Source organism: Saimiri boliviensis, chromosome 3 (genome assembly GCF_048565385.1).
Source record: "Saimiri boliviensis isolate mSaiBol1 chromosome 3, mSaiBol1.pri, whole genome shotgun sequence".
NCBI classification, from domain to species: Eukaryota; Metazoa; Chordata; class Mammalia; order Primates; family Cebidae; genus Saimiri; species Saimiri boliviensis.
The window spans coordinates 77,443,831-77,515,919 of record NC_133451.1 but is presented as its reverse complement, the minus strand read 5'-3'; the positions used below and the strand labels follow the sequence as shown (position 1 = coordinate 77,515,919).

The window sequence follows — 72,089 nt, the reverse complement described above, 5'->3', positions numbered from 1 at the left end:
AATCTGGATCCTGGGGATTCTTGGCAATCCGGCAATTTAGGATTACCATTCCAAACCTGACATTTAATTTGTAGATGTGAGGTTTCTATGTCCTCACATCTACAAATTAAATCAAGTCTGGAGACAGGAACCAAGGATTTAGCTATGTCTGCTTAGCTATTTTAGTTTCTAATTAGTTTTACTTACCTCTCTCACTAATCAGCTATGTAAACTCAGGCAGGCTACTTAGCCCCTCTCATTCTCACTTCTTCCGTTGAATGAGGGCTTATGAGGGCCAAATGTCATTAGGTCCAAGTAAAAACTCTGAAAATATTGAAGTTTTAAACAAGGCAAAATTATCAAGTATTCAGTAGACATGCATTCTATTTATCAAGTTTGGAAGGCTCCTGACATTTGAAGCCGGGCCTTCACTGGAACTGCTTAGAAATGGTAACAACCAGCATTTTCATGGTTCATTCAGCCATTCCCGTACCTTAACCCGCTGATTATTTAAGACAGAAAAGCCTTAAAAAGTACACTTCAGAGGCCTCCAGAAGAGAGGCTCTCTCATTCAACAGAAATGTCAGAATACACCTCTAGTTGCCTTGTCCCTGGGCTCTGTGGAAAGTTAGAGCTGGCCTGTGAGGTCAGGCAGCAAGCCTCGCCAGGCATCCAAGGCCGGCCACCCCTCCATCATTGTCAATAAGCGAGATGGAGAGACCTGTACATCATTTCATTTACTATTGCAATGATTACATAGCTCATTGCCTTCCCATTGTTTCAGTGATAGATTTAATTAACTTCCAATTAATCATAGAGGGTGATATTTAATGCTCAGCCCGGCACTGTGCACAGTGTCACAGACCAAAGAATATATTCTGAAGGCTTCAGTAATCAAGAGGTCATGGAAGATAGATGTTCTTCACTGACGAAGAGGGAAGATAAATCTGTGTGTCCAGACCACTCTGGCTAACTGTTTTAGGATAATTGTTTTGCATCCAAATGATAACTTTCCATAAGGCCCAACCATGCACAGCACAGGAGAGATAGATGAACGGAAAGAGAGATAATAGGGTTACAATATGGAGAATTTAGTTGGCTGTAATTCACATCTGATGTCAACCAGATTGAGCTCACCAGGGAATTCTGCTAGGATCTGCAAAAGTGCATGTGCCATAGAGGCTGTTGTTTAGGATCTAAAACTGAAGAGGTACTCTGTAAATCTTGGTCCAGTTAATAAGGAAGAAGGCCCAGAGATCTTGGTTAGGAAACCTTTTTGACTTCAACAGTCTCGAGGGCATAATGACATTTTGCTCATAATGTGACATCATGCATTTTTGTCTTCTGTTTCTTGAGGCGAGACTTCCATGTCTGAGCAATGGAAAGCTCAGGACCCTGGGTTTAGCAAAAGGGTTAGTCTGTCTTCATGCTGTGTTCCCCAAAAGGATATGAGTCATGTGATAGAAGATCCTTGAACTATAGCCCAGGCATCTGAAATATTTCTAGTGAAATTGATCAGAACCTTTCAGGAAAAGATTCTAGCAGTTTCCTGAGCCCTCTAAGAAACTCATTGACTCAGAACACAAAATCATACTTGAAAAAATTGGTTATTCTCCTCATAGTTACATTTATATTCAGACAGTGATCTAGTAACAAATGATGGAACAGATTAAGATCCCTTATTTACTCTTTCATTCATTCTTCTATTCATCTATTCACAAATATAAGCTAAGCATTTTTATATCAAGAAAATGGTCATTTCTGAATTATTTCAAACCATATCCAGAACAGTAAAATCTCAGATAAAAGAAACAACTCAAACTGAACTGGAAAGTCATTGTTAAAAGAAGTTGAGTGTGAGTGATATTACAATCTTTGAAAAATATGTGATCACTAGTAGAATAGAGATTATTAGAGTCAGTAAGTTCCCTGATATAATATAAAACATTGTTTGGGTATGTGTATATTTTTCAGAGAATGTATTCATGGATCTAAAGTGGTTTTGAGACAGTGAAAAGTTAAGAACACTAGTGCTGCAGCCATTTACCCCAAAGTAGTAAAATACATCTGTCGATGTATGTGAAATTAGAAAATATTAGTCAATTCTGTAGACATACATAATCTCTTGTTCTCAGAAAAGTAAAACCTGACGTGTGATGTCTGGCATCAGTAACAAATTTATTCACATAAATTTCTTCTTAGCAAACTGTTCAGAATAAGCCAGACTTTGGAGATGCTGTTTGCTTTAAGTCTCTGGAGAGTTGCATCTGACAAACAGCATACCTAGTATCTGAATATGCTTGTGATTGTTGTTGGTGTGCGTGTGTATGTGTGAGTGTGTGTGTGTTTGCATGCATGCATCCACACCATAGAACTGAAAGCTCTGGAAATAACAATAAGAATACAGTATGGGAAAGTCGGCCTTGTCCATCTGACTGCACACACTAGTAGTTAAACGCAAAATGAAAGGTGCATGCCTTGTTTTATGATGAAGACACCCCTCTTCACTTTGTGGTGAACAAATTGGAGATGGAACAAAACGAACTCTTGCATCATCCACCTGTCCGTCCAGTCAATAGGTTGACATCTGAGCAGGGCCATGAGATTACAGTCATGACCCATATAAAAGAATGAGGGACATTTGGTACTCTTGTTTCAATTCTACTCATAAAAATGCATTGTTTGGTGTGAGTTTCTGTTCTTGTTGAAAGTACATTCATTGGAAAGCAGAATCAGGAGATGCCCCCAGAGGTTTCCTTGGAATATATCATACCATGCACCTGGTTTGTGCTCCTTAACTAAGGACTTGAGTGACTTCTCCCTTTGATCCCAAGAGGCCATTAAAATATACCAACTTGGACATGAAAATAAAGATTCTCTTTCAAGACAAACTACTTTTCTAAAGAAACATGAAATACTGGCTGTGTGACTATAATCCAACCACTGCCTCTTGGGTAACTTCACCCAAGGAAAACAATAGCAGAAACCTACATGCATTGTATTCTCTATCAGAGTAAATAATATAACATATCAAATTAGTTTATTAGCTCCCAGTCTCTCTTCTAGATACTTTATTGTCTGTTTTAGGCGATAGTGTTACCTGATGCTCTGTGCCCTCTTCAAACTTTTAGTGCAAACCTTAGTGCAGATATAGTGCAGACCACTTCAATGCCACTTTTCTTAATCTCTTCTTCATATCAACTTTGCTCAGTTCTTGGTCTCATTTTCTTACATTCCTTGTATCTTCTATTCAGTCTAATAATTTAATCCCTATGGAAGTGCAGATGTGTGCCAGAAGCTTACTGCCTCTTCACATGTTTGAATTTTGGCAGTCTTTTCAGAGAAACCTTATCTTAGCCCAAATAAATGAATTTAATTGTAGTAAATCTCAGTTTGTTCCAGGGCCTGAGATATTTGGGTGTGTGATGAAAGAAGAAAGGAGAAACTAAGTCACATTATATGTGAAACTGTGTTATTTATTATACATGTATCTAGTTTTAAACTGTGATCAGGGAAGTATAATTCACCCCAAAACTCCATCTACATTTGTTTACTAGTAAAATAGGAATTTTCCTATTATGAGAAGTGCTTATCCTACAATCACTTTTCATAGACTCCTTATAATACGGAGTTAGGCATTGCAATCCTTTCTTGTTTTTACATTAATTCACAACATTTATTGAATGTCAACTATGGGCCAGACCCAGTGATTGGTGCTGGGATGCAAAATGAATAAGGCATCATCTCTGACCTCAGAGACTTCAGTTTAGTGTTGGAGATGGACAAGGAAGCAGGCAATATCAATACGGTGCTATGGCTTAGGATGAAGTTATTGAGGAGGAGCGCCTAGGCCTGCTGTGAGGAGACAGAGAAAGACCCGTGGGAAAAGGATCATTTCACTGGAGACTTGAGGAAGGAGAAGTTGGCAACTATTGGCATTAGTTAGGATTTAGGCTTAGATTTGTAACAAAGAGACCACAAATACAGTGGCTTAAACTAGCTAAAAGTGGATTTGCTGCCATGAAAATCTTAAGGTAAGAGTCTTAGAGTGATGCAGCTTTCTCATCAAGTGCTTTTCACCTCCAGGTCCAAGAGAGCTGCTCATATTGCCGCCACCTTTCTGCTAGCAGGGCTGGGGAAAGGACCAGAGGCAAGAGAGAGGAATAAGTTGGGGAGACTCGTAGTTCCTCAACAAAGAGAACTGACAGAGTGGGAAGAGAGGATGGAGGAGGCAGGAGCAGAGTGGCCATGTATGCTGCACTCCGAAATTTGGATTTTTTCACTAAGAGTGACAGGAAAACTTTGCAGGGTTTCAGGCAAGACAACAAACCAATTAGATTTTAATTTTAACTTTATTTATTTATTTATTTATTTATTTATTTATTTATTTATTTATTTATTTGAGATGGAATCTCACTCTGTTACCCAGGCTGGAGTGGACTGGAATGATCTTGGCTCACTGTAACCTCGTGGCACCCAGGTTCAAGCAATTCTTGTGCCTCAGCCTCTGGACTAGCTGGCATTACAGGCATGTACCACCATGCCCAGCTAATTCCCCACCTCCTCCCTGAGACAGAGTCTTACTCCATCGCCCAGGCTGGGGTGCAGTGGCACAATCTCGGCTCACTGCAACTTCTGCTTCCCGGGTTCAAGAGATTTTTCTGCCTCAGCCTCCCAAGTACCTGGGATTACAGGTGTATGCCACCATGCCTGGCTAATTTTTGTATTTTTAGAAGAGACAAGGTTTTACCATGTTGGCCAGGCTGCTCTCAAACTTCTAACCTGGAGATCTACCTGCCTCAGCTTCACAAAGTGCTGAGATTACAGGAGTGAGCCACCGTGCCTGGCCTAGATTTTAATTTTAGACTATTTACTCTGGCTGATGAATTGAGAATAAATGGAGTAGACAGTGAATAGTTCTTTAATGATCAGTAACTCAGCATTTCATACAGCTGAACTACTCTGGAGGAGTCACAGATCACATATTTTTCTTGCAACAAGAGCCCAATGCATACTTTTTTCTCAACTATGTGTTACTCACTATAAAAGCATCGTCTCTCACCTATGAATGCACAGAAAATATTTTTAATTTATTAACGTATGAAGGCTCACATAATACTTAAAAACAAGTGAATGAATAAACTTTTTGTGGCCTAATGATACAAGCAATTCATGCTTGTGGCTGGAAATTTAGAAATAAGAAAAAAATTTAAATTGTAAATGTAATTGTGACCCAGGTCATATGCACAAAGTCTTCCAATAGGAAGATATAGATAAGTTGGATAAAAATTTTACTGAAAGACACTGCAGAGCTGACATGGTAGTGACGAATTATTGATCTCATATGTAGGAGGAGACCAATGTCTAAAAAACTGAGCTCAGCTTTTGGGTAGGTTTTCTCTAAGGGTGATTGCCAATCTAATAAAAGTGGCTAAGAGACTGAAAGTGTTTTTGACAGCCTTGTGGGATTAAGACCACATAAACAGGAATACACTGTCTAAGAAGGGTGGATCTAGGTAAACTCTATCCTTGGGTTAGAACCCAAAGGGCTGTATACTAATAATAAGGGTGAACTGGAAGGAAATCAACATTCACATGGATATTGACTTAGATCAAATGATCTTGTCGGCCTAGAAAAATACCTGTGCCTGAAATTGGATTTATATGAACATCTCAGTTCACATAAATATGAACTGCATGCTAATGCCCACGTATTCTTTACAGGAACAAATGACAATCCTCTCAGAAAAAAAGTTAGCATTATCCTAGACCTCAAAGCATTTGTATAAGCAATTTAAAAAATCCAATGACCAGCTCACAATCAAGGATAATCAGGCAAATGAGGAGATAAGTAAATACAAGCAAGAATTGTTAGAAAGAAAACAAATAATCAGACACACAGGTAGTTCAGATACTGAAATTATTAGACACTGACTTCAAAATAACTTGTGCTTACTAAGCTCAAAGAGATAAATGACATAACTGAAAATTTCACAGTGAATTATAAACAATACAAACAAACTTATAGTAGTTTAGGAAAAGAACAAAGTGGAAATTCTAAAATTGACAAATAACCTAAATTGTGATCTCAGCGGATTAGTTTAATAGCAGATTAATGCATTCCAAAGAAGGAATTAGTGTAACTAGAAGAAAATATACACAATGAAGAATGGAAAGGCAAGAGAATAGATAAACAGAAGAAAAAGTAAACGTCATAGAGGATACCATGAGAAGCTCTAACATTTAATTAGTGTTCCAGAGGGAAGATAGTGTGTATCAAAGCACTGTATGGAGCAAAACGTCTAGTAATTTTTCAAAAATTATGCTGGTTATTCTTCCATAAATTCAAGTAGCCCAGCAAAGTCCAAGCAAGATAAGTAAAATTTACATCTAGGCAGCTGGTAGTAAGAATTCAACAGTCAATTGTAAGCCAGTAACTCAGAGATAACCACTATCCGCATTCTTAGTGGTTACTTTGACCCCTTTCCATGGCAATTTTACATAGTTGCTATCATACTGATTAGACAATTTTGATTCCTACTTTTAAATTAACAGCTTTACTGAGATATACTTAACACCCTATAAAATTCACAATTACTGTTTTTTTTGTTTAACCTTATGTGCAGTTTCACAATGAAATATTTTCGTATTCAAATATTTGATACGATTTGTCATTAGTTCCTTAGGATAGATTCATAGAAATTGTTACTAGATCCAAGTATGTGAACATTTTATTACCTTATTTATATTGATACTCTTATATAATATTTGTGTATTACTCCTATATAAAATTTGTGTATATACTCCTATATAATATATGAGATGCGTGTGGTACTTTGTTACATGATAGAATGTGTAATGATCAAGTCAGGATATTTAGAGCATCCTAAATAACCTAAAAACCTTGAGTATTTATCATTTCTATGTATTGAGAACATTTCAGTTCCTTTCTTCTTATTTTGAAATATGCAACACATCTTTGTTAACTATAGTCACACTAATCTGTTGCTGAACATTAGAACTTACTCTGTCTAACTGTATGTTTGTACCTATTAACTCACCTCTCTTCATACCCCTGGCTCCCCAACATACATGCCATTCCCAGCTTCTGGCATCTGTAATTCTACTCTCTACTTTCATGAGATTAACTTTCTTAGCTCCCACATATGAGTGAGAACATGTGATATTCGCCTTTCTGTGTCTGGTTTATTTCATTTAATATAATAACTTCCAGTTCCATCAATGTTGCTGCAAATGATATGATTTCATTCATTTTTATGGTCAAATAGTATTATCTTCTTGTATATATACTTCATTTAATTCATGTATTTATTAATTATACTGGTTAATTTCATATCTTTGTTATTGTGAATAGTGCTGCAATAAACACAAGGGTGCAGGTATTTCTTTGATGTACTAATTTCCTTTCCTTTGGCTAAATATCTAGTAGTGTTATTGCTAGATCATATGGTAGCTCTATTTTAGTTTTTTGAGAAATTTCCATGCTGTGTTTCATAGTGGCTGTGCTAATTTACATTCCCATCAACATCGTATAAGATTTCCCTTTTCATTGCATCTTTACCAGAATTTATTATTTTTGTTTTTTTTTATTTTTTAGTGATATACATTCTCACTGGATAAGATGATATTTCATTGTTGTTTTGATTTGCATTTTCCTGATGCTTTGTGATGTTGAGCATTTTTTTCATATATCTAGTTAACATTTGTATGTATTCCTTTGAGATATGTCTGTTAATGTCCTTTGACCTTTTAATGAAATTATTGTATTTTATTTTGCTGTTCAATTGTTTGAGTCTTTGTATATTTTGGATATTCATCTCTTCTTAGAAGAATAGTTTGCAAATATTTTCTTTCATTCAACAGGTTGTCCTTGACTCTATTGGTTGTTTTCTTTGTTGTGCATAAGCTTTTTAAATTTAATATAGTTCCATTTGTTTCTTTTTGTTTTTGATGCCTATGCTTTTCAGGTTTTAGTCACAATGTCTTTGTTTAGACTAACATCCTGAAGTGTTTTCCCTACATTTTGTTCTAGTAGTTTTATAATCTTGGGTCTAACATTTAAGTCTTTCACCCATCATAAATTAATTTTTGTGTGTGCTGAGATAGGGGTACAATGTCATTTTCCTGTATATAGATAATTTTCCCAGCACAATTTATTTAGGGAGTGTTATTTTCCCTGACGTATGTTCCTGGTGGCTTTGTCAAAAATCAGTTAGCTGTAACTACATGGATATGGGTTTTTTTTTTTCTGGAAATTATTTTGTTTCATTCTTCTATGTGTATTTTTTATACAGATACCATGCTCTTTGATTACTATAGCCTTGTAATATATTGTGAGATCAGGTAGTGTGATACTTCCAGCTTTATTCTTTTTGCTTAGGATTGCTTTGACTCTTCAGGCTTTTTTTTTTTTTTGGCTCCATACAAAATTTAGGATTTTAAAAAATTCTGTGAACAATGACACTGGTATTTTGATAGGGATTGAATTGAATCTGTAGATTCCTTTGGATAGAATAGTCATTTTGACAATATTAATTCTTCCAATCCATTATCGGGGAATGTCTTTCCATTTGTTTGTGTCCTCTTTAATTTCTTTCACCAGTGTTATTTGGTTTTTCTTGTAGAAGTCTTTCACCTCCTTGGCTAGATTTATTCCTAGGTATTTAATTTTATTTTTCTGTAGCTATTGTAAATGAGATTGCCTTCTTGATTTCTTCCTCAGCAAGTTCGTTACTGTTGTACAGAAACTATACTGAGTTTTGTATGTTGAATTTGTATTCTGCAACTTTTTTATTCAATTTATTTATAAGATCTAAGAGTTTTTTAGTGGAGTCTTTAGGTTTTCCTATGTATAAGACAATGTCATCCTTGAAGAGGGACAATTTGACTTTCTCTTTTCCAATTTGAATGCCTTTTATTTTTATTTTATTTATTTATTTATTTTTACCTGATTGCTCTAGCTAAAACTTCCAGTACCATGTTAAATAGACGTGCTAAAAGTGTGCATCTTTGTCTTGTTCTAGTTCTTAGAGGAGAGACTTTTGGCTTTTCCCCATTTAGTATGATGTTAGCTGTGGGTTTGTCATACATGGTTTTTATTATGCTGAGTTGTGTTTCTTCTATGCCTAGCTTGTTGAGAATTTTTTTTTTTATCATGAGAAGATATTGAATTTTATCAAATGCTTTTTCTGTATCTATTGAGATGATTATATGGTTTTTGTCCTTCATTCTGTTGATGCAGTGTATCACATTTATTGATGTTGAACCATCCTTCTCTCTGTAGGATAAATCCTATTTAATCATGGTGTATTTTTTTAATGTGCTGTTGAATTCAATTTACTAGTATTTTAATAAGGATTTTTGCAGCTATGTTCATTAGAGATACTGATGTGTAGTTTTCTTTCTTTTTGTGTGTGTGTCCTTATTTGATTTTGGGTTCAGGATGATTCCAGTCTCTAATAATGAGTTAGGGAGAATTCTTTCATCCTCAATTAAATAAATATTTTAGGAAGTGGTGTTAGTTCTTTGTAAGTTTGGTAGAATTTTGTAGTAAAGTCATCTGGTTCTAGGTTTTTCTTATTGAGAGACATTTAATTACTGACTAAATCTTATTACTTGTTATTGATATTTTCAGTTTTTCTATTTCTTCTTGTTTGTCTTGGTAGGTTCTATGTGTCCAGGAATTTATTCAATTCTTCTCAGTTTTCCAGTTTGTTTTGCATTTCTGTGGTATCAGTTGTAATGTATTCTTTCTCGTTTTTGATTTTGTTTATTTGCATCTTCTCTTTTTCTTGGTTAGTCTGTCTAGTGGTTTACCAATTTTGTTTATCTTAAAAAAACCGTTTATTATTTCATTGATCTCTTGTATTGTTTTCTTTTTAGTTTCTTTGGTTTAGTTTTGCTCTGATATTTATTATTTCTTTCTTCTTACTAATTTCAGGTTTAGTTTGTTCTTGCTTTTATAGTTTTTTTTTTAAGGGACATAATTAGATTTTTGAAATCTTTCTACTTTTTGATGTAGGTGTTTATTGTTATAAACTACTCTCTTAGCACTGCATTTGCTATGTCCAATAAGTTTTGGTATGTTTCATTTATTGTTTATTTTCTCCAAGACATTTAAAAATTTTTTTCTCCTTAATCTCTTCTTTGACCCAATATATTTTGAGAAGTGGTGTTAGTTCTTCTTTGTAAGTTTGGTAGAATTCAGAAGTCATTTCATTCAGAAATGTCTTGCTTAATTTCCATGTATTTTTACAGTTTCTAAAGTTTTTCATGTTGTTGACTTCTAGATTGATTCCATTGTGGTTTGAGAAAATATTTGATATAATTTCAATTAAAAAAATTTGTTGAGACTGGTTTTGTGTCCTAACATATGGTCTATACTCAGGAATGTTCCATGTGGTGATGAGAAGAGTGTGTATTCTGTAGGAGTTGGATAAAATGCTCTGTAACTGTCTTTTAGGTCTATTTGCTATTAATTGCAGTTTAAATCCAATATTTCCTTGATAACTTTCTGTCTGAACAAACTGCCTAATTGTGAGAGTGGGGTGTTGAGGACCCCAACTATGATCATATTGTAGTCTATCTTTCCCTTTTGATCTAATAATATTTACTTTGCATATCTGGGTGCTCTGGTGTTGGGTTAATATGTCCTTAGAATTATTATGTCCTCTTGTTGAACTGATCCCTTTGTCATTATATAATGAGCTTGTCTCTTTTTACTGTTTTTGACTTAAAATCTGTTTTGTCTGATGTAAGTATAGCTACGTCTGCTTATTTTGGTTTCTGTTTGCATGAAATGTTTTTTCCAACTCTTTATTTTTCAGTTCATGTTTGTATTTACAGGTGAATTCCTTGGAGGCAGCATATAGTTGGGTCATTAAAAAAAATCTTTTCAGCCAGTCTGTATATTTTAAGTGAAGAGTTTAATCCATTTACATTCAAGACTATTGATATGTGAGGGCTTGTTCGTTCGTTCGTTCTTTCTTTCTTTCTTTCTTTCTTTCTTTCTTTCTTTTTCTTTCTTTCTTTCTTTCTCTTTCTTCCTTTCTCACTTTCTTTCTTTCTTTCTTTCCCCCCTCCCTTCTTTCCCTCCTTTCTTTTTTTCCTTCCTTCCTTCCATCCATTCTTCCTTCCTTTTTTATTGTTTATCATTGTGGTTTAACGGTTTTATGTAATGGCAATATTTGAGTCCGTTGTCTTCCTTATTTGTGTGTTTTCTCTCAAAGTGTGTGAATATTTTAAACCTCTCATACATTTTAGAAAGAAGAAACAATTAAACTACCATTGATACGAAACAGTAGAAGTAAAGGAAAGGGCCCACCTCATTACATTATTACCAGCATAGAGTAATAGAATTTAGATAATTTTAATTTAGTAGGTGAAAAATATTATTTTTAATTGATAACAATTTTTTCTCTTATCAAATATTTGACAATTTGTATGGATGTGAAATATAATCATTAGTCAAAAGATACCATAGAATTTTTCATTTCTGAGTTAAATTTTTTTCATTCTCTTCAAAAAATTCTGTTGATACTGAAGAAATGATTTTTTTCTGGTCTGGCTATTTTGCATTCTCTGGATCTCTTAAAATCTTAGATGCTTCAACGTCTATGTTCTTCTTTAGCATTAAAATGTATTTTACATTTTTTTGTAACTTGGGTTACTTTAAATAATTAATTTTGCATTATGTTTAAGGGAGAGTCACAATTCGATAAATAGCATTATTAATACATTAGGTTAGTACAAACTCTAGCAAGAGTTTGTTCTCTTTCTATAAAAGTTTTTGAAACTTTCTTAGAATGCCATGTAATTGCTCAGAATTTAAGAATACCTTTATCCCAAATGTTTTACCTCAAAATGACATTTGCTAACACCATCAAAAAGTGGGCAAAGAGTATGAATTGACATTTCCTAAAGAAAATATACAAATGGCCAACAAATATATGAAAAAATGCTCAGCATCACTAATCATCAGGGAAATGCAAATTAAAATCACAATGAAATGCCATCTTATTTCTGCAAGAATGGCCGTTATTGTAAAATAAAATTTAAAAAAGGTCAAAAGTTAGATGTTGGCGTGAATGTGAGGAAAAGGGAACCCTTACATACTGCTAATCAAAATGTACATTAACACAACCTCCAAGGAAGATAGCTTAAAGAACTAAGAGTACATCTGCCATTTGATCCAGCAATCCTGCTACTGGGTATCTATCCAAAGGAAAATAAGTCATGTGAAAAAGATACTTGCACATATATGTTTATAGCAGCACAATTCACATTTGCAAAGATGTGGAACCAATGTAAGTGCCCATCAACTAATGAGTGGATAAAGAAAATGTGGTATATACACACTACTCAGCCATTAAAAGAAATGAAATAGTGTCTTTGGCAGCAACTTAGATGGAGCTAGAGGACATTATTTTAAGGGAAAGAACACAGGAATAGAAAACCAAAAACTGTATGTTCTCATTTATAAGTAGGAGTAAGCTGTGGTACACAAAGGCTACAGAATGATGTAATGGACTTCAGAGAATCAGATGAAGGAGGGTGGTGGAGGGACTAGGGATTAAAAAAACTACTCATTAGGCGCAGTGTACACTATTCAGGTGGCAGGTGCACTAAAATCTCAGAATTCATCACTGTATAATTTAACCATGTACCAAATGCTACTTTTACTCTAAAAGCTATTGAAAAAAATTTAAATGGTATTTTGCTCCCTAGCCCCTCCTTATTTGACTGTTACTATATGCTTCTCTGAGTTTCACTGTCTTTGCTTCTTTCCTCAAAAGCCTTAAGCTTTTCAATGAGTACAGCAGGTAGGAATTTTCAAGTACAATTTATAAAAAGCTGGTTGCTGAATGTAAACAAAGGACGTTTCTATTCTTCTTTGTTATGGGCTGAACAGTGTCCCCTGAAAATTTATAAAGTTGAAGCCCCAATTTTCAATACCTCGGAATGTGACTATATTTAGAGATAAGGATTAAAAGAAGCAATTAAGTAAAAATGAGGTCATCAGGGTGGGCCTTAATCCAATTTAACCGGATCTTTATAGGGAGAGGAGATTAGAACACAGACACAGGCAGATAGAAGACAGTGTTGAAGGCACAGGGACAAAACAGACATTTACAAGTCAAAGAGAGATGCCTAGAAGAAACAACTTTGCCAATAATTTAATCTTAGATTTCTAACCTCTAGAATACTGAGAAAACAAATTTCTGTTGTTTAAGCCACCCAGCCTGTGGTACTTTGTATGGCAGCTCCAATAAACTAATAGATTCTGAATGAGTGGAAGGGCAAGCTGAGATTTAGGTAGGACAAAGCATGTATACTCCTCTTTTCCCTTTTTTTTTTTTTTTTTTTTTTTTTTTTTGAGACAGAGTTTCGCTCTTGTTACCCAGGCTGGAGTGCAATGGCACGATCTCGGCTCACCGCAACCTCCGCCTCCTGGGTTCAGGCAATTCTCCTGCCTCAGCCTCCTGAGTAGCTGGGATTATAGGCACGCGCCACCATGCCCAGCTAATTTTTTGTATTTTTAGTAGAGACAGGGTTTCACCATGTTGACCAGGTTGGTCTCGATCTCTCGACCTTGTGATCCACCCGCCTCGGCCTCCCAAAGTGCTGGGATTACAGGCTTGAGCCACCGCGCCCGGCCCCTCTTTTCCCTTTGACAAAGAAAAACTAAAGTCATTTCTCAGCCAAAAGGATAATATCAGCAAAGACTTATAAAGTGAATACAATGCTGTTTTTCTCTTTGAAAGTATACACAGTGAAGTGAAAAGAAGATAAGAATTTTGAAAAAAAATCTCAAAAAAATTTGATCTAAATATGGGGTTTTAATGATTGATGGAGCCCTAGTCCATGGAACTTCTATAATCACTAGAAATGTGTGTTTATTATAGTGAATCATAAGAGATTTATTGGTGTCATTTTCAAATCTGAATTTACAGCAGCTTGATTTAAGTTAAGTTCCTGTCTTTATCCACACAACACTGCAGTCGCAGAATGCTGAGCTGAAACTTCATGGTACAAATGTATAATCTTAGTTATCTTGTCCAGGTTATTGTGATATGTAAATATTAATTTTATACCATGGAAATAAAATACACTCAACGTTATTGGACCTCTTACCTTTAGATGAGGAGAGTTATTAATAAGCATTGTGTCCTCCTTCAGCCAAAAAGTTATAGATTCTTCCACAAAAGAGGAAAGGCATATTTGCCTTTAAAGAAACATGACTAACTCTTACTCACAATAATCATAATATACATTTTTACAGTACAGGACATTTTTTCAGAGTGCTTTTAGTATGCCTGGTTTGTTTTAGTCTGCCATTACAATCCTAGATGAGAGGTATAATTTTCCCATTTCTGAGTTTCCCAGAGGCAAAATGACTCTAAAATCATAAAGTGGCTTGGTTGGTTAGCTGGTAATTTTGCTAGAATTCCAATATTAAGCTTATGGTTTCTGACACAATTTAGATAAAATTTTTTATTTTCCTTTCCCTTCAGTAATGGTCTGGAGTCAAGAAATGAAGAAGGCAAGCAATGTTTCTGGCATCCCAACTACAGTTAAATCCAGTTTGAAGCTGCTGCAATGGCAGCTCAATGGAGTGGCTAGGAACACCAACTCCAGGATCAGGTAATCTTTGAATCCCTGTCATTATCAGCTTTGTGAATTAGAGATAGCAGCATTAAGTTCCAGTAATTAGAATTCAGAGAAAAAGACTTCTTTCTTTAGTACAATGCATCTAGATTTGTTCCATTAGGAGATAGTTTCAGCCCTTGTTGAATAAAAATGAAAGACAACATTAATATAAAATATAGAAACCAAAGATTACTGATTTATTGGCAAATTTTTCCATTTTTAACTTTTATACTTTATTTTATTATTATTTTTATCATACTTTAAGTTCTGGGATACATGTGCAGAATGTGCAGGTTTGTTACATAGTTATACACGTGTCATGGTGGTTTGCTGCATCCATCAACCCATCATCTACAATAGGTATTTCTCCTAATACTATCTCTCCCCTAAGTCCCCACCCCCTGATAGGCCCCAGTGTGTGATGTTCCCCTCCCTGTGTCCATGTGTTCTCATTGTTCAACTCGCACTTATGAGTGAGAACGTGTGGTGTTTGGTTTTCTGTTCCTGTGTTAGTTTGCTGAGAATGATGGTTTCCAGCTTTATCCATGTCCCTGCAAAGAACATAAACTCATCCTTTTTTTATGACTGTGCAGCATTACATGGTGTATATTGCCACATTTTCTATATCCAGTCTATCATTGATGAGCATTTGAGTTGGTCCCAAGTCTTTGCTATTGTGAATAGTGTTGCAATAAACATACATATGCATGTGTCTTTATAGTAGAATGATTTATAATCCTTTGGGTATATACCCAGTAATAGGATTGATGGGTCAAATGGTATTTCTGGTTTTAGTTCCTTGAGGAATCACCACACTGTCTTCTGTAATGGTTGAACTAATTTAGTGTAAAAACGTTCCTATTTCTCTACATCCTCTCCAGCATCTGCTGTTTCATGACTTTTTAATAATTGCCATTCTAACAGGTATGAGATGGTATCTCGTCGTGGTTTAGATTTGCATTTCTCTAATAACCAGTGATGATAAGCTTTGTTTTCATAAGTATGCTAGCTTTATAAATGTCTTCTTTTGAGAAGTGTCTGTTCATATTCTTTGCCCACTTTTTAATTTTTTTCTTGTAAATTTGCTTATGTTCGTTGTAGATTCTGGATATTAGTCGTTTGTCAGAAGAATAGATTCAAAAATTTTCTCCCATTCTGTAGGTTGCCTGTTCACTCTGATAATAGTTTCTTTTGCTGTGCAGAAGCTCTTTAGTTTCATTAGATCCCATTTGTCAATTTTGGCTTTTGTTGCCATTGCTTTTGGTGTTTTAGTCATGAAGTCTTTGCCCATACCTATGTCCTGAATGGTATTGCATAGGTTTTCTTCTGGGGTGTTTATGGTTTTATGTTTTATGTTTAAGTATTTAATCCCTCTTGAGTTAAATTTTGTATAAGGGGTAAGGAAGGGGTCCAGTTTCAGTTTTCTGCATATGGCTAGCCAGTTTTCCCAACACCATTTATTCAATAGGGAATCTTTTCTTCATTGCTTGTTTTTGTCAGTTTTGTCAAATATCTGATAGTTGTAGATGTATGGTGTTATTTCTGAGGCCTCTGTTCTGTTCCATTGGTCTATATGTCTGTTTTGTTACCAGTACCATGCTGTTTTGATTACTGTAGTCTTTTAGTATAGTTTGACATCAGGTAGTATGATGCCTCCAGCTTTGTTCTTTTTACTTAGGATTGCCTTGGCTATGTGGGCTCTTTTTTGCTTCCATATGAAATTTAAAGTAGTTTTTTTCTAATTCTGTGAGCAAAGTCATTGGTAACTTGATGGGGACTGCATTGAATCTATAAATTACTTCGGGCAGTATGACCATTTTCATAATATTGATTCTTTCTATCCATAAGCAAGGAATGGTTTTCCATTTGTTTGTGTCCTCTCTTATTTCCTTGAGTAGTGGTTTGTAGTTTTCCCTGAAGAGGTTCTTCACATCCCTTGTAAGTTGTATTCCTAAGTATTTTATTCTTTTTGTAGCAATTGTGAATGGGAGTTCATTCATGATTTGGCTCTCTGTTTCTCTATTATTGATGTATAGGAATGTTTGTGATTTTTGCACATCAATTTTGTATTTTGAGACTGCTGAAGCTGCCAAGCAACTTAAAGAAATTTTGGGCTGAGATACTGGGGTTGTCTAAAGGTACAATCATGTCATTTGCAAACAGAGACAATTTTGACTTCCTCTCTTCCTATTTGAATGCCCTTTATGTCTTTCTCTTGTCTGATTGTTCTGGCCAGAACTTCTAATACTATGTTGAATAGGGGTGGTGAGAGGGCATCCTTGTGTTGTGCCTGTTTTCAAAGGGAATGCTTCCAGCTTTTGCCCATTCAGTATGATATTGGCTGTGGGTTTGTCATAAATAGATCTTATTATTTTGAGATACGTTTCATTAATACTTAGTTTATTTAAAGTTTTTAGCATCAAGAGGGTGTTGAATTTTATCAAAGGCCTTTTCTGCATCTATTGAGATAATCACGTAGTTGTGTCATTGGTTCTGTTTGTGATGGATTACATTGATTGTATGTTGAACCAACCTTGCATCCCAGGGATGAAGCTGATTTAATCGTGGTGGATAAGCTTTTTGATGTGCTGCTGGATTTGATTTGCCAGTATTTTACTGAGGATTTCTGCAACGATGTTTATCAAGGATATTGGCATGACATTTTTTTGCTTGCTGTTTTTCTGCCAGCGTTTGGTATCAAGATGGTGCTGGCTCATAAAATGAGCTAAAGAAGAATCTCTTTTTCTATTGTTTGAAATAGTTTCAGAAGAAATGGTACCAGCCCCTCTTTGTACTTATGGTAGAATTTGGCTGTGAATCCACCTGGTCCAGGGCTTTTTTTTTAGTTGGTAGGCTATTAATTACTGTCTCAATTTTAGAACTTGTTATTGGTGTATTCAGGGATTTGACTTTTTCCTGATTTAGTCTTGTGAAAGTGTATGTGTCCAGGAATTTATCCATTTCTTCTAGATTTTCTAGTTTATTTGCATAGAGGCATTTATAGTATTTTCTGATGGTAGTGTGTATTTTGTGGGATAAGTGGTATTATCCCCCTTTTCCATTTTTTATTGTGACTATTCGATTCTTCTCTCTTTTCTTCTTTATTAGTCTGGCTAGCAGTCTGTCTATTTTCTTAATTTTTTCAAAAAACCAGCCCCTGGATTCAAAGATTTTTTTTTGAAGGGTTTGTGTGTGTGTGTGTGTGTGTGTGTGTGTGTGTGTGTGTGTCTCCTCAGTTCTGCTCTGATCTTAATTATTTCTTGTCTTCTGTTAGTTTTTGAATTCATTTGCTCTTGCTTCTCTAGTTTTTAACTGTGATGTTAGGGTGTTAATTTTAGATCTTTCCCACCTTCTGATGTGAGCATTTAGTGCTAAAAAATTTCCTCTAAACACTGCTTTAGCTGTGTCCCAGAGATTCTGTACATTGTGTTTTGTTCTCATTTGTTTCAAAGAACTTCTTTATTTTTGCCTTAATTTTGTTATTTACCCAGTAGTCATTCAGGAGCAGGTTGTTCAGTTTCCATGTAGTGTGCAGTTTTGAGTGAGTTTTGTAAACCTGAGTTCTAATTTGTTTGTGCTGTGGTCTGAGAAACTTTTTGTTATGATTTATGTTGTTTTACATTTGCCGAGGGGTGTTTTATTTTCAGTTATGTTGTCTATTTTAGAATAAATGAAATGTGGTGCTGAGAAGAATGTATATTCTGTTGATTTGGGGTGGAGAGTTCTGTAGATGTCTGCTTGGTCTGCTTGGTCCAGAGCTGAGTTCAAGTCTTGAATATCCTTGTTAATTTTCCATTTCATTGATCTGTCTAATATCAGCAGTGGGTGTTAATGACTCCCACTATTATTGTGTGGGAGTCTAAATCTCTTTATAGGTCTCTAAGAAATTCCTTTATGAGTCTGGGTGCTCCTGTATTGGGTACATATATACTTAGGGTAGTTAGCTCTTCTTGTTGCATTTATCCCTTTACCATTGTATAATGCCCTTCTTTGTCTTTTTTTATTTTTATTGGTTTAAAGTCTGTTTTATCAGAGACTAGAATTGCAGCCCCTGCTTTCTTTACTTTCCATTTGCTTCATAAATCTTCCTCCATCCCTTTATTTTGAGCCTCTGTGTGTCTTTGCATGTAAGTTGGGTCTCCTGAATACAGCACACCTTTATCCACCTTGACTATCCAATTTGCCAGTCTGTATCTTTTGGCTTTGTTCATTTTTTAAAAAAATTCTTTTTTCTCTAATCTTGTCTTCATGCTTGATTTTAATAAGTTTATCTTTAATCTCTAATATCCTTTCTTCTGCTTGATTGATTTGGCTGTTGATACTTTTGTATGCTACGTGAAGTTCTTATGCTATGTTTTTTAGCTTCATTAGTTCATTTATTTTCTTCTCTATACTGGCTATTCTAGTTGGCAGTTAGTCTAATCTTTTTTCAAGGTTCTTAACTTCCTTGCATTGGGTTAGAAAATTCTGATTTAGCTCAGAGGAGTTTGTTATTACCCACCTTCTGTTATTGCTCGCCTAGTTTTGTCAATTTGTCAAACTCATTCTCCATCCAGTTTTGTTCCCTTGCTGGTGAAGAGCTGTGATCTTTTGGAGGAGAAGAGGCATTCTGAATTTTGGAATTTTTAGTCTTTTTGTCCTGTTTTTTTTCTCATCTTTGTGGACTCATCTACCTTTGGTCTTTGACGTTGGTGACCTTCAGATGGTTTCTTTGTGGACATCCTTTTTGTTGCTGTTGATGCTATTCCTTCCTGTTAGTTTTCCATGTAACAGTCAGCCCCCTCTTCTGCAGGTCTGCTGGAGTTTGCTGGAGGTCCACTCCAGACCCTGCTTGCCTGGGTATCATCAGCAGAGACAACAGAAGAGCAAAGATTGCTGTCTGTTCTTTCCTCTGTAAGCTTTGTTTCAGATGGGCACCCACCAGATGCCAGCTGGAGCTCTCCTGTATGAGGTGTCTGTTGACCCCTGCTGGGAGATGTCTCCCGGTCAAGAGGCAGGTGGTAATGGACGCACTTGGGGAGGCAGTCTGTCCCTTGGCAGAGCTCAAGCACTGTGCTGGGAGATCCATTGCTTTCTTCAGAGCTGGCAGGCAGGAACCTTTAAGTCTGCTGAAGCTGCACCCACGGTCACTCCTACTTCCAGGTGCTCTGTCCCAGGAGATGAGAATTTTATCTATAAGCCCCTGACTGGGGCTGCTGTCTTTCTTCCAGAGATGCCCTTCCCAGAGAGGAGGAATCTAGAGAGGCAGTTTTGCTACAGCAGCTTTGCCAAGCTGCAGTGGGCTCTGCCCAGTTCAAACTTCCTAGGGGCTTTTTTTATACTGTGGGGGGAAAACCAGCTACTCAAGCCTCAGTAATGGTGGACGCCTCTCCCCACACAAGCTCGAGCCTCTCAGATCGACTTCAGACTGCTGTGCTGACAGCGAGAACTTCAAGCCAGTGGATCTTAACTTGCTGGGCTCCATGTAGGTAGGATTCCCTGAACTAGACCATTTGACTCCCTGGTTTCAGCCCCCTTTCCAGGGTAGTAAACAGTTCTGTCTCACTGGCATTCCAGACACTACTAGGGTATATATATATATATATATATATATATATATATATATATATACACACACACACACACACATAGACATAAAATGTAAAATGTGTGTGTGTGTGTGTGTGTGTGTGTATAAAAACTCCTGCAGCTAGCTCAATGTGTGGCCAAAGGGCCATCCTGTTTTGTGCTTGAAACCCAGGGCCCTGGTGTAGGCATCCGAGGGAATCTCCTGGTCTGAGGGATGCGAAGACCACGGAAAAAGCATAGTGTCTGGGCTAGAATGCACCATTTCTCTTGGAACGGTCCCTCATAGCTTCCCTTGGCTAGGGGAGGGAGTTCCCTAACATCTTGTGCTCCTGGGTAAGGTGATGCCCCACCCCACTTTTGTTTGTCCCCTGTGGGCTACACCTACTGTCTAACCAGTCCCAGTGAGATGAGTTGGTTACCTCCATTGGAAATGCAGCAATCACTTGCTTCTGCATTGATCTTGCTGGGAGCTGCAGGCTGAAACTGTTCCTATTTGGCCATACTGCCAGCCACTGATTATTGGCAATTTTGTATGTTGGAAATATGAAGTGTTGGAGTTTTATCTGATGGAGTGAGTAGAGACATCTTTGGAATATTCAACATAATACAAAGTTTCAGGTTTTTGAAGCTCAATTGTAATTCAATGAATAGTCATTCCCCAACTCGGCATAGGGATGGGTTCCTGGAGAGAAGAAAGAAAGACATCAGAAAACATTACTTCTTTTATAGAATTATTTGATAGAGGACATTGCTTAATAGGGTGATTTACTCAGTTTTCTAATTGTCTATGGTATTTATAGAGCTCACATAAAGCAAACTAATGCTATGGAAATAACATCACACTGGACTTAGATGAGATAGAGAGAGCCCTTGGCCCTCTAGAAAGAATGGATTTGAATGATGCCATGGTCTAAGTGAGTGAATTTGTTTCCATCAGCAACAGAGTACAATGCAGAACTTGAAGTAAAGAATGTTCATTTCTAGAAAATGTGTTCTTTCTCTTACGAACTGTTTCTGTCTCTGATTAAGAGACTGGAATAGTAAGCTGAGAGGATTCAGGTCAGACTCCCAGGAGCTCAGGCAATAACTCAATCAGAAACAGGTAAGAGCTGAATTGGTGGGTACTGTCAATCACTGCTCAGTTAGATCAAACCAATGATGACTGTTGGCATGGCTTCACCTGACAAACATTTAGAGTTCTAAGAGAAGGAAAAAATAGGCACTCATACACCTATGTTCTCAAAGTCAAATTCATTTTGGCCACTTGCCTAAGACCCCCTGGAGAATCCTGACAGCGATGAAACCCAGCTTTACTAGTTAGAAAAATAGACTTCTGCTCAACGTACCAGCAGTTCTACGTGGGTGCTTCCAACACCAATTTATTTGACAACAAACTTAGTTACCAAGTGCTACATGTCCTCTCTCTTGCCTAACCCAGGGAAAAATGCAATTGGTTTTCAATTACTCCTTTTTGACTGAATTTGTCCAAGAAAATATCTTTACCCTTCAGTGAGCAGGAGGAAGAGAGAATTTTGGGATGAGAGATGGAGAGGAGTTAAAAAATCATGGCAAGTGGGGGCCCACAGGTGGAAATTACATGTGGCTGTTACTTGAGCTCCTACCAGTCATTACATACATGACTTCTGGGATAAGCTGGTTTGTCCATTTGTGGTTCCAGCACTTGAATGTGGTTCCAAGCTGCATTTTGACATTCAGAGTAATTCTTGTTTTCCTTTTTATGATTTTTGTCTTTCTGTTTCTAACAATTTTATTTATTCCTTCCCAGGTATTCAGTGACATTTTTCTAAATCGTTAAAAATGAGAAGCATTGCACACTGCGAGTCAAGATCCAAGTGTTTTTGACTCAGCCATCTCAGCTCTGCTATTATGATGTGATCTCAGGCAAGTCACTTATTTTTCCTGATATTTAAAACAAAGAAATTGAACAAGGTAGTGTGTAAGGCATCATGCTGTTCTAATAGCCTGATATCCCCGATGGAATTGCAGTACACTGACTCTCTCTGGGGCCAGGATTCAGTTGCAGCCTCTGCTGTCAGTGAGGTCCTCTCTACTCTTAGATAGCTTCTGGTCCTCAGAAAGATTTTACCCAACTAATTTTGTCTTATTCATTAATTAACAATTTAAATATATATGTTTAAATTAACAACTCCTCCAAAAACAGTGAACCATTAATAATAAAATTTTATAATCGTCATAAAACCGTCCAGGGCATGGAAGATGGTGTAATAATTCATACCTAATTGCTTTCAACCTTGGGCCTACAAACACACTAGTTAGAGAAATGAATTCACATACTGTAATTCATGCCAGGTCATGTTTTATTATTGAATTCATCCTCAATACTTGGAAAAAAAAAGCCTTTGGTGTTCAAACAGTCCACAAACTCACCATGCCACAAATTCCATGGAGATCAAGAGAAATTCCTCATTTGTCTATATGTGAGCCCCTTGGATGTGAGTTCAATCTGAATCTTGGTGTTTTCTACAGTACACAGATTATTTTACTTAATAATAGAAATAAATTACATAATATAAATAATTACCTTAATTACAAGATTAGAATACTGAGAAAATTCTTTGTTAAGGAAAAAAGAGCAAAGGATGAGCAGTCCACAATATGAGTAAAAATAGCAATTTACAAACGAAACTGTATAACTATAGAAAAATCTTTAACAGCAGAAATTATGGAGCCAGAGCTATGAAGATCTGAGAGTGCACACACTCCCTAGTTTATATCTGCAGATGAGAGCATGGGATGGATGATCTGTGTTTAAATCTCAGCTCCACCACTTGTTTGTTGTATTTGACTCTTAGTAAGTTAAACGTCTCTGAGCTCCAATTTTCTTATCTGTATGAAGGAAACGATGATACTTGTTAGGAAGATTATATAAGTTTATATAAGTGTTTGGAAAAATGTCTGCAACTCAGTAAGTTAAGCATATAAGTTATTAGTAGTATATTAGAGATCATGGCATCCTTCATTAAATGCTTGTAAAGGTATGTGTGTGCTTCATGTATATGGTAGCCTAGGTGCTTATACACGATCTACCCTGAGGACTGTTTGCAAATGTAACAGCGTTAATTAACCTAGGAGGGCTTAAGATACACTAAGAATGTTAGCATGAGTGAGGAAAATAACAGATAAAAGGAAAAAAGGCAAGAATGGGGGAAATTTTTGTGTATTTTAATAAAAAGTTAGCAGCATTCAAATAGATTTTTTAAAAAACTCAACAATTAGGATTTTTCTCCTTGGATTGTTAGTGTGGCATAAAGATTTCTGTTCATGAATCTTTACTGGAGATACACAGTGATTATTTTAATAAAAGAATGTATCATGCAAGGAAAGAGAGACCATTATACTGATTTTTTTCTTGGGTACAAATGCATAGTTTTCTGTGTGAAGGTCTAAAACAGTGTTGCTGCACTTCTGGAGTGTGTTTTTCTGTCTCACAATGTCTAGGGCTGTCAACTGAACCAATACCCATAATGACTGAGAGCTTATCAAAACCAAAATGGTAGATACATTTCTATGGGATTAGGTGACCAACCACTTTAGCAAATAACCAAAACTCAGAAAGGGCATCTGCTTGGATTTTGTATCAAAAACTCTACATTTTTCTCTTAGGTCATCAGCTATTCAGGCTCAATTAATGTTTGTTTACCTTGCTTAACAGAAACTGTCCTTAGGCAAGAGATACTGCATGCTTTCAACATGAAGTGTAAATCAGAGGCTGGGATGAACCACACAAAGAAAGCAACTCAATAATACTATCTAATGGGAATCTCAAGGTTCTAATCCCAGCTCTCCTGCAGAAGGGCATTTAATTGTTCTAACTGTGATTTCCTCATCTGTGGAATAAAGATACTGGATTAGATGACCTCTAATACTGGTTCAAAATAGTCTATGTGTTTTATTATTTTCAGAAATCTCAAATGGATTTGTTAACAAGGCTATCATAACATGTTCGTGGATTTGGGGATATGTCTAGTACCCCTGCTTTTTAATGTGTTAATTTTATCTAATTATTTTGTATATTGATTAAATATTTTTGAAGCAATTATTATCTTCCAGGCACACAGTGGGAATATAACAGTTCAAGAAAAATGATAACTACCCCTACTCTCAAAAAAAAGATGATCATTCATTTTTCCAATGAAAACAATACCAATCTGGGTAGCAAATTGAATCTATATCTATATCTATATCTATATGTAGATACAGATATAGATATATAGATGTACTTTTAGGCTAATAGAGAAGAAATATTCATAGTATTTATGCATTTATGATAACATCTCCAGTGCATCATATACATAATACTAATGTGGAAGTAATATTTTGTTCACTCTCACATGTCATAAAGCAATATTGGTCATGCTCTTTAGAAAAGTATTTGCCATTGGTGTCTTTTCCATCATCAGAGCCACTTTAATGATTGTTATCACAATTTGCCAGAGCATGTAATCTTTTCTCTCATCTAAATTGTTTAATTTACATACTTTTCAAAGTGCATGTATATTATATACTCCCCCTGGAAATTCTGTACTAAGCCACAGTTTCATAAATGTGATCTCTGCATGCAACAAAGTCATTTACTCTGTGTGTATGTGTGTGTGTGTGTGTAGCAGTTTTTAAAAGGCTTATTTATAGCAACATCCAACACTTGTAGCTGAGAGGTCATCCCCCAAGAATAGTAAAAACTGTGTTAAATTTTTTAATTTTTTAAAAAAGTTTTTTAAATTAATTTAGTTAGCTATCCTCTATGAACTGATATTGATTGAAGAAGTCATGAAGTAAAGCAATTTCTCTATAAAAATAATCAGTTCTTCAAAAAAAAGTAATTGAAATAATTCCTTCTATCTGAGATACCCTAAAGGGATTCCTAAATAAGGTGATTCTTCCCCTTTCTTGAGAAGATCATATATGAAGCTTTGGGAGCGTACACACTCCCTAGTTTATATCTGCGGACAAGGGCATAGGATGGATGATAATGGAGAAATCATTTTTATAAATCCTGATTTTACAACTATTGTCATTGGACACATCCACCTTATTATAATAGCAGACATTTTAATAATACATCACACAACTTTTCTTTTTTCTTTCTTTCTTTCTTTCTTTTTTTTTTTTTTTTTTGAGGCAGTTTTGCTCTGTTGCCCAGGCTAGAGTGCAGTGGCATAATCTCAGCTCAATGCAATCTCTGCCTCCCAGGTTCAAGCAATTTTCATGTCTCAGCCTACCAAGTAGCTGGGATTGCAAGCATGTACTACCATGACTGGTTAATTTTTGTGTTTTTAGTAGAGACAGGATTTTACCATGTTGGTCAGGCTGGTCTCGAACTCCTGATCTCAAGTGATCTGCCGGCCTTGGCTTCCCAAAGTGCTGGGATTATAGGCGTGAGCCACTGCACATGGCCATACAACTTTTCTTAATGTTGTACAATTAGAAAACAATGATCATTGTTGAAGTTTGTAATATATCTGTATTGTAAAAGCAGCATTTTTTGTTCATGAGACAAGGGGCTCACTGGAAGTCTGGGCTTTAGGAAAAAGTACTAAGTGAGTGAAGTTGTGACTGCATAAAGCAAGAAATGCTAGGGCAGAAATTAGAATTAGAACGCATTTTATTAATTATTGTGGAGACCAGTCACACAACTTACAACTTTTGTTTCCACCTGTTTTATGAGGTTCATTTCTTCCAGTATTAGGGTGATTTTTTTCAGGCAAAAGGCCTCTAATTTGTTGTAAATTAATCAATACCCATCGGTTTCACAAGAAAAACATCCTAACCAGATTGGTTTTCAATGGATTCTACCTTGCTGAATCTTGGTGTCTCCTTTAGCTTTGGAAGGAGACAGCATTTTTAGCCAAACTGTGGTCTAGACTGAAACCTTGCAATGCCTTATTGATCTGGATGGAGAAGAAAGTGTTTGGAAGATACAAGTTGGTCAGATATCTAAAGTACTGTTAAAAAGACAGCCTATTTTAATAAAAATCTTCTAAAATATACACATACTTCCTTATTAAACAAAGTTTCTCAAAAATAAACAAATCTTTTTCTTGGGTAAGGCTCACTATTTGATGGGCATCTATTTCTATAATAGCCCTATTCCCTATTTGAGCTTCTTTTTTTTTTTTTTTTGAGACAGAGTTTCGCTCTTGTTACCCAGGCTGGAGTGCAATGGCACGATCTTGGCTCACTGCAACCTCTGCCTCCTGGTTTCAGGCAATTCTCCTGCCTCAGCCTCCTGAGTAGCTGGGATTTCAGGCATGTGCCACCATGCCCAGCTAATTTTTTTGTATTTTTAGTAGAGACGGGGTTTCACCATGTTGACTAGGATGGTCTCAATCTCTTGACCTCGTGATCCACCCGCCTCGGCCTCCCAAAGTGATGGGATAACAGGCTTGAGCCACCGTGCCCGGCCCTTGAGCATTCTTATTTCATACCATGTGAACAGTTGTTGCTTCTTACTGTAAGGGTATCTAGCAAAACTCCGCAGCTCTCTTGTTATTTGTGATCTTCTGGCAATTGTGGTGGTGCCGTCATGTGTCATGTGCCAGGAAGAGTTTAATAGCCATGCTTAGGAAGCAGTAGTCAGGCAGAATTTTTTATCCTCACTGAGCTGCTTAGTTGCCAAGTCACTGTGAGCCAGCTTCTTTACTTCTCCAAGGCTCAGCGTCCTCATCTAAAACATTAGGAATAATACTACCTACTCTTCAGAGTCATAGTAAAGCTTAAATCAGATAAAAATAAGTTCTGAGGTCAGTATCTGTCATATAGTATTAGTTCTATTTCCATCTAAATGCTCCCAAGCTCCCCCTCATCAACAATAGTAAATGAATAAGCTCTATTTTCTCTCCCTTCCTGCAGAGGAAAAACTTTTTGGATAGCTGTTCTTCAGTTCCTTTGATAGGACAAGCTCTAGTGAAGCTTTGGGGAGGGATGGTGAAGGCTGGCCTAGTTCCTGCCCTCACGGAGCTTAGTGAGTCACAGAAAACCAACATAAAACAAGTAATGACAGATACTGTGACCACATGTAAAGAGGAAACATGTCTTAATGTGGAAGGTCAGGAGAAGCCTCCGTGAGGATACCACATCCAAGTGGGGCCAGAAGGATGACTAGAAGTGTGCTAGAAGGAGGCGCAGCAAAGTATGGCAGACTGAGTAACAGACACACTTGTGTGAGGGCCTTGCTGTGGAAGGCATGATATATTTAAGGGTTTGGAATTTCAGGTGGGAGGAAGGAAGGATTAAATGAGGGTTGGAAACTGGGATGAGGCAGGTGTGGCATACAGTTTAGACCTTGGGCACAAGGACAAGTTTTGGACCACATTCTGAGAGAGATGAAAACCATGAATGAGCTTAAGCAAGAATGATAATCCAGAGGCTTACAATTGGTAGAATATTGAAATGTTTCCATACTGTTGGATAAATAGCTAGACCCTAAGCCTCTTACTACGTAACCCTTTCCCAAACCCCGCCTGCTCCTAGCTCATCCAGAGGCTGGCAGGACCTTCTAATATCTGCTCCAATTGTTCTGTGGCAAATCCCACATAGATTGCTAAATATATTAAAAACTACATCTGGTTTTAAGTAAGATTCCCCCTCCTTATATTTCTCCATTACTTATGCATTTGCAGTTGTGTTCAGGATTGTTAAAGAAGTCAGAAAGTATTATAATTTAATGCATTAAAATATTTGAATAGCCTTAGAGCCATTTTTCCACCTCTTTTTTTCTAACCCACATTGTGAATTGAAGTTAACATGGCATTCAGTTGATTCGACTTCTGAAATGTCTCTTAAATGAATCGTTTTCTTCTTTCCTATTACTAGTGAGTGCATTCAGTCAGTCCCTTTTCTCTATCCTTGCATTACATATAATCCAGCAACCCTTGCCTGGGCTCCATGCTTTTCTTCTCTCCCTGGCCCAAACCATTCTTCACATGCTGTCTGTGTCCAGAACAGTGTCTAACACACACGTGGCACTCGATAAATGTTTTTGAATGAATGAATGAGTGTGTGAACTGAGAACATGAACAAATGACACATACACAAATGTTTGCAAGTGGAAAAGCACAGCCAATTATTCTGCATTAGTGCTTCCCAAAGTGTGACTTTGGAAGGCTCAGGACCAACATTTTTTTATTTTACAAGTTATTCATGTCTTTTAACATGCATGAGAAAAATGTTGATACATACATTAAACTCATGTTTTATTGTTTAGAACAATACTAACGGAAAAACGGAGTCAGGTTAAAATTGATTAAAACATATTAAGTAAAATATAGGGTAGTACCATTCAGACATAACAAAAATGGTGTAGATGTTATGTAGTCACAGAAGTTTGAAAAATCAGTCAAAACAGTATCTTGTGACCAAGTTTACAGATTTCATTGCCTCTTCCCTGAAGTAGAACTGACTTGGGAGAATTGTCAGGGTCAAGCAAGGCCATAAATACATGATCTACAGATTCTGATGGGCACTAGGGTTTCCGTATATGTCATGTTAAAAAAAAAAAAAAAAGAAAGAAAAAAGTTAGCTTAGAGAATATATGCTACACAAGACTTTTGGAGTGGAGTAAACAGTCTCAGGTAATTTCAAGAAAGTTGAAAAACCTTTCCACAGTCTGAGAAATATAAAACAGATTGAATTTTAACCCGAAAAGCTGAGTGCAGTGTGAAGTCATGGAAAGAGGATGGATTTTGTAGTTAGATGTGAGTTCAAACACTACCCTGTCTGTCATTTATTAGCTGCTTGACCTTGGGCAAATACTTATGCTTCTTTGAATTTCTTCACTAGTTAAATAGGCTAAGTAATCATGGCATTAGCAAGAATATAAGATTAACATAGAAACACAGGTTAGCACAGTTTTTGGCATATAGTTGGCATTTCATAAAGGCAGCCTCTCATTTCAACCCTCTTTAATATAATCTGTTTAAAATAAGAGTAAAAATAAAGTAAAAGAAAACCAGATTGTGATAGCACTATATTTTTTTTCTCCAAACAAAAACAATTATAAAAAAGCTGATGGAAGAAAATTAATTTTCAATAGTGCTGAACTATTACCCTGAGCCTTTAAAAAAACCCTCATATTGAAATGAATGAATATACAAGTGTCACTTACTGACAGCCTCCTCCCATAAGCAGTGAATTGCTTTGAAATCACGTGGAGGTAATTGTGAAAGGAAGTTATGCATACAATTACTTCTCTGGTGCAATAGGGATCATAAATCAGTTCAAAAGCAATTCATCTACAACTTCTTCAGTTTCACTGATTTCATAGATTACAACCAAAAATAAGCTAAGAGTGAAGAACCAAAAGGCTATGGAAAGACTCTCAGGGTCTGATCTTGCATGCAACTCTCTTTGTGATGGAGCCTGGGTGAGGTTGAGAGAAGGCAGTGAGAATTTTAGGAGGCCTAGTATGACACCAGCTCTTCTCAGCACTTTCTTGTTTTTTGAGAAGACAGATTTGATCTCAGTGACAGAAGCTGTTCCTTGTCTATTTGCCATGTCTCCCACTGTATTCCTGTTGGCTCAGGGTGTTCCAGCAACTATGACCATTGATACTTGGGCTGGTCACTAGATACAGTCATTCTGACCTTTAGAAGCAACTCTAGCTTGAAAGTGTCGGAATATGACCTTATGAAAACCTCTCCGAAATTTGTGGTTAAGAATTTTTTTTATAAGGACAAGTTCCTCTGGTTTGTCTCAAAGAGAGTAACTAGAGGTAGAAAGGTATCTTCCTTTATTTTTCTTCAAATTCTTAAGTGGCAATATAACACTTCACTTTGTCCTCAGGAGGATCCAACTGCTGAAAAGTCTTCCAGATAATTCCTTCTCAGTGGTGCCTTTGGACAGTCATGGTAGGAATATTGATCAGGAATAGCCTAATGAAATATTAGTGCCAGTGAATGTGTTGCAGAAGGAGCAGATCCAGTCTGTGAGAGTTATATTGGCGAAAAATTGGGCCCATTAGGGGCCTTGTTGAGTATTCAGGAGAGACAATTCTTGCTTTATAAAATATGCTTTGGTTTGCCTTATGGAAAATTTATTGTTCATTCATTTGATGTACTCCTTTAAGAGGTCAACTTTGACTTTCAGTGCTCTCAGAATTTATTCTTCACTCCATTGTTCCTTGCAAACCATCCTTATTGAATTTCTTTATGCATTTGAGTTGTCAAATAGCCAATGCACTCTCTAAACTGCTCTATACAATTAACAGATATTTTTTTGATTGGGGCAGGATGAAAATCAGGCTTAGTACATACAAGGAAAATTAATTAGCCTATGGCATTTTCAGAAATAAAACTTGCTAAAGCCAATGCTCTCACACCTGTATAGGTCAACTAGCTGAAGAATTGTCAAATCATCAGGATTGTACTACTATGAAAGTAACCAGTGTCCATGAAAATATGTAGGCTTTGCTCTTTTTGTGGTTGGACTGAGAGCTTTTTAGAAGGAGTATCTTTCGACAACTAGGAAACTTAGAAGAAGAAAAGAGATCTTTGCTGCCATGTCATGATTAAGATCTATTTTATAATCAGTGGCATGGCTAGTTGATATATTAATTTTAATTCTAATGACCAAACCAGATTATTTTAGCCACATGGTTACCTGAAGTAGCCTAGAAATCCTTGAAAAGCATAACATTCCAAAAATCACCACATAAAAAATTGCTGTTTAATATTGATTTCTTTACCATAAAATAGGGGTAGCTGTTAATACTGTGGTTCAGAATGTGTTTTTCCATTGATTACATGTGATACATAAGACTAGTAGTTCTTATTTCCCAGTTGAAGTACCTGATTCAAGTAAAATGGGTTAGAGTTACCCAAACTAAGGATTCAATAAAGAAATAGAGATAATAGGTTTTACTTTTAAATTGGCTAGTAAGGCTTTTCTACAATCTTGGCCCGGTTACCTTTTTAATTTGATTATGTTCTTCCCCCCATTTTTACTGTGCCGAAATATTCCTAGTTCCCCAAATTTATCAAGTCATTTTGCTATATTCCTTCTCTTTGCCGGGAGTATTTTGTCTGTCTTCTTCTTCAATGTTCCTAAACTAATGCCTATATGAAACAATTCCTTTTTATTATTATTTATTTTATTGTGGTAAGACTGTATCATGAGATACATTATCTTCAAATTCTTAATCTACAACACAGTATTGTTGACTATAGGTACAAAGTTGTATAGCAGATCTCTAGAAACTTGTTATTTTGTTTACATAAAATGATTCTTGACCGTCTCCCAATCTGCAGTAAGACTGATCACTTTTTCTTTGCAAACCCATTGTAGCTTGCTCTAATCTCTCAGCATAATTACAATACAACTGTACATATTGATTATACATCTGTCTCCTTTCACAAATTATAGAATCTTGAGGCCAGAGATTGCATCTAATTCATCTTTTTATTCTCAACCTATACATAACCTGACATAATGAATAAAAAAGTGAATGAAAGCATGAATGAATAAATAAAATCCAGTGAAGTGAACATTAGCCTTATAATTTAAAGCATAAATAGCAAACATATGACCCAAATACTATTTTGTCTCTTCCTATATGCAGAACTGACTTTTTCAATTAGAAAAGGCCTAACTGGATTAGGCCACTGAGTCTAGATCTAGGCAGTCTAAGCCTTCTGAATTTAGCTTTCTGCTAGCACAGTCATAATATCTTATGAGGTTATTTAGAACAGTGGTATGCTAACATTGTAAAATTATAATAAGGAGTAACTCTATTAGAAAAAATAATTGGGGAGCACATCTTTGATGGATAGCTCTGTATACCTCTGTATGCTACATGTGGAGACTGGCCCATATGGATTGCATCAGTGGGCTCTTATGTCCTCTGAATTCCAGTTGGGTTTGGCAGGACACCTGGAGTATAGGAGAAAGTGAGGCCAGGGTACCCTGGCTCATCTGGCTCACTTACTAAAGGCCACAGGTCCTGTTATATGGCCCTCTCTGCAACTGTGTCTTTGGTTCGGGTGTCTACTCCCTCCTTATGCCCCTCCCTTGCTGTCATTTGTTTTGTATGCCCTGTCTCTTGTGGCTTTTACTAAATTTTGGTGCCCCAAACTTCTTTTTTCAATTGTTTCTATATAAACTTGCCTTGGTTTATTCAATCTGTGGATATCTTCTGTTTGTTGCTGAGAACCTGATTGATATCCCTCCAATACATGAATAAATTTTAATACATTAGATATATTGTATATATAATGCATTAAAATTCATATGTATATATATATATATATATATATATATGTCCTAGTTGCCATATACATGTGAGATACTAGTAAAACTCAATTTTTCTTACTTTTTTTCAAAGTGACCTAATTATAGTTTATTTAATGCAACTTTAATGAGAGAACATTTTACATATATGTGAAATAGCTATCTAGTCCTGATAGAGTGACACACATTAAAAGTTAGGTTTGAAAAGACTGTAAAACATTCACATGTGACAGCTCTTAGTGAAGTAAGAGTCTTTCATATTCCATAATTGTTTGAAAAATCCAGGAGAGCTAGGTCCCTTATCTCCTCTAGAAATGTGTATAAGCTCCTTCCCTTTGTTTGGCAATATTCTTGATATTCTTCCCGAATGATGTTTACTTTGACTTCTTGGGTAAGCTGAGCTTCTTCCATGGATTTGGTTATTTCTTTCACTAACTCACTCTTCAGCCAGGGGGAACTCTGATGAAAAAGTTCTGTATTTGGTATTTTGTAATTTTTCTCATTGTTTTGGAGGGGTTGAAGTTTATTTTCTAATTTTTTAAAAAATATTTTATGTTCAAGAGTACACATGCAGGTTTATTATGTAGGTAAACTACATGTCATGGGGATTTGGCGTACAGATTATTTCATCACCAGGGTAATAAACATTATACCTGATCGAGAGTTGTTTGATCCTTTCCCTCATCCCACCTGCCACCCACAAGCAAGTCCCAGTTTCTGTTGTTCCCTTCTTTGTGTCCACGTGTACTCAATATTTAGCTCCCACTTAAGCATCTTCTTTCTATACTCTAGTCAATCATTTCATGTTCTCACACTTTGGAAAACACTGATTTAGAAATAAGTTATTCAAGTCTTTCTATCAGGCTTTACAGAATAAAGCTCTGTTCAGTGTGGTTTTGAAGGCACAAGAGCAGGTCCTGGTTTCTGCAGGATTTATGTATTTACAGAAAAAACTACACAGATGGAGTGTGCTTACCACTTTTGACTCACCCATTTCTCTCAGGGCCTCGGGGTCAGTGCAGTCACTGAAAGGGAGTGTTAGCATCATTCAGGCTCCCAGGCAGCCAGCAAAGTGGACCTGGAGAATATTAGGATAGGACCAAATAATGCTTGAATTGCAGTCTATCATTTCCAAGAGATTTGTTTTTAACTAATGAATGAAGGTATCACAAACCTTTGGCTTTGAAACTTAATTCTTCAATCTTTACTGAATAATGTTTCTAACCCCCTTCCCCAACCCAAATCAAAATCCATGTTCTAGCGATGCCAATGGATAGAATCTGCAAGCAGTCTGACTCTGACTTAGGCTCAATTGTATTTTAAAAAGAAATCCTCTCTACACAGGATTAGAAACACTGAACCCTAGCTTTGTGATTTGTGTTGCCATAATTGTGGACACTTTCAGACAAATGTTTACATCTTCTCTGTATTGGTATAATAACCACAGTCGTATCTAATGTCAACTAAAACATTTCTTTCAAGGCCCTCAGATGCACTACAAATATTTTTTCACTAACTCTCCAACCAACATTACAAATAGAACTAGTCTCACTAAACAACTGTTTTTGTTAATTTTCAGTACAGAGCTAAACATTGTATGAATCTCAATAGTCTATAATCTCTTGATTTCCAGAGATAGTATTTTTTTCCCTTATGATGAAGACCATTTTTTTATCATTTCGATTAAGATCTTAAATAAATATAATGATAAATGGAAATATTTAGAGAAACAGTCTCCCTTCTCCCTGGATTGTGAGAATATGTAGTTAATAAATTGCTGTCTATATGTGTGTGTGTGTATGTGTGTGTGTGTGTGTGTGTGTATGTTTGTGTGTGTGTGTGTGTGTGTGTGTGTGTGTGTATTTAAAGACAGGAAGAGGCATCCTCATTGTTTAGGCTATTATGAGTCACTTTGCTGTCACACAGTTCCTAATTTGCGGAAAGCAAAGAAGAGAATCCAGAGTAATACGACTAGTTAAACTTTTATTATAGGCTCAAGAGTATATGTGCAGGATTGTTATGTAGGTAAACTCATGTTGCAGGGGTTTGTTGTACAGATTATTTCATCACCCAGGTACTAAGCCTAGTTCATAATAGTTATTTTTTCTGATCTTCTCCCTTTTCTCACCCTCCACCTTCAAGTAGATCCCAGTGTTTAATATACTAGAAGGAGTAAATTAGCAGAGTGCACTGGGATGAAATACGAAGTTATTCAATACCAACCCACCTAGTTAAAACAAGAATAGTTGTGAATTTTGAATAAAAGAGAAGATATTTAAAATGATCAGATAGAGAGAGAAAATTACTCCTGCTACATGCAGAAGGTGTTCTTCAGGTGTCCTTGTTTAGGATTTAGCTGTAGGAAATTAAACTGTATGGCAGGTGTCTGATCTTTTGGTGCCTAAGATTAGTATCATAAATACTAATAGAATATTAGACCTTGAAGGGATATTTTTAATGCTCAATTTTTTTTGTTTGCCAGTGAATGGACTGAGGATTAAAGGTTTTGAGTGATTTCCTCAAGGAAATGGAGAACTAAGGCTATAGTCCACATCGGCTGACCCCTGGTTCAATGTAGTTTCCACTAGACTAAATGCATTCAAAGCGTTAAGTTTATGTTTTAAAGATTTAAATATCTGCAAAACTGTTTTATTCAGAATGTTTTAATTTGCAGCAAGAAAACATGCTTAAATTATATAGAACTGAATGGCATAATAAGAACAAAATCTAAACTGTGTGATTTCTAGTCTAGTGCTTTTTCCATGACTCGAGAATTTATGCATATGCCAGATACTATGTTAGGTAGTGAAGATATAAAGACAAACATTGTAAGAGCTTTTCCTTTTCAAAGGAACTTCGTATAGAAAATGTGTGTTTTCCTACATTTCCATATATATTCAAGCTAAACAACAGAGGCTGAAAGACCATTAAACACAAAGTGACACATGACTTCATAGATGGTAGTAAAGTGCCTTATGTGAGAAATATGATTCCAGTTTGTGAGATCGGAGTTTCAGGTTAGCAGGAACTGTTTCTGTCTTGTTTATTGCTGCAGCCCCCATTATAGGCCTGGCACACAGTGAGTGCTTAATAAATGTTGAATAAATGAATGAATGAATAGCTGCCTGGCTTATAGTAGGTGTGCAATAAATGTTGCATGAATAAATGAATAAATCTACATCTGCAATTTTCTTAGGGACTCTCCAGAATTTGCAATGGTGACCCTAGAGATGACAGTTCTTAACACTTCTTTTGTTTCTGAAGACAAGCTAATTCTGTAGTGTGGTGGACTCTGGAGGATTTAAAGTTCCTTGAGTTTGAATTCTCTATTGCAGTAGAGACTGGCAAGGATCATTTTCCCTTTCCTCCTGGGCACATAGCTAGAATATATTTCCTAAAATCCTTTAGAGTTAGACACATCTGCATGACTGAATTCTGGCCAATGAAACAAGGACAGAAATGATGCATCCCACTCCAGGTCTGGCACTTAAAAACCTCCTGAGCAATCCTGTACTCTATCCTATCTTTCTGCTGTCCAGAAGCTTATTATCAGGTTCAGAAATCCAGTCAAATCCTCTGAAACTCTAAGAAAAGAGCTGCAGGATAAAAAAAAAAAAAAAAAAAAAAAAAAAACTGGGTTCATGAATTACCTAGTGGCAGACCATCTACCAAACACCTTCATTGAATTAATATGTGAATAAGATGAACATCTGTCTTATTCTAGCTGTGCAACCTTGGATATAGCTTAGCCACCTGAGCCTCTGTTTTCCTACTTGAAAATGGGGATTGTAACATAACCTGTTTCTTCGTGTTATTATGAGATTTATCAACGTGAAACTCTTAACAAAGTACAAGGAACACGATATGCACTTGATACATGTCAGCTATTCCTACATATTTATCATTTCCAGTTTGACAGGGGCCAAAGAAGAGTAGTTTTTAAACATGTCTCAAAGACCATTATGTATTTCATCTCTCTCTATCATTTGGCTACTGAGGCATATAAAAAATCCTCCAGAACTTTGTATCAATGAGTTTCAAATTTTTTTTTAGAAACAGAACTCTTACTGTTTTTCTAGTATGATCATATATGTGCATATGCAGGCGGATGCCAGGTGATAAATGTAGAACTGTCCTGGTTGTAAGATGTCCCTCACTACACCTGCTTAGCCTTTTCCTGGACCTTGTGCTAGGCACTCTACAGAATCCTTACATAGGACATAATTAGAATACCACTACCTTAAGTAAATACAATGGAGGAAATGCAATATTATACAGTTACCTTAATGCAATGCCCTTATCCACTCTCCCCACAACTGACAACATTCTCACTAACTTCGTATTTCTCCCACTGCCTCTCCCTATGCTTTTTTCTGCTTTAGCGCAGAAGTCTGCATGGCCATGAGGCTGTGGTAAGACTTTTTTCTCTTTCATTTAAAGTAGATTGGTGGCTCTTTTCAATAGACTATTAGAAGAGTAACCACTTTGTATGATTTACAGGGACTCTGAACTTTGACTCTCTTCTGTATGATATATAGATGGCTTGAAGCTCTGGGGTCAAGGGTTACAAGTAATGAATTTATGGCTAGATTCTGCCTCCTCTCATTTTAAAAAGAGATGGTATATTTGAAACATTAAATTATAAATAGTTTTCTTCCAGAAATGGCTTTAGAGAAAATATACTAAATTGATATTTTCTAAACCCAATCAAACTATTCTTATTATTTGCAATGTGCCTCAGGAGTGATTGAAGGGAGGATTTAGGATGAAGAACAGACCGAAGCTACAACCACTGGCACTCTGTTTAGGATCCACAAAGGACAGGAGGTGGTAAAATTTTTGACTTTTCAGGTCCTAGGTACATGGTTAGAAAATATTGTCAATCTGTAAAAGTACTAGAAGAAATGATAGGCAGAAATATGTGGGATATGACTGTAAGAGAAAGTATTTAAAAGAAACTGCTCTCTTGGTGATTGTAATCATCATGACCTACAAAAAGTGAAACTATGCCACTTCACCTGAAATCATTCTATGGTGGACATAAATATCTGGATAGTGAATGACCTCTCAAATTATATTAAAGATGTTAATAGGTTAGGATTAATGTCCTTGCTTTTGAAGCTAAGGCCAAAGGGAAGAGAGTGCCTTTTAAAAGTTTATGGTTCTCAAAATAGAGTTTCAGTTTAAACTTGGAGTCAGGGATCATTATTCTGTGAACCCTGATGCTCAGATGCTCAGGGTTTATTCCTTTATTCCTAAGTTCCTGGTCAGCTTTCTCATTTCTTCCTTGAAACTATCAGAAAACAACAACAACAACAACAACAACAACAACAACAACAACAACAAACAGTTGATTATCAGTGGTTCCCTTGGTTAGAATGCCCCTTTACAGTAGGATCCACTTTACAGATAAATTTGAGTCTTAGGGAGTAGCCCAGTTAATAGGAGGAGAGCCAGGATTTGAACTCAATTTTATTGTGGAGTCTGTGCTCTTCCTAACCATTTACCCTGCCCCTGACAGCCATCCTTGTCAAAGGTGTCATCTGCCTCAACACAGATTTCCATAAAACTGCATATCACTTCGTTAAGCCACTTGAAGTCCTCTCATTAGAAATGTATTAAATATATAATTGGCATTCCTTACTAAAATGAATTCAGCCCAAAGCAGGTTAATGGGACATAGTATAAATTGGTTAAATTAGGTTGCTTTCTTTCTAAGGGTTGACTGAGATCAAATACTGAAGAAATGGGAGTTGTGAAAGGGGATTGTGATTTCAGGAGAGATCTTTATGGCACTCAGGACAATTTATATCAATTATGCATCTCAGTGACATGCAGCAGTAGTAAGTGGGAGTGGACTTTTGGTAGCAGGAGAGCAGCACAGGGTTCAGTGGGTAACTATGAAGGGACATAGTTAGGGAAGGTAGACAGGGATGCAACAAAAAGGAGATGAATGGGGCACAACGATGGGAACTTGATTCATTTTGTTTTTCCAACTGCCAATCTATTTGGATAGAGAAAGTGGAGATGAGATTGAAATTTTCTCTGGAGGCCATTTTACTATGTTATTCCCATCCTATCACACAGATAGCTTTGCATAGCTAGATTCTAATTTTTCCCCTTAGCCTACCCATATATCGTTATTCAATGAAGTAATAATGTTAAAAGCAAGACAATCTATAATGCACTTTCAATAAAACTCTGAAAAACAGTCATTGATCTTTCCTTATGTCAGTTACCTACCCCCAGTTGCCTTATTGCTCTCATTGTAGAGGTGGTTAAATGACCAAAGATACTTAATATGTAAGTTATGAAACATTTCCACTTCCTTATTTACCACTTAGTGGTCATTAAAAGAGTAGGAACATCATCCTTTTCCAGGTGATGTAAGATGGAGCCTGGCTTGAATAGAGTACTCATTTATCAATAATCAATTACTCAGTTAACCATTAAAGATAATAATCATTTCCACCACACTTACAATAAAATGCCGCAAATGTCAATGAATCATTATTTTACCCTAGGGCAGACCTCAAATCAATTTCTTATTACCATTCATTTTACTTTTGCAATTGTGATGGACATTCGAAGGACCAAAACATTAGGAAGTCTTCGTATGGCTAAAGGACAGGGAGGAGGGAAGTCTGGAGGTACAATTTATGGGAAGTCTATGAATTTTATTCAGGGATAACATGCAGGTTGTTTGGTCCACAGAGTTTTGCCTTGAGCTTCAGCTTCATTCCCATGCTTCCTCACTGTCTGCAGGAATCTCAGTGGTGGATCTCCAATTGCAACTTGTTCAGATCTCACTAGTTGCCTTTCGACTATATTTCCCACATTTAGTCCAATTTTACATTGCATTCAGTGTATGAGGTGGCAGCTGGAATACTAGTAAAATCATGTAGTGGAGTTATAGTACAATATCACCCCTCAAATTCTTCCTGTTGCTCTTAGAATAAAGTAAAAATTTCTTAGCATGACTCATAGGGCCCTGAACTGTCTGGCCCTTAAACATCTCCCTTGCCTTACCACACACACCATTCCCTTTTCCTCTCTTGACTTTCGTGAACCTGGTCTTCTTTCAGTTCTTTGTAGTCCATGCGATCTCTCCTGCCACAGAGCATTTTCACATGCTGATCCTTTAACACATAAGGCCACCTGATTTGGATCCTCATTTTCACACACTTAACATCCATTCTTCCTTCAGTTTTAAGTTCAAGGCTTGCTTCCCCTGGGAAGTCTTCCCTGATCTGCTGAAACCTTGTTATATCCTCTCAGAATACCATATCCTTCTCTGTCATGTCACATGTCACAGTTTTGGTTTTTACCATGTGATTGGCTGGTTGTTTGAGTTATGTAGTCTTTGTCTCCTAACAAACTCTGAGCTTTCTTTGGGTAGAATTGTGTTTAATTGTGCTCATCATTGTATCTCGAGTGCTTAGGATGGTTCCTGGCATGTGGTAAGCTTTCAATAAATGTCTAATAAACAAATCAGGGATCAATTAAGGAATGATACAGAAAAGCATATGATTAAGATCAGAGTGTAGAAGATATTGATAGCAGCTGTGAGGACAGCTTGCTGGTCCTTATGGAGTGGTAATAACATTCTAAGTTCATTTAAGGTTATGAAGTTTCACTGATGCAATTATTTCCTACTTGACTTTTTATTTTCCTAACAAGACCCAAGCTTCTCCCATCCTAATTCCATTTTCTTTCAAAGATCTCTGTGGTCTGTGTTGTTCCCCACAACTGTCTGGCATGTTTTCCCCTCTATCAATGGCGACATCTGCAGCTTCCTTGGATTTATGACTACCCCACATTTCTGTGCCTTCTGAGCCCCTCTGAACACACCTACGCAATAAATCTCCTTCCCACAATAATCTCTGATATAAATGAGGAGATGGATCTTCAATCAAGTCTACCAGTGAATAAAACATTTGATAGAGCCACTTGAATATGGAGAAGATATGGTAAGGTGATTATCTTGAGTCTGGTTATTGGGGAAGACATAACTATTTTCAACACCAGTTTTCATTCATTTGAGTTTGTGATTTAATTTGGAATTATTAATAACCTACCTCTTCCAATTGACTGAGAAAAGGACAACTTGGATTTGAAAGCAGCTCAGGGTTGTATTGAGAGCTTGTCTGTGTAAAACACAGGCTACACACTTTTTAATAGTCCTGGGACATTTTAGTGTGAGCCTGATAATCAGAAATGTTTTTTAAAAGAAAGATAATATTAAAAATAAATAATAACAAAGCACAGAAAAGTAATTTCAAAAGAAAGTGTAAAGGAGAAAGGAGACAGAAAGACTTTAAAAAAATTAGATTCAGCGGGTGCATGTGCAAGTTTGTTACAAGGATATGTCACATAATATTGAGGTTTAACATTATGGGCTTCTAGTATATCCATCACTCAAATAGTGAGCATTTTACTCAATAGGTAATTTTTTAAAAACCCTCACTGTTCTCCCATCCTCCCCCATTTTAAAGTGCCCAGTATATATTTTTCCATTTTTATGTTCATGTGTACCCATCATTTAACTCTCACTTATAATGGGAGAGAACATTTGGTATCTGATTTTCTGTTTCTGAGTTATATCACTTACAGTGGACTCCAGCTCTCATGTTGCTGCAAATGACATAATTTCTTTTTTTGTTTGTTTTTTTTTTTTTTGACTGCATAGTGATTTCATAATATGTGTATACCACATTTCCTTTATCAAATCAACCCTTGATGGAAACTTAGGTTGATTCCATGACTTTGCTATTATGAATAGTGATGCAATAAACACACAAGTGCAGGTGTCCTTTTTATATAATGATTTCTTTTCCTTTGGGTACATGTCAAGTAGTGAGACTGCTTGGTTAAAGGGTAGTTCTATCTTTAGTTCTTTGAGAAATCTCCTTACTGTTTTTCATAGAGGTTGTACTACTTTACACTTTTACCAACAGTATATAAGGGCTACCTTTTTATCACATATCACATCTGTTGGTTTTTGACTTTTTAGTAATACCCATTCTAACTGGTGTAAGATGATATTTCCTTATGGTTTTACTTTGTATAACTCTGATAATTAGTGATACTGAAACTTTCTTCATGTTTGTTGGTCACTTGTATGTGTTCTTTTGAGAAATGTCTATTCATGTCCTTTATCCACTTTTTAATGGGATTGCTTGTTTTTCTTGTTGAGTACATAGCAGATTCTGAATTTTAGTCCTTTGTCAGATGTATAATTTGCAAATATTTTATCCCATTCTGTAGGTTGTTTGTTTACTCTATTGATTGTTTCTTTTGAGGTCTTAGTCATAAATTCTTTTCTAAGGCCAATGTCCAGAAGAGCTTTTTTTCTAGGTTTTCTTCTATAATTTTTATAGTTTCAGGTCTTACATTGAAGTCTTTAATTCATCTTTGAATTAGTTTTTGCCCATGGTAAGAGACAGGAGTCAAGTTTCATCTTTTTAAAAATGGATAGCCAGTTCTCCAGAATCATTTATTAAATAGGGTGTCCTTTTCCCATTCTTTATTTTTGTCAACTTTGTCAAAGATCATCAGCTGGTTGTAGGTATGTGACTTTATTTCTGCATTCTGTTCCATTGATCTATGTGTCTATTTTTGTACTGATACATGTTATCTTAGTTCTATAGGCTTGCAATAGAATTTGAAGTCAGATGATGTGACACCTCTGGCTTTGTTCTCTTTGCTTGGGATTACTTTGGCTATTTGGGCTCTATTTTGTTTCATATAAAATTTGTTTTTTTCTAATTCTGTGAAGAATGATGTTGGTAATTTGATAGGAATTGCATTGAATCTGTAGATTGCTTTGGGTAGTATGGTCATTTTAACATATGGACACTTCTTATCCACAGGCATGGGATTTTTAAAAATTCGTTTAAGTCATCAATGAATTTTCATCAGTATTTTGTAGTTCTCCTTGTAGAGGTCTTTTACTTATTTGGTTAAATGTATTCCTAGATATTTTTTTCTTTTTGTAGCTATCATAAGTAAAACTGAGTTTTTGATTTGGTTCTCAGTTTGAGCATTGCTGGTGTATAAGTATGCTACTGATTTTTGTACATTAATTTTGTATTTTGAAATTTTATTGAAGTTGTTTATCAAGTCTAGAAGTCTTTTGGAGTTGTATTTAGTGTTTTATGTCATCAGTGAACCGAGATAATTCTACTTCCTCTTTTCCAATGTGGATGCCTTTTACGTCTTTGTCTTGCATAATTGCTCTGGCTAGAACTTCTACTAGGAATGGTGTGTTGAATAGGAATGGTGACAGTAAACATCCTTATGCTGTTCCAGTTCTTAGAGGGAATGCTGTCAAATCCTTCCTATTCAGCGTAATGTTGGCTGTGGTTTTGTCATATATGGCTTTATTATCTTGAGGTATGTTCTTTCAATATACCTCAAGATAATAAAAGGTTTGTTGAGGGTTTTTATCATGAAGAGATGTGAGATTTTATTAATTTTTTTTTCTGTATTTATCATGATAATCATGTGATTTTTGTTTTTAATTCTGTTAACGTGATTGTTATGGTTTGCTGTGTCCCACCGAAATCTCTGGTTGTAGCTCTGTTAATCCCCATGTGTCATGGGAGAGACCCAGTAGGAGGTAATTGAATCATGGCTGTAGTTACCACTATGCTGTTCTCATGATAGTGAGTGGGTTCTCATGAGATCTGATGGTTTTATATAGGGTTTTTCCCCATTTGCTCTGCACTTCTTTTTGCTGCTGCCATGTGAAGAAGGACATGTTTGCTTCCCCTTCTGCCATGATTGTAAATTTTCTGAGGCCTCTCCAGCCATGCTGAATGAGAGTCAATTAAGCCTCTTTCCTTTATAAATTACCCACTCTCAGGAATGTCTGTATTAGCAGCATGAGAATGGACTAAAAAATGATCAATCACATTTTTTGATTTGCAAATGTTGAAGTTCCCTGTGTAACTGGGTAGCGGGACTGGACTCAGTTCCCTCCCCAGTGGGGTGTGCCCTGAGGTTCTTGGCCTCCCTTGCCCCAGGAATGGGAAAGAGGCAAGGTGAGCTTACTGGTTAAATAAATATCAGACCCAAAGAGTTTCGCAGAGAGCGATTTATTAGGCAGCAAAAGAAAGAGAGAGAAGTAGAGAGAGCTCCCATGCTGCTGTGGGAGGGGGGTCCCAGAGAGGGAACAAGTAAGGTGCAGTGGAGTTTTAACTTTGAAGTTATTCCTGCCTCATTTATGTTCTTGTTCAATGAGAGAAGCTTTTTTTAAACTTCCTCTGGAGTGATTGATCTTTGACTCCGATGCTGGATTGGTTGTCCATCCCAGAACAGAGGCCTTTCCTCAGAGCTTTTTGCGGGCTTTTTAAAACAAAGGAGCACACCTGAAATCTTACCTAGCCCCTGTGTGGGAAAGTTAGACAAAGAACTCTAGGGTCCTGGATGGGGAGGTGGATGGAGGCATGGCACTGCGAAGTTCTCACCTTTGAAACCACCCGCCTTGTGGATCAGGGAAGAGAAGTTAACATAGTCCCTCACTTGCATTCTTACAAACCCACTTATCATAATGGACTATGTTTTTGACGTGCTTTTGCATTCAGTTTGCTTGTATTTTGTTAAGCAGTTTCACATCTATATTTATTAGGGATATTGGCCTGTAGTTTTCATTTGTTGTTGTTGTTGTGTCCTTGCCTGATTTTCATATCAGGGTAATACTGGTTTCATATAATGAGTTAGGAAGAAATCTCTCCTCCTCAATCTTTTGTAATAGTTTTATTTAGATTGGTACCAGCTCTTCTTTGTATGTCTGGTAAAATTTGACTGTGTATTTGTCTAGTCCTGGGTTGAAAGATTTTTTTTTTTAACTGATTCAATTTTGTTACTCATTACTGGTCTGTTGAAGATTTCTATTTCTTTCTAATTCAATCCTGAAAGGTTGTATTAGTCCATTTTGACACTGTTGATAAAGGCATAATTAAAACTGGGCAAATTACAAAAGAAAGCTTAACTGGACTTACAGTTCCACATGGCTGGGAAAGCCTCACAATCATGGTGAAAGGCAAGGAAGAGCAAGTCTCATCTTACATGGATGGCAGCTGGCAAAGAGAGAGGACTTGTGCAGGAGAGAACTTCTCTTTTTAAAACCATCAGATCTCATAAGATTTATGTGCTATCAAGAGAACAGCAAGGGAAAGACTTGCCCCCATGATTCAGTGACCTCCCATCAGGTCTCTACCACAACATGTGGGAATTCAAGATCAGGAACCGTATCAGTCAAACCATATCAGAGGTTGCATGATTCCAGGAATTTATTCATTTCTTCTAGGTTTTCTAGTTTATATAGAGAGAGGTGTTCATAGTAATCTCTGATTATCTTTTGAATTTATATGGTATCAGTTGTAATGTCACTTTAATCATTTCTAATTGTGTTTATTGGAATCTCCTCTCTTTTTTTTCTTGGTTAAATTAGCTAGAAGTTTTAAAATTTTGTTTATTCTTTCAAAGAACCAACTTTTTACTGAACCTTTGTATCTTTTTTGTTTTGTTTTGATTTGTTTTGGTCTCGGTCTCATTTACTTCTGCTCTAATCTTTGTTATTTCTTTTCTTCTGCTAGCTTTGAATTTGGTTTATTATTGTTTTCTAGTTCCTTGACGTGTGATGTGAGGTTATAATTTGAAATCTTTCCATCTTTTTTAATATAAGCATTTTATGCTATAAACTTTCCTTTCAGCAATGTGTTTACTGTATCCCAGAAATTTTGATATGTTCTTTCTCTATTTTCACTCATTTCAAAACATTTCCAAAATTTCTGCTTTAATTTCATGTTTACTCAAATGTCATTCAGAAGCAGGTTATGTTTCCATGTACTTGCTTACTTTTGAGAGTTCCTCTTGGTATTGATTTCTAATTTTATTTCACTGTGATCTGAGAAAATACTTGATATCATTCTAATTTTTTAAAATCAATCAAGACTTACTTTATGGGCAAATATTGGTTGATTTTGGAGAATATTTAATATGCAAATGATAAAAATGTATACTCTGCAATTATTAGGGAGAATGTCCTGTAAATATCTATTAAGTTCATTTGGTCTAGAGTCCAGTTTACATTCAGTTTTTCTTGTTGACTTTTTACCCTGATGATCTGTCTATTGTTATCAGTGGGGTGTTAAAATCCCACTAATTATTGTATTGATATACATCTTTTTTCTTTGGTCCAGTAGTATTTTTTTTTTTTTTTAAATGACACTGGGTGCTCTGGTGTTTGGTGCATATGTATTTAGGCTAGTGAAATATTCTTGTTGTATTAAACCCTTTGTCCATATATTGACAAATATATATTTGACAAATGCCCTTTTTTAAAAAGCTATTATTGCTTTAAAGTCTGTTTTATATGATATAAGAATGGCTACGCCCCACTCACTTTTGTTTTCTGTTTGTCTGATTTTTTTTTTTTTCTTTACTATGAGTCTGAGGGCAGCTTTAGCCATTAAGTGGTTCTCTTGTAGGCAACAGATGATTGGGCCTTGTTTTTTAAAGTCTAATCTATATCTTTTAAGTGGAGCATTTAGGTCACTTATGTTCAAGGTTAGCATTGATATGTGAGGTTCTGTTCCTGTCATAATGTTGTTAGCTATTTGCTTTGGAGTCTCAATTGTGTAATTGTTTCATAGGATGGTGAAGCACTTTCTCGATGGTGATTTTGTCCTTTGGTTTCTGTGTTTAGAACTCCTTTGAGCATTTCTTTTGAGGATGGTTTAGTTGTGACAAATTCCCATAGTGTTTGCTTGTCTAGGAAAGGTTTTATTTCTTTCTTCATTTATGAAGCTTAATTTGGCAGGATATAAAATTCTTAACTGGCACTTTTTTTTTCTATAAGGAGGCTAAAAGCAGGCCTTCAATCTCTATTAGCTTGTACAGTTTCTGCTGAGAAGTCTGCTATTTGTCTGATGGGATTTCCTGTATAGGTGATTTGATGCTTTTAAGATCTGTTCTTGCATGTTGACCTTGGATAGTCTAATGAGTATATGCCCTGGTAATGTTTATCTTGTAAAATATTTTCCAGGTGTTCTCTGAATTTCTTGTATCTGGATGTCTATTTCTGTAGCAAGATTGAGGAAAATTTCCTGATTTTCTCAAATACGTTTTCCAAACTTCTTAATTTTTCTTCTTCCTCTTAAAAATATCTGTAACTTATAAGTTTGGTTGACTTACATAATCCTATATTTCTTGGAGTTTTTGTTAATTTAAAAAATTATTTTTTAATTTGTTTTCGTGTGACTGGATTAATTTGAAATACCTGTCTTCAAGAACTGAAATTCTTTCTTCTGCTTAGGTCTAGTCTCTTACTGAAGCTTTTAACTGTGTTTTAAAATTACCTCAGTGAATTTTTCATTTCCAGAAGTTCCGTTTGGTTTTTAAATATATCTATCTATTTTGTCTTTCCTATCCTGAGTTGCTTTTCTGGTTTCTTTGTTTGGTTTTCAACTTTCTTTTGGATTTCATTGAGCTTCCTTAAAATTTTTGTCTTTAATTCTTTGTCTTTCACTTCAGAGTTTTCATTTTGGTTAGCAGCTATTGCTGGATAGCTTATGTTGTTCTTTGGGAGTGTCTCAACAGTCTCTTTCATCATGGTGCTGAAGTTTTTGTGCTGGTTTCTTCTCATTCGTAGAAGCTGTCACTTCTTATTTTTAAAGTTATTTTAATTTGGTGGGTTTCTTTTCTTTCCTCTTTGAGGGTGTGACTGTTGCTTATGTTGATAGGTTCTTTGGGCTTTGCTTCTGTGTGTCTTTAAGAGGCCAAGGTTCTACCTAAATGTCTTGGTTATAGATAGACTTAGCATAGTGGTTTTTTCAAATATTAGTTGTTTGTAGGTTATGGTAGCATAGTGTGTGGTGAGGCTCACTGTCTGCTATAAAGATGAGGAGGTGGGAGTCGGGAAATTATCTCGTTCCCCCACTTCCGTCAGCAGGGATTTTACTGGATGGTGTAGTTTATCTTACCGGCCAGTAGGTGGTGCTTCCAGGCAAGAGACACGTGGTGATGGCAGTGGAATTTTTACGTGATCTTTGTTGATGAAGGAAGTACGAGGTGTCCCAGTTCCCAATAGCCCTATCCTGCACTCTTCTGACAAGGCACTGGAGCGGGCAAAGCTGGGTGGGGTTGGATTGGACAAGTCCATGGCCAGGCTCTTTGAGGTGGGGGCAAATGCTGACCTTGGTAAGGAGCAGCTCTCAGTCCACCGGGACAGCCCTCCAGGGATGGCTGGAGGTGCCTCACCAGAGGCACAGAGCCCGATTAGGGGAAGAGGAGTGGCCTGGGGTGACAGGTAGAGTTTCAATATGTATTCTGAGATGGTTCAAATGGTGTGGCATGGATTTGACTCAGTCGCCACGGGAAATAAGGTTATCAGTCATGTAGAGTAATTGTAGCGTAAAACCAGTGGGGCAATTTCTTAGCAACTAGAGAAAGAAACCATTGTCAGCATTATACAGTCAAAGTTCTTGGCTACCATGAATAGCAGAAACTCAGTGTTTAGTGTGAGCTGTGAAATTTTCAATTTTGTCTATCCATGCCTTCTTATAGTCTACTGAGTTAGATTTAATCTCAAAACCTGAACTGAGACTCATAATTAATTTTTCATCATTCCTATTGAAAGTCTCATGAGTGCTCCAGACATCATTCCAGGTACTGGGTCACCAAGGCAGACAAGTGAAGAACAGACTAGTTGGGGAGATATAGACAACAAGCAAATAAAGAATGAAGGCCCACATTTATAGAGTGCTTACTCTGTGCCTGCCTTTTATTAACCAGCACAATCCTCCTCAAAACCCAAGAATGTAGAAAAAAATCAGTATCCAAGTGTTGGAGGGGTAAACTGAGACATAGAGCCTTGCTTCCAATGATTATATTGGAGAGCCAGAATTCCAGTCCAAGCAACCTGATCTCAGGATCTGTTTCATAACACCTATACTATTCTTATTCTCTAATAAGTAAACAAGAACAATATCAAATGGTCATACCTTCTCTACAGAGCACAAAAAAATGAGATGACATGATAGAGAGTGGAGTGGGTGGTCAAGGAAGTCCCCTGAAGGGTGACATTGAAGTTGAGCTTTGAATAACAAAATTTTGAGCTACATAAAACATTCCAGATTCTTTATAATTTCTTCCATGATGAAAGTATATTCTCCAGGTTATTTCAAGACACAAATTAGAATAATGGCAATGACATTCTTAAATTATTGTTAAACTGTCTTCTACCTCTATTTACTCAGAGAACAAAAAAGGAGATGAGAGGGGAGGGGAAGTCTTACAGCCTCTATTCTAGCTCTTGGCTTACTCAGCCTTGTTGCAATATGGCCAGAACCGTAAATGACAGTTTCAGCAGGTTTTCTAGGCTTGTAGGCAGGCTTGCCAATAGTTGGCTGTCTTCACAGAATCCATGGGATGTGATATGTGAAGTTTGGTGGTGAAACTATGGCTTCTCAGGTGTTTTTATTCCCTCAGTTGTGCATATGATTTATGAGGTCCATGGACTCAAGCCTGAACTATCAGCTCCAGTTGTTGGGTTTACCTTGCAGAAAGTAGATGATATGTGTCACTCTTTCATTTATGTGTGCAGAGACTCTTTCATCTGTCTACACTGCACTCTGGGGCCCCTTCGTAGACAGTTGATTTTTCAAGTGTCAGATAAATTTTCTCTGGGCACAGTCTCAAACCCTAACTTATGAAGAACATTTCTAGCTAAGATATCTCTGCCACTACTTTAGGCAGTTTATTGAGGTGAATCAATCAATCGATTGATCAATCTATCCATCTGTCTACCTGTTTTCACTACTACAAATATATTAATGGTTATAATTTTTATATAGGACTATGTATACTTAAAATATTTTCATGTCACTTAGAAACCTGAAGGGGAGTCAGAAATAAGAAAACTATGGGTAGGGGTTCTGATGAGTTGAAGACTATCTACTTAACCCTTTTCTATCTCTGTCTAAAGTTTAGTTCAATGAATGCAGAGTCCAGTGAATATTACTCTAAAGAAAACTCAAAATGAGAAATGTTCATACTTCCTGTGGATTCAGTTGCCTTTTTAAAAAACAGGCTTTAAGTATAAGTACCACATTAAATCAGTCTTATAATGAGTGAGAACTGGTGTTGAAAATGAATTACTCAGAATGATATAAGTTAAGAAAAATTACATTAACATTTCATTATACATGAGACATGATAAAATTCTCTATGACTTCAGGAGATATGATTGAAAGGCCATTTCTTCCATAAGGTCTTGATACAATATCTGTAAGAGAGATTTCCAAAAAATTCCCTGTTGGGATCAAAATCTTATTTTATTCCCTTTTGTCCCAAGGGCTTTTATTCCTTTTAACCAATAAATTTAAAATTAAAAATTGTATGATTCAGCTTATTATAATATCTTGCACTGGAGAATTAATATAATTTCTTTCTACCTCCTTCTTTCATTATATTTTAATGTTAAGAAATCTTAAATCATTTTCTATTGTATATACATAAAAACCCTTTAATATACTGAATTACACACTTATTTTAAATATCAAACAATTGTAGAATTAATCCCAAACCTATTTTACATGGTAATAGGCCACATGTTTTAAATCATTGCACCTCTTTTAATCAGTGCATAGGCTCTCTGAATAATTATATATTGTAATGACACAGGAGGAATATATAGTATTTTCAATGCATTCGTTGTCCAGGATGCCTGTGTGACTTAATTATTAATAAAATATAATGTCTCTGGATATATTTAACCTGTATGTTTATTTGAAAAATGTTAACCTAGTTGAGTTTTCCTTTAATTTAATAATAAAAATAGAAGACATTTTGTGAGTTCATATTATTTTAAAGCTTCTTAAATAGTATCCAAAATTTACCTGAAAGATTTCTACATAATAGCTAATTAATTCATGTCAAGGAAGCAGTATGATAATTCAATTAAGCTACCATCTCTCAACTTGAATACATAGACCTAGAATTCAAGATTGGGTAGGGGAGAAATTTGACGTTATCCAGTCATGTTAAAGATATGTATATCCTATACCTTCCCAAATTTATTTCATATTTATAGCCTAGAGTAGCAATCTATAAACATTTGTCTTCGGTATCTCTTTATACCCTTAAAAATATTGAGAAACCCAAACAGATCTTGTTTTTTGAGTTATAGCTACCATATTAGAATTTAAACTTGGGAAATTAAAAAGACAGATTTATTTATTAATTCATTTAGGAATAATAATGACATATTTATTACATGTCGACATAATATTTGAAAACAAATATACTTTCCCAAAAAGACACAAAAGATAAGAGTGGTATTGGTTTACCTTTTTTCAAATCTCTTTAAGGCATGGCTTGACAGCTGGATTCTCATGTTGGCTTCTGCATGCAGTCTGTGGCAAAGTGTTTTCTATAAAGCACCTAAAGAAAAGTTAGCTTCACACAGATGTACAGTTAAAAAAGAAAATATTATTTAATAGCTGTTTCAGATAACTGTGGATATTCTATTTGATACTACATCAAAACTCAACATGTTTTAATTTTTTGAGGGTTAGTTGCAATGTAGAATGTCAAACCATATCAGTAAATATTTTAGTACTCTGTTGCATTACAATAAATTGGCCTATCTTGTATTTTGAGGGGCTCTTTAACCCGGGCATAATTTTGCAACACAGTAATGAGTCATTTGAAAAGAATTGGTTAGAAGGGTTACACAGATATTATAAATATCTGCATATTCAAGTGAAACTTATAATTGTTGTAGGGATAACATAAACTATCAGTTGTTTTCCTCACAGTCACACACTCAGTTCATTCAACTATTCAAGTATGAATTAGTCATTCTTTCAAGTAAAAATGGTGTTGATGAAATGAATACCTGGTTCAGCTCTCAACTCAAACTATCACACAAGTGTTTTTTCTTGAAATAACCATCTTCCTATACAGCAGAAGTGCTTCACACTTCCCTTCCATTTTGTCACACAGAATGTTAAAAAGATGTGTATTCAAGGGTTGCAATTTTTAGGTCCTTGAGGAATCGCCACACTGTCTTCCACAATGGTTGAATTAATTTACATTCTCACCAACAGTGTAAAAGTGATCCTATTTCTCCACATCCTCTCCAGCATCTGTTGTTTCCAGATTTTTTAATGGTTGCCATTCTAACTGGTGTGAGATGGTATCTCAGTGTGGTTTTGATTTGCATTTCTCTAATGACCAGTGATGATGAGCATTTTTTCATATGTTTGTTGGCCTCCTGTATGTCTTCTTTTGTAAAGTATCTGTTCATATCCTTTGCCCATTTTTGAATGGGCTTGTTTGTTTTTTTCTTGTAGATCTGTTTTAGTTCATTGTAGATTCTGGATATCAGCCCCTTGTCAGATGGGTAGACTGCAAAAATTTTTTCCCATTCTGTTGGTTGCCGATTCACTCTACTGACTGTTTCTTTTGCCGTGCAGAAGCTGTGGAGTTTGATTAGGTCCCATTTGTCTATTTTGGCTTTTGTTGCCATTGCTTTTGGCGTTTTGGTCATGAAGTCCTTGCCTACGCCTATGTCCTGAATGGTTTTGCCTAGATTTTCCCATTTGACCCAGCAATCCCATTACTGGGTATATATCCAAAGGATTATAGATCATTCTACTATAAGGACACATGCACACGAATGTTCATAGCAGCACTGTTTACAATAGCAAAGACCTGGAACCAAAGCAAATGCCCAGTGATGATAGACTGGATAGGGAAAATGTGATACATATACACCATGGAATATTACACAACCATCAAAAACGATGAGTTCACGTCCTTTGTAGGGACATGGATGAACCTGGAAACTATTATTCTCAGCAAACTGACACAAGAGCAGAAAATCAAACACTGCATATTCTCACTCATAGGCAGGTGTTGAACAATGAGAACACATGGACACAGGGAGGGGAGCACTACACACTGGGGTCTGTGGGGGGAATTGGGGGAGGGACGGGGTGGGGAGGTGGGAAGAGATAGCATGGGGAGAAATGACAGATACAGGCAAGGGGACGGAAGGCAGAAAACCACACTGCCATGTGTGTACCTATGCAATGATCTTGCATGTTCTTCACATGTACCCCAAAACCTAAAATGCAATAAAAAAAAGGCGGTTGCAATTTAATAACATTAATTTTTGCAGTGGTTTCAAGGACATTTAAAAAGAGAAACTGGCATTAAAAAAGGAAAACTACAAGTGCATGCTGGCAAAGAATACAGTGATAATTAATACCCCTTGCTGCCATTGCCTTAAGGCACCAGCAGTGTTACCTACCATTGCTTTTGTACCCTCAGTAAAAATGTCAATTCTGTGAAAAAGGCAAATAATGTCCTTGTGTTATCATGAAAATAGTTTGACTTTATGATCTCTTGAGGACCCAAGAGTCCATGGACTACATTTTGAGAACTGCTGCCTTAGAGAAAAGTTTGAAAAAAGACAAGTACGGCCGGGCACAGTGGCTCCCACCTGTAATCCCAGCACTTTGGGAGGCCGAGGCAGGCGGATCACGAGGTCAAGAGATCTAGACATCCTGGCCAACACGGTGAAACCCCATCTCTACTAAAAATACAAAAAATTAGTCAGGCATTCTGGCATGCACCTGTGGTCCCAGCTACTCGGGAGGCTGAGGTGGAAGAATCACTTGAACCCAGGAGGTGGAGGTTGCAGTGAGCTGAGATTGCATCACTGCACTCCAGCCTGGGGACAGAGCAAGACTCCATCTCAAAAAAAGAAAAAAAGACAAGTACATTGATGGTCATTGCAGTATCATGGAGTAGCCAAGGAAAAGGAAAATGCTTGAAATGTTCACTGATAGAATGGATTAATATCAATAAATACATATGTATATGCACACATACATACATATATAGAGAGTAAAGAGGTGAGCAGGAGAGGAAAAGGAAGACAGAGAGCTTGTGGAATGATGTTAACAATTTGATAATCTGAATGAAAGAATTTGGGAGTTCTTTTGCATAGTTCTTGCAATTTTTTTTGTTTAACTATTGCACAATATACAAAAGTTAACTCCAGATAGATTAAAAATTTAATGTAAGAACTAACACCTTAAAAGCCCTAGAAGAAAAACCTAGGCAACACCATTCAGGACATAGGCATAAGCAAGGACTTCATGACTAAAGCAGCAAAAGTACTGGCAACAAAAGCCAAAATAGACAAATGGGACCTAATTAAATTCCAGAGCTCCTGTACAGCAAAAGAAACAATCAGTAGAGTGAATCGGCAATCAACAGAATGGAAAAAATTTTTGCAATCTACCCATCTGACAAAGGACTAATAACCAGAATCCGCAAAGAACAAAGCAGATTTACAAGAAAAAAAAAACCCCATTCAAAAGTGGGTGAAGGATATGAACAAACACTTTTCAAAAGAAGACATTTATGTGACCAACATGAAAAAATGCTCATCATCATTGGTCATTAGAGAAATGCAAATCAAAACCACATTGAGATACCATTTCACACCAGTTAGAATGGCATGGTGATCATTAAAAAATCTGGAGAGGATACTGGAGAAAAAGGAACACTTGTACACTGTTGGTGGGAGTGTAAATTAGTTCAATCATTGTGGAAGACAGTGTGGTGATTCCTCAAGGATCTAGAAATAGAAATTCCATTTGACTCAGCAATCCCATTACTAGGTATATAGCCAAAGGATTATAAATTGTTTGATTATAAGGACACATGCACACGTATGTTCATTGCAGCCCTGTGTACAATAACAAAGACCTGGAACTAACCCAAATGCCCATCAATGACAGACTGGACAAAGAAAATGTGGCACATATATATGATGGAATACTATGCAGCCATAAAGAACAATGAGTTCCTGTCCTTTGTAGAGACATGGATGAATCTAGGAACCATCATTCTCAACAAACTGACACAAGAACAGAAAATCGAACACTATATGTTTCACTCATAGGCGGGTGATGAACAATGAGAACTTGTGGGCACAGGGAAGGGAACAACACTCACTGGGCTAGAAGTGGGGACAGAGGGGTGGGGAGGGGAGGGACAGCAAGGGGAAGGGAGGATGGGGAAAGATAACACCGGGAGAAATGCCTGATGTAGGCGGTGGTTGTGGGGAGGATGGAGACAGCAAACCGCCATGGCATGTATGTACCTATGCAACGATCCTGCAGGATGCAGGATGTGCACATGTACCTCAGAGCCCAAAGTGCAATAAAAACAAACAAAGAAACCCACCAATCTGCGAATACGTATTATACAGCAATGCAGGGAAAGATGGCATGTTTCAGTTGGTGTATCGGCATTGTTTGCTTGATTCTCTGCATTAGTAAATGGTGACCAAAATACCTAGAATGGCAGAGATACAATTCATAAAATTTAACTTTAAAGATTATCTCAGAGACTAAGAAGGCATTTGCATTAACTTAACCTAGACACATGGGGGTAGTCAGCCTAAGAAGAGGACTATCAGTGTTAACCAGCAGATAAAATACAATAATAATAAAGGCAAAAGAAAAATAAATGACAGTATAAAAACATTTTACAGAGCCAAGAGGACTCAGGTTTCAGGAAGATATTAGTTAAATGAGACTGGGAACCGTTTGTGCTTGTAGGAATATGTTATTTATATGCAGCTATAACTTGCATCTGTACTTAGATTTAAATTTACTATTTAATGAATTTTATGTAATTTATTTCAGGGTATAATTGTAGCTATTTTCAACTTGAAGCCTTTCAAAGCATTTATTATTTCGTGTGCTAATGTAATCCTATCAAATAGTACTACAAAATGTCTGACCTGTGCTAACTCAACCGACGTTTGTATTTAAAGCCCTAGTTCACAGAGTGGGGATACCAAGTCAACAGTACCCATTATGGAATGTTGCCTGGATGTGGCCCATTTTCTTTGTGTGTACTTACTAGATACATTTATAATGCCTGCTTGCCCACAACCCCTTCTGAGAAAGATATGCCTAATACGGAGTAGCAGTGGGGGAATGGTAGTTTGTACCATGTGATCTCTCCCACGTGAACCTTGGGTGGACATCTGACCCACTAGTCTGTAGTTTGGCAATCTACAGATGATTGACAGATTGACTGGGTTGATCAGATACTTAAATCTCCCTCTCCCTCCCCTAAGCCAGGAAGTTATGAAGAGAAGATGGATCAGACATGCTCAGAGAAGCAGAGATATCATGAAATACAAAGAAACTTTGTGGCTCTTGAAAGAGACAATAAAAAATAGCCTGTCTTTAGAGCTCTGTACATTCTTGGTTTCTAAGCCTGGCCCCAATCCATTATCCTCCATGAGTGAGTTTCTATCCATACAGCCAAATGAGCCTAATAGTATACCATTGACCATTGGGTTAATTTGTGGTTTTAAAATTTATATTTTAGCAACAGGATATTATTTATAGTCATATATTATTTAAATAGCATATTTGTCAGTGACTTTTTATTGGCTTAAAATAGCAAAAACTAGAAAAAACAGCTTTTAAAATAGAAATACAGAGTGAAGTGATGATTAGGAGAGAAGTGGACCTTCTTACTCTAAAATGAGACACTAAAAGGGAAATGGCTGTTTATCTAGTTTCTGGGAAAATAACAAAATCCTGGGTTTTGTTTGTTCAGCTGAATGATGAGAGTGGGGCTTGCTACTGCAACCAAACCAAGGGTTGTCTTCTTAGCAATGAGTAGGCGCTTCTCTCCAGATGCAGTCCTGAGCCTCCTAGAAACTTTAGACTGGAAAGGTTTTCTTTCTTCACAAATCACCTCAATGTTTTATGATAAAATGCTAGTAATAATACCAGTGGTCATGATGTTTTCCCTCTAAGTAATGTGAAAGTAGTTTCAAACCTGAAATACATTCCGAAAAGAGAAAGTATACAGTTTCATTATTAGCAAGTAATTCCTATGGCTTTTTAATAAACTCTTTCATCATGGCTTATATAATAACAAATACATGCCAAACATATTACATGCTAACTGATTCAATCTTTCAATAATCCTATGAAGTAGATACTATTATTTCTTTATTTTACAATTAAGAGAAAGGTAAGTGCCTTCCCAAGGCTACACTGCTAGTGAGAAGTAGAATAAGAATTTGAATTTAGGCAGTCAGGCTGCAGAGTATGCTCACTACTACCTTGTACTTTATTTAGGGGTTTATTTGATCCATTCACACATTTATTCCAAATCTAGACAGTACATCTTCCTATGCTTTCCCACATATGTGATGGTTTTAAATGTTACTAGAGAATATCCATTGCATTAGTTATTTTGTAGAATCATAGGCAGGTAACTATTTCATGATTTTTTTTCTCCCAATGAAACAAAGTTAAGAATCAAGAAAAATTACAAATAGTTATTTTTTATTTGACAACTCTTCTTCATGTACAATGAAAGGCCAAAATTAACCTGAAGTCAGAGAGATTGTAAGACTTTTCATAACAAGTCAATAAGATAGCATTGGATTGTTTACGAGAAATCTTTCCCTCTCATCTATGAACTCTTCTCTGTGACCCGTCTCATAGTATCTCATCTCTTCTCAGTTTCCCACCCTGCAAAGCACCAGTAATACAAACATATTTAACTATGCACCTTTTCCCAAAATAAATTACAAAGCTTAATGTTGACCAGCCTATCTCTTTTTTACATATATGGCATTCTTTGCAAATTATTCACCAAGAGCTATTAACAATAATACATTTGGACATTTAATAGCTATCAATAACATAGCAATGGTTATGATTCATTGAGTGCTTAGTATGTTTCAGTTATTGTGCTAAATGATCTTTGTTTTATTGAATACTTGCAAAATTGCTGTGATGAAGGCATGAACATGTACATTTTGCAGATAAGAAAACTAATGCTTTGTAAGTATCATCATCAGGATTTCAAATTCTGTAGTGTTCACCATATAGACTAGATTGCTTCTTTCTCACTTTTCTGTTTGTTTAAAAAATGTTTTTATCTGGAATTATTTTCCTTCTGCCTAAGAAACTTCCTTTAATATATATTTTGTAGTTCAAGAGAAGCACAGATTTTTGCGGTTAAAATTACCTCAGCTTTTCCTTATGTTGCTCAAAGTGACTCTATTATGCCTTAACTTTTACAAAGTATTTTGCTGGATATAAATTCTAAGATTCTAGGTTTGACGGTTCTGTTTTTTTTCCTCTCAGAACTTTACTGATGCTGCTTCATTATATTCTGGCTTGTTTTATTTCGGAGAAATCTGTAGTCACTCTGTGACCTCCTGTATGTAGGGTACCTCTAAGATTTTTTCTTTATTGTTTGTTTATGAAATACTTCATTGTGGTTTTCTTTGTGTTATCTTGCTTAGGATTTATTGAACTTTTAAGTTTGTAGGTTTTTGTTTTCACCTAATTTTAAAAATATTACCCATTATTTTTCAAAAGCTTCTCCCTCAGTCATTTTCCCTTTCTCCGTCTGGGGCTTCAGTGGCATGTGTTGCTACTCACTAAGATTCTGTTAGTTTTTTTTTTTTTTTTTTTTTTTTTTTAACTTTTATTTTAGGTTCATAGTGCATATACAGGTTTGTTATATTGGTAAACTCATGTCGTAAGGTTTGTTTACAGATTATTTTGTCACCCAGGTACTAAGCCTAGTATCCAATAGTTATTTTTTCTGTTCCTCTCCCTCCTACCCTCCACTCTCAAGTCGGCCCCAGTGTCTGTTGTTCCCATCTTTGTGTCCATGAGTTCTCATTATTTAGCTGCCACTTGTAGGTAAGAATGTGCAGTATTTGGTTTTCTATTCTTGAATTAGTTTGCAAGGGATAAGGGCCTCCAGCTCTATTCGTGTTCCCACAAAACGCATGATGTCATTCTTTTTTATGGCTGTGTAGTATCCCATGGTGTACATGTATCACATTTTCTTTATCAAATCTGTTATTGATGGGCATTTAGGTTAATTTCATGTCTTTGCTATTGTGAACAGAGCTGCAAGGAACATTTGTGTGCATGTGTCTTTACGGTAGAATGAATTACATTCCTCTGGGTAAATACCCTGTAATAGGTTCAATGGTAGTTCTGTTTTTAGCTTTTTGTTATCAGTCTCTATTTTTCCTCTGAGCTTCAGTTTGGATAACTTATATTGCTATACCTGCAAGTTCACTGACATTTCTTTCTTCATTACCTAAACTTCTGTTAATTCCACCAAATGAATTATTATACAGAAAAATAATTTTTTGTTTTATATATATATATATATATATATTAGCTTTTTCCTCATCATGCTCATGTTTTCCTTTAACCATATTTATAATATCTGGTAAAAATTTTTTGGCTCTAATTCATCCACTTCTGGTTGGTTGTTTTTTTGTGTGTTGCTGTTTTTTTAATTTTATAGAGACAGAGTCTCACCATATGAGTCCAGGCTAGTTTTGAACTCATGGGCTCAAGCAATCCTCTTGCCTAAGCCTCCCAAAGTACTGGGATTAGAGGTGTGAGCCACTGCACCTGGTCTGGTTCTGTTTTTACTGACTGATTTTGCTCCTGGTTTTAGATCCTGTTTTTCTGCTTCTGAGGGCATGTCTAGTAATTTTTGATTGGGAGCTGAAGATCATGAATTTTATGTTGCTGAGTGTCTAGCTTTCATTGTCTTCTTTTAAAGGGTGCTTGACTTAGTTCTGGTAGGCAGTTAAGTCACTTGCTTTCTAGTTTAATCGTTTTGAAAATTGCTTAAAAGTTTGATAGGGCAAATATAGAGCAGATTTTACTCTACAGCTGGTTTACTCCTGCTACCCAGGCATAGCTCTTCTGCAGTGTGTACTAAATGCCTGAGAGAGTCAGTAAGAACTATCCATTATGGCTTGTTAGAACTTTATCATCTCTCAGGCCTACTGTGCTGTGAGAATTGTTTAGCTGACAGCACTCTAAAAATTGTCAGCTTAGCTTCATGGGGTTTTAACCTGCACATGTGCAGCTTTGTATTCAGAAATAGGCATCAGACGACGTTACATACGTTTCTGAAGGTTTTTCTCTAGATAGCTATCCCTTTTCTAGTACTCTGCCCCACGAATTCTAGCTGCCTCAGCTTCAGAACCTCTTTTGCTCAGGGAGGCCTCAATAGTCTACTTGTCTTCCCCTCCCATATACTTTAGTCTGAGAAAGGAATCCAGGGTAATTGTAGGGCTTGGTTGATTTACATCATTTCTCTCAAGAATCACAGTCTTGTGCTAATTACTACCTCGTACCTGAACCAGCTCTTGCATATATTTTACCTAGTTCTTTAACTGTTTATGAAAGGAAGAAAATATGATACTAGTTATTCCAGCATGGTTAGAAGTTTTATTTTAAGATGATATATAGACCATCTTTTTAGGAATAACTCCATTAAGAAAAATAAATTATTTAATGTGAATTTATATTCCATGATTAAAGAGAATGCAAACAAAAATGAGGTATATTAAACTTTTTATTGTGAATAACTATAATCGTTGAAGTAAAAATAAACTCTTCTAGGAACAGAATTTGTCATGAATCAGAAATTTTCAGGAGTTAACCTATTTTTCTTTGGGCTTTAAATCATTCTATTTTCAAGAAAGGAGAAAAGTCATCTAAATTCTTTTCCATACTATTTTCAAGAAAGGAGAAAAGTCATCTAAATTCTTTTCCATACTAACAAACTTGCCATTCCTGCCCATGGGAATCTGATGATGACCAGGTTTAATTAGTGTGAGAAAATATTTTTTCTTTGGGCATTCTATTAGAAGGAAAAAGAGTTTGACCTTGTTTTGGTTTTCACATAAATAAAGGTTCAGGGTTTTGTTTATTTATTCAGGTTTTATTTTAATGTTCTTTGCCATTGGCTAAGGCTTGAGGAATAGGTTGGGTGAGAGTTGAGCTGCCACACTTTTAAAACACATCAGTAAAAAATGATGGAGCCTACTAAAGGAATTTCAAACTAAAAAATACATATCTGTAAACCTAACAGCTGTAAACTTTACTTTCTCCACAGTAAGTCTCTGGCTTCTTTTTACTTAAAGAATAACTAATTTTAATGGGTAATATCTCTTTTCCTAACCTACTTTCTATAATGGGAAGGGGACTATGTCTTATTTTATTCTTTATTCTTTTCTATAATCCCTCCATTTAAAGATATCAAAACAATTTTCTATTCTTCCCACATACAGAGGGTGTTGCTGGCACTGTATCATTAGGCTGTGTTCTTCGGGGTGTTTCAGTGGGCATGGCATGGATTTGTGTTTATCCCTCCACATATTTTCCTGGTGTTTCTAGAGGCCAGTGTCCTATTTTGGGATACCTCTGGTGTCTGGCACAAAATTTTTGGAGTAATCTCAGAATTCTGCCTGCCCAAATGGGCAACAGGATATCAATTTTCAAAACATGTATCTATTTGTGTATGTGTATGTGTGTGTGTGTGCGTGCACGTGTGTGTGCGTGCATATACATTTTTAAAAAATTTTGTGCCTGACCATAGTGGCTCATGCCTGTAATTTCAACACTTTGGGAGGCTGAGGCAGGAGGATCACTTGAGCCAAGGAGTTTGAGATCAGCCTGGGCAACGTAGCGGCGAGACCTTGTCTCTATTATTTAAAAAAATAAATTGTAAGGTATAATAAGATGCTAACAATTGTTATCACTGGGCAGTTGAGAGTAAATGTTTATTTTCATACTTTTAATCTTTTTTGGTTGTCTGCATTTTCTAGTATTTCTATATAAAAGCATATTTTAAAAGTGAACTACTTTTAAGATGTTTACGTGGTAACTTTAAAATGATAACCTCACATGATAAAGCCCAAACATAGAAAAAATGCTATTATTTTCTAAGTTATTGACTTTTGACCATTTGCACTAACTTCACATAATGTTTATTTAAGACACAGTCATTCAATGCAGGGGTAAATGTATAGCACTTCTCTATACCTGCTTTGAGATAACCAAACGTGGAAAGCCAGAGAAATTGACAGGGGCACTCATTATGGAGCTTATGGGGAGGGTGATTCCTCTCTGCGTGAATTACTCATAAAAAAAGTACAGAAGATTCATGACATTGCTCCTGACAGCACTGAAATTCTTTTTAATGGGGGTATGACCTAAAACGAACCTTTGATACCTGATCATGATGATGGGCTGTTTATTTATTTCTTCTCCTTCGTTTCCAGCAGGGGAGATGATTAATGTACCTACCTTTCCCGTGATGGCTTCTGTGTGTAAGTTGCTGTCCTTGAAGGACATTCAACATTTTAAAGTGCTGATCAGTCTAATTTCTTCATTCCAGACTGTCTAGAGAAGGACACCAACAATCACCCATGAGGACTGCCCTTCAACCTGCGGGAGGAAGTGTTCGAAATGGAAGCTAGAGACTATTGTTGGAATTTTAGGTGAGGCATTTTCTATCTGACATAGGAAACTTACATACTTGTGGAGGATAGTTGAAACCATGTTCAGGTAAAATGGTGCCATATAATGACAGCTGCCTAAGGTGTGGAGGCCTTTTACAGTGACAATAAATTAAGCTAAATGGCAACTGAAATTTTTATTTGTTATTTTTATTCATGATTAATTATGATAAAACATACATAATATAAAATTTACCCTTTTAACCATTCCTAAGTGTACTCTTCATCCTTGTGTAAATAAGCTCAATAATTTTTTCATCTTGCAAAACTGAAACTCTACCCAATAAGCACCATGTCTCCATTTTCTCTTCCTCTCAGCCGCTGGCAGCCACAATTCTACTTTCTGTTTCTATAAATTTGTCTATTTTAGATACCTCATACATTATATGATACTTCTTTTTTTTTGTCTTTTTGTGACTGGCAGATTTCACTTAGCATAATGTCTTTATAATAGCTTCAAGGTTCATCCATGTTGTAGGATGTATCAGCATTTCTTTCCTTTTTAAAGGTTGAATAATATTTCATTGTTGATCACATTTTGTTTATCCATTGTTCATCGATGAACAGTTGGGCTACTTCTACCTTTTGGCTCCTGTGAATAATGCTACTATGAACATGAGTGTATACATATCTGATTCAGTCTTTGCTTTCAATTGTTTTGAAGTTGAAACTCAGTTTCACTATCACTACTCAGAAGTGGAATTGCTGGGTCATATATAATCCTATACACAAGTCTCCAACACTTCATCGTTGGGACGTAAATGTTGGAAACTTAGAAGTGCGGGTTTTGGTGCAGGAATGGCAGGAGTTAGAGACTGCTATGCAATACTTTAGGCCAGTGATCCAGAGCCACCCCATTGAAGATGAAGATGCATCCTTTGTGTGGCAGAAGTTACAGTAGTGGCAACAGTAAGGGATAAGAAAACCGAAGAATTTGGCACATATTAGTCATCTGGTCATAGAAAGCAAAATTGATAGTGTGTGCATACAGAAATGTCTCACGTTATGGGAATAAAAAAGAAAGAACCATAGTTTTCAAACTTCAATCAACTTAGAAAAATTTGTCATCTTTTGATTTCTGAGCTTCATTCTCAGAGATTCTCATTCAGTAAGCCCTTTTTGAGATTCAAAAATCTGCATTTTAATAAACATTAGAGAAAAATAATTGGGGAAAGATAATTCCTAACCATTGCCAGGTGATAAAAACATAACTCTTGATTACCCATGTTAACATGAAGAAAAGTATGATATCCTGAATCAATGACTCTCAAGTGCTGGGCTGTAAACTGTTGTAACAGCAATTCTATTCTGGCTACTTCATCCCTTGGATAACTTGCTGCTTTAAGAAATACCTTGGCTTCAGTGCCCAATTCTCAGTGTGTGTTATATTTTTCTCTGTCTTCACAGGTTGGCAATCTTGTAGAAGGTCTAGTCTTCCCAGTTTTAAGGCGGTGATTAAATCCAAGATACAGCCGAGTGCTTTAAATGAAGGAAACCACGTGGGACCCCAGCAGTTAAACTAAATGTCATACAGACTTCTCTAATGCTTTGATTTTTAGAAACTTGACTAATACGATCACACAGTCTGTATAAGCCTGGCCCCTTCCATATGATTAGTGCATATTCTGTGGTGTGGCTTCTCCCTGGGCCTCCGTCTCTGGGCTGCTTCCATGTATGTCATCTTGCTGAGCTCCACCCTAGCAACTATAGACTTCATCCCCTCCTAACTTTGGAATTTTCAAACCCACTCACGAATTTTTTGAGGTTAATAGCTTTACTGAAGATCCCTGGAGTTAAGAGAGGCACCATATTACTACATGTCAGTAATCTAATCTACCACTTGTTAATTGCCCCTCATCATCTTCTGTTGTATTTTCTAAAACCTATGCTCTGAACCCGGGCCCTCCTTGTTCATTCAGCTATCTAGAAATTGCAGTAGAGTCTGCCATTCTCCATGGAATTGTTACCAGCAGCAGAAATTTTCTATTTCACTACCAACAAGTCTCTGGGGGGAGTATATTGTGTTAAGATGGTTGTTTAAGTTGTTGTTTTCCCAGGATTCAGGGTCCTGAGTCTACACTATAGAACAACTACCAAACCACATCAAGATCCTACAGATGGTATGGGAAGATCATGCCCTCTTGAAACTCTTGCAGTTTGACTCAAACTTTCTCTCTTTTACTTCAACCTAAAAAGGGTCTCCTAAGGATCCAGATCATAACACATGGAATCCATAACAATTTTAGCTTGGAATAAGCAGCCCAGTGGCCTGATTTGCTTCTCCTTATCACCATACCCAAATCTTAGTCCTCTGTGTTTTTAACATTCAGATTGTAAGATTACACTAAGAAAAGAAGAAGCCAATGTTTGCCCCAACAGCAATTTATTAAAATTATTTTGGTGATACTAAGTATCCCAATCAATATCTTTGGACCTCACCCACTGATGTTATCACTCAATCTCTTGAGGCAAAGGGGTTGGCTGGTTGAAGGAAGGCAGACTGGAAGGGAGTCCCTCTAGAGCTGTTAATCCTTTCCATCAAATTACTATGAATCAGCTCCTAATTTTCAATAGAAACAGAAACAACATTATTCTAACTGGAACCTGACTTTTGCATTTCTCTGTAAACCACCATCTTGAGCATTAAATTTGTGAAGAATGAGAATTTATAATTGAGGGCTGGGCACAGTAACTCACACCTGTAGCTCCAGCACTTTGGGAAGCCAAGGTGGCAGGATTACTTGAGTCCAGAAGTTCAAGACCAGCCTGGGAAACATGACAAAACTCTGTTTCTACAAAAAATACAAAAATTAGCCAGGTGTAGTGGTATATTCCTATAGTCCCAGCTACTTGGGAGGCAGAGATGGAAGGATCATCTGAGTCCAGGAGGTTGAGGCCACAGTGATCCGTGAGCACACCACTGTACTCTAGTTTTGGCAACAGAGTGAGATCCTGTTTCTGAAAAAAAAATTATTATTTTTATTAAGTTGGGCTAGTGCCAGTATTGGTCACTTTAAGTCATTCATTCAGTCAATACATTTTAATGAGCAACTACTGTGCTTAGTAAAATACTAACTTTACTGAATACTATATACTCACTGAGCTAAGACCTGGATACATAATGGTGAACGAGACAGACATGGTATAATACCTGACAGTCTAGTATGAAAGTCTTTAAGTAAACAAATAAATACTTAGAAATTGTGAGTAAGCATCAAGAAGAAAACAATAAAAAGGAGCTGAGATAAAGAATAAAATGAAATATGTGCTTTATAGACAGGGCCATGGAGGCCTGTCTAAGAAGGTGACATTGAAGCTGACACCCAAAGGATGGGAATCAACTTGCCATGTGACAAGATGTCAAGTGGCTTAAGGTGGTTTCCTGGGCAAAGGCCTTGAGGCCAAGGAGCCTGGGGCAAAAGGAGCTGGCTGAAGCTGAGTGGGAGGAGTGGCAAGAGATAAAGGTGCCCAGCACTTTGGGAGGCCAAGGCGGGCACATCACTTGAGGCCAGGAGTTAGAGACCAGCCTGGCTAACAACATGGGGAAACCCCATCTAAAAATACAAAAATTAGCTGGGCTTGATGCATGATTGTAATTTCAGCTACTCGGAAGGCTGAGTCATGAGAATCACTTGGGCCTGGGAGGCAGAGGTTGCAGTGAGCCAAGATTATGCCACTGAACTCCAGCCTGGGTGACAGAGCAGGACTCTGTCTCAAAACAAAAAACAAAAAACAAAAAACAAAAAAAAAAAAAAAGGAGAGAGAGTGAGAGAGAGATTACGAGAGAGATAAAGGTGGCTGTAGCATCAGAGTTCCCAACACACAAGACCTTGCAAGGCCATGGGAGGAGTTCTGAGTTGTGGAGAGAGTGGGTGGGAAAGGCATGGGACTGAAGTAGGAAGGTGGGTGAGAAGCTCACTAACTGCCCTGCTCAATCTGTCCTGAACAAACTTTTAATGCTGATTTTTCTATGACTGATGGCAATTTATTCTTCCTAGATGTCTCTCTAACTTGATTACACTGTTTTAGGTCAAGGACGTTGTTTCAGAATGTATTCAGCACCTAGTGGTAGGTGTTAAATAAGTATTGTTGACTATATGAATGCCCTATATGCTCAGTTAGCTTGGTATGAAATTGCTGTATCTCCCGAGTACCCACCACAGTGCTATGCACAGGGTACATGTGGAGGATTCATTTAGAGGACTCTGCAGGATCACATAGAAAGGAGTTTTTTTTAATCTGGCATTTTCTCTTACTTTACCATATAATCTTACTTGAATAGACTTAGGAGCATTTTTCTATGAATTATTCATTTCAGCACATACCCTGTAAAACATCTAATGTCTCTAACCTTTTGAAACGGCGAGGCTTCCCCAACCGGCATTTAGAGTGAAATCTCTGTGGTAGCACTTTACCAATTTGCCCCTCAGCTCTTTTTCAGTTCTTGGCTCATGTGAATAAGCAGGCCAAAATGCTCTTCTGGGAATGCACAGCATGGATATATATATTTTTACTATCACAGCAGAATTGTTTTGAATACACTTCGGCCATGAGGTTAAAGCTCCCCACAAGGAATACTTCAGCAATAATTCTGCTGCCCTCTAGCTGAGTGCTGAAATCCCTCTGGAATTCTGGCATTACCCTTCAAGAATGGTTCTGAAATGACTTGACTCACTTCTCCGTCCTTTCTATTCCTATTGAAATTCTTCCAGAATACTCACAGTAACTTTCAGCCAGATGCCAGAATAACTTTTAAGTTCTAGAAAGGTCCCTGTAACAATTTATTACACAACACAACACAGGCTCACTTTTTAAAGAAGAGGTCTGATAGGCACAGCTGGTCAAAACTGTATTCCAGATATCCTGTGGTTAGGTTATTTCAGCTTTATTGATGACTCAGAAATTATATAAAGGGCTTGTGAAAGGACCAGCACACAGCTGCAGATGAAAGGGTTGGATTTTCTTCTTAGATTCTGCTGCCACCACTGCTACTGCTACTATTACTTTCTTTTCCAGTTATTATTTTCAAAGACACTAGGCATCAATACTTGGCTCCAACATTTGTTAAATAAAAGCCAGTGAACTTGGTCAGAAACAAAACTCATAAGCTGGCCCCATACTTGAGCAACACACAGAAATCAAATTATGTTGAAAATTCAAAAGCATGGGAAATGTATATTTCTTATTCATTTATTCAATAAATATTTATTAAGCATCTACTGTGTGCCAATGCTGTACTAGGCACTAGAAATACATTGGCAGACAAGATGGACATGGGATTTCCAATGTAGCAGGACCTCCATTGTTACATAGAATTCCATTTGGAGACAGAATCGGATCAATGATTTTTATATGACCAAATAGAAAAAATCTGTGCTTTGAGGCTGTATTAGCTTCCTAGGTCTGCATTAGCAAATTACCACAAACTTGCTGCCTTAAGACAATGGAAGTTTATTCTCTCACAGTTTAGAGGCTAGGAGTCTGAAATAAAAGTGTCGATTTCCTCTGAAGGCTCTGGGGAAGCGTATTAGTCCGTTCTCATGCTGCTAATAAAGACATATCCAAGACTGGGTAATTTATAAAGGAAAAAGGCTCAATTGACTCTCAGTTCTGCATGACTAGGGAGTCTCAGGAAACTTACAATCATGGTGGAAGGGGAAGCAGATATGTCCTTCTTCACATGGCGGCAGCAAGGAGAAGTGCTAAGCGAAAGGGGAAAAAAAGCCTCTTATAAAACCATCACATCTCATGAGAATTCACTATCATGAGAACAGAAGGAGGGTAACTGCCCCCATGATTCAATTACCTCCCACCGTGTCCTTCCTTTGACACATGGGGATTATGGGAACTACAGTTCAAGGTGAGATTTGGGTGAGAACATGGCCAGACCTTATCAGGGAGAATCCTTCCTCGCCTCTTCCAGCTTCAGGTGGCTCCTGGTGTTCCCTGGCTTGTGGCAGCATCACTGCATCTCTGCTTCTGTCTTCACATGGCCTTTTGCCTGTGTCTTCACATGGTTTTGTTAGAAAGTCACCAGTGATTACACCTAGGGCACACCTTAAACCAGTGTGACCTCATCTTAAATAATTATAATTGCAAAGGCCTATTTCCAAATATGGTCGCATTCTGGGGTTCTAGGTGAGCAGGAATTTTTAAGGGACTGTATTTTACCCATCTAACAGTGAGCTCATTGCATTAAAATAATTGAAATTACTTTATAATTACTTTATTTTTTATGTGATCACCTTTAAGTTGAGATAGCAAATGAGTTTTCTAATTTTTTTGCTTTATTTTGATTCAGTCATTCCAGTTTCAGTTAATCAGAGGATAGTATAATTCACAATAAGTCATTATCCAAAGGATACCCAACTCTTTAGTTTGAGATTCTCTCTACATGGAGTCAAATAATATCTATATAGAATATTGTGGAAAAGTTTAGTTTTATATTTTGAAATACAAGGTGTATTAATGATACTTTGTTAGAAGCTTTGCAAAAGTAGTATTTTACTGAAGAATACATTTCAAAGTACAATAATCTGAAAGGAATTGTTAATGTGCCAATTAAAAGAATTCTGATTGCATTCTATGGGCAGTGACTAAGATTTCCTAAAAGCATGATTTCATTATTATCATTATTTTTTAATCAGTGACAGGAGACAGCATGTTCCATACATAGGGACAATAGAACATATAAATGGAAGGTTTTAATCAACATATAGACCTCTTTTCCCTTTAAATGGTAATTTTTCCCCTAATGGTGAAAGACAGTATGCTTGAAATATATTATATCACTTATCTTCCCTTTATAATAAAAAAAAAGTCACAGATGGTGCTTGAATTAAGAAAAAGACATGCCACATATTTATAGCAACTAATATGTGTTGGACAATCTTAAATTCAAATGCTTTAACCAGTTGTAAAGCCATGTATTAAGACGATGTCTGGTTTTGGAAATATGGTTGCTGGGGCAATAATAGAGAAATCACTGAGTCCTGATGCATTGATTCAGGTACTAGCATTCAGGACTGATTGCTGAGTGTTTGGGGATGGTTATACAGTTTAATAGAAAATCATATTTATATTTATACAAAATAGACTGCTTATGAAGTTTACCTGCCTATCTTTAGAAAAGTACACTTTAAAAGCTTCCTCAACAATTATCTTTTTATCTGTAAGTTATAGAAAATTACTCTTACTTCATGAGATTTAAGGATAAAATGAAATAATGCAGATAAACTCTGTGGCTCAAAGGCTGGCAAATAGTAAATATTTAACGCTTCGATATTCTATGCTTCAGTTTTTCCTTTCCAAAATAGAGACATAATACCTACCGTGCAGCACTGTTGCCTAGTGCTTAAGAACCTGAAATCTGAGTTGAGAAAATCTGGGTTTAAAACCCAGCTATGCCACTACAAAGCTGTGTAACTTTGAACAACTTGTTGAGTGAATTGATGTTTCCGCTTTTGCCTAAGAATTCATCTCTAATCTACTATGTGGTTTCAGCTTCAGCCTTAGACTGTGAAGAGCCAATTAACTCATTGCCAATTGCAATGTCACTTTTGCTATTCTTGAATTTATACATGATCAAGAAGGTTGCCATTATATCTAGTGAGCATAACAATATTATGTAAATAAGTGAGGTGTGCCTTTTAGATGCATTGCTAGTTTATATGACAGTTTGAATTATTATTTAGGAAATATTCACTTCTTTCCCTTCCCATATGTATGAAATATATTTCCCCTTCCTTTGATGTTGGGCTTGGCCCTGTGATATACTTTGCAAAATAGGATGTAGGTGGTTGTGATATAAGCAAAGGCTGGAATGCGCTTGTGCAATAGACTTGCCATCTTCCACCTCTACTATTGTCATGAGAAGAGCTTCCTGTAGCAGCTGCTGCTCCATCAGCCTTGGGCCCAGAATGCCCAGCTACAGAGTAGACTTGAGCCCAACATGCAGTGAGGAGCCACATCCAGTTAATCCTGCAGCTTGAGTCACCAGCCCAGACCAGCTGACCTTCAGCAGACCTATAAATATATAAACAAGAATAAATAGTTGTAGTTTTTAAGTCACTAAGTCTTGAAGTGGTTAGTTATGTAGTATAGCTGTCTGATACAGCTTACAAATACGCACTTTTAAATGTAAGTAAGCATTTTAGACTTAACTTGAAGTAAAATTTTTCTTAAGACCTTTATATCATAAAATTCTATTGTCTAGTTGATGTATAAATGTTCTACGTTAACAATGATGATGATAGCTGTTGATTTTATATACAGAAATAATTTTTAGAATGTTCAAATATTTTTTATTTTCTTTCTTTTTTTTTCTTGACAAAGTCTTGCTCTGTCACTCATGCTGGAGTGCAGTGGTGTGACTTCGGCTCATTGCAACCTTCGTCTCCTGGGTTCAAGCAATTCTCCTGCCTCAGCCTCTTGTGTAGCTGGGATTACAAGCATGTATCACCATGCCCAGCTAATTTTTTTTTTATTATTATTATTGTTAGAGACAGGGTTTCACCGTGTTGGCCAGACTGATCTCGAACTCTCGACCTCAGGTGATCCACCCACCTTGGCTCCCCAAAATGCTGGGATTGCAGGTGGGAACCACAGCACCCAGCTAGAACATTTAAATATTTCAATAGGGAAACACTGAGATAATTTTAGAAAAATTGTATATATGCTTCAATTCAGCAAATGCTTATGAAAGTTAAAACAACAATACAAATTCAAAGAATAGAGATTAGATTATATCATAATTCTGGTCTTTGTAGAATTGTTTGGTGCACTAGCGTTTCATTTGTTAAATGAGTAACAGAAAACTGTTTACGTTTGAATTACTTAATTCTAAAGAAGTTATCCGAATAAATGAACATAGTAATCTTACAATGACTTGAGCTTTGATAAAGATTTCTGGCTGGGCGCAGTGGCTCGTACCTGTAATCCCAGCACTTTGGGAAGCTGAGGCAGGAGGATTTCTTGAGCCCAGGAGTTCTAGGCCAGCCTGGGAAATATAGCGAGATCTTGTCTCCACAAAATATATAAAACTTTGCCATGGGTGGTGGTGCATGCTTGTAGTTCCAGATACTTGGGAGGCTGAGGTGGAAGGACAGCTTGAGCTAGGGAGGTGGAGGTTGCAGTGAGCTGTGATCATACCACTGAGCTCCAGCTTGGGCAACAGAGTGAGACCTTGTCTCAAAAAAAAAAAAAAAAAAAAAAAGATTTCTATAAAATCTCATGAATTTGTTATCATCTTTATACCTTCATAATCACGGTATCAGGATAACTTGGTCAAAACTTAGTTTGAAACTAACAGGAACAGAATCTGGCCATTGAAGCAAAATAATATTAATTGGAAGGATATTGGCCAGCTGACAGGCTACTCAGGGCACTCTGGTCCAAGGGTGGAAGGAGTACTGGCAGTTCAAGGTGGTGGCAAAGAGCTATGGAGAGGATTTCCCCAATAATCTTGGCTTAAAATGAATGAACTCAAACCTTCTCTGTCTTATTGCTACTTTTCTCAAGACTGAAATTCCAAGAAGTAGGCATCTGAATATCCTATCCAGGAGAGACAGAGAACAACTGAGGACTATTGGAGAACTCTCAATTCCACTAACGATATCAGGAACCTACTGCCAGAGAACGTGGAATGGATACCAGTCAGCCAAAGAACACCTTACTATTAATTTGTTATTATTGTTATGAATATTACTTGACATCATCATTTTTGTTCTCCATTGCTGGAAGTTTGAAGGAGATCGATACCTGAGACATTTCTCAAGAGTATGATATGAGAATTTAGAGCCAGGATGGAATTTATGGCTGTGCAGGAGTTAAACAATGAGATGTCTCTGGGCAGAAGTAGAGATAGTTCTGATATGAACCAATCTAGGACACCTGTTCATGTGGGACAGAACACTGAGAGGATTGTTTTTCTTAACAGAGAATTGCTTGTCAATTTATAAACTTGGGTTTCTCCAAGAGGATTTGAGAACTTCCTCCGAGGTCCTTACCAACAGATGAGAAGATTCTCCTTTTTGTTTCATTGAGTGAGGTCTGTTTCACCAAACATTTTAATTATAACAATTTTTATTGAAAGCAATTATATATGGAACACTTCACGAATTTGTGTGTCATCCTTGCACAGGGGCCATGCTAATATTCTCTTTGTCATTCCAATTATAGTATA

General features: G+C 36.5%; 1 non-coding gene across 1 annotated transcript in view; it reads right to left on the bottom strand.

Moving 5' to 3' along the window:
* Positions 1-72,002: 72,002 nt before the first annotated feature.
* The window catches only part of LOC120363745 (U6 spliceosomal RNA), a 107-nt gene continuing 20 nt past the window's right edge, over positions 72,003-72,089 (bottom strand). Inside the window, exon 1 of the small nuclear RNA XR_005579196.2 lies at positions 72,003-72,089. This exon is cut by the window's right edge and continues 20 nt beyond it. This is a non-coding gene — a small nuclear RNA (U6 spliceosomal RNA).